Source organism: Anomaloglossus baeobatrachus, chromosome 5 (genome assembly GCF_048569485.1).
Source record: "Anomaloglossus baeobatrachus isolate aAnoBae1 chromosome 5, aAnoBae1.hap1, whole genome shotgun sequence".
Taxonomy (NCBI): Eukaryota; Metazoa; Chordata; class Amphibia; order Anura; family Aromobatidae; genus Anomaloglossus; species Anomaloglossus baeobatrachus.
Window position 1 is genome coordinate 395,511,165 of NC_134357.1, and position 71,930 is coordinate 395,583,094.

At 49.0% G+C, this 71,930-nt stretch overlaps 1 protein-coding gene across 1 annotated transcript; it reads left to right on the forward strand.

Annotated features, from left to right (window-relative positions):
* The first annotated feature begins 4,137 nt into the window (after positions 1–4,137).
* Positions 4,138–45,635, forward strand: CDC6 (cell division cycle 6). The gene is made up of 12 exons (XM_075347677.1): positions 4,138–4,221; positions 18,129–18,302; positions 18,685–18,954; positions 19,319–19,518; positions 19,696–19,868; positions 20,238–20,344; positions 20,445–20,584; positions 35,309–35,409; positions 35,537–35,601; positions 35,994–36,205; positions 36,313–36,453; positions 45,031–45,635. The coding sequence occupies exons 2-12, from the start codon at positions 18,131–18,133 to the stop codon at positions 45,115–45,117; spliced, it is 1,668 nt and encodes a 555-aa protein (XP_075203792.1). The 5' UTR covers positions 4,138–4,221; positions 18,129–18,130; the 3' UTR covers positions 45,118–45,635.
* Positions 45,636–71,930: the final 26,295 nt, after the last annotated feature.

Genomic DNA, 71,930 nt, shown 5'->3' on the forward strand with positions numbered 1-71,930 from the left:
TATTAAATTATTATTATTATTATTATTATTATTAATAACCAGCTCAACACTGGGCAATTTACCCTTGTTCCTGACTAGGCACTTTTTTTTTGGGGGGGGGGGGGTGTTTGTGCAAAAATGTCATTCGGATATTCAAGCAATTTTGTGTCTTTTGGGAGTTGTTTGTACATATGGGGCTTCAATTTTATGTCATGGTCAACATTTTATTTTGTTGGTATCTGGCAATAGCGATGCATTAATATAGGAAAGAAGTGTCTGTTTTTCATGTTATTTTAATTACCTAAAAGAATTGCTAGAACACATTTAAGAATGTTCCCCATTCTGTAACATACGTTTATATATTGTGCACTTTTTTCTTTTAATACAGGGGCAGGGCTAGTACAAGCAATTTGGATTGACAGTGTTATTTTTTTTTTTTTCATTTTATAATTTTGCATAAAATATATTGAGGTGATGGGTAGAGAACATTGAAATATTTTTTTATTTTCATCCTATTTCCCTGGTAACTGGGGTTGGTATATTCGCCCTAGTTACAAGGGAAATACGGGCTCCTACCTTGGTCTCTTGCTTCCTCCCTATACACCACATGTATATGAAAAAGGAAGGTCCGCATGTGCTATGCCATTACTTTATACGCAGCTCTTCTGTATCACTGTGAATACAGGGATTGAGAAGGACAGACAGTAAGAAACTGTTTCTGCCTTCCGTATGAGGACTCTAGTTATCCGACAGCTGGATAACCTACTCCTGCAGCGACAGTTGTGTGTAGCTTCTCCGAGACTACAAAGTGGCCAGTAACTTAGGCTACTTTCACACATCCGGTTTGAGCCGTGCGGCTCAATCCGGCTGTGAAACCTATGCAACGGATGCGGCGAAAACACCGCATCCTTTGCATAAGTTTTTACATGCGGCGGGTCCGTTTTTTTCCGGTTGCGGTACGCTACTGAGCATGCGCAGTGGAAGAAACCGCATGCGGCGGCCGGATGCGTTTTTTTCCGCATCGCGCCGCATCCGGCATCCATAGGCATGCATTGAAAAATGTGCCACAGCGACCGGATGCGGCGAGATGCGTTTTTTTTTTGCCGGAGCAGAAAACGTTGCAGGCAACGTTCCATCCGGCCGCGGCTAAATCTGCCGCATGCGGCAAAAACCGGACCGAACGCAAGCCCATGCGGCACAATACGGCACTAAGGTAAGTCTATGCAAAAAAACCCGCAACTGGTGGCAAAAAAAACGGTTGCGGTTTTTCTGCAGAGCGCCGTATTGTGCCACAGAGCAAAAACCGGATGTGTGAAAGTAGCCTCAGGCAGCGAGCGATACACTATATGATTAATAGTCCTGCTCTGGGAAGTGGAGTTTTAATCAGAGGTAATTTGCAAAGTTACTTGTTTTTACAATCAATTTGCAATTATAACCATTTAAGAACTTGAGAGAACTTATTTATCTTCCTGTAAACAGTTATGGTCTTCTCTATTTATGATGTCTGATAGTTTTACTGTGGTCAACATTTAGGCTAGGTTCACATGACTGGACATTCTCTATCCTAGGACACAGGTCCGATCGTGCCGATCAGAGGGGGAGGTTTGCTTCCGAAGATAAATAAATTAAAAAAAATATGTTTCCACCTTCTCCTTTCGGTCAGTTTATGAAAATCGGACTTCACTCAGAGCTGAGTGTGGTATGATTTTTACACGGACTCACAGACTTGAATGGTCAAGCGCCATCTGATTCTCGGAGGCAAATTGTGCTTGCTTGCGATATCTTTACCTGTATGACTCAGGCTGCTTTCACACATGCAGTTTTTGCTGAGCGACACAATCCGGCTCAAAAACCTATGCAACGGATGCGGCGAAAAAAACGGATCCATTGCATAAGTTTTTCCATTCGGCCCGTCCGTTTTTTGACTTGAAACTGAGCATTCGCAGTTCAAAAAAACGCATCCAATGTCCATAGGCTTGCATTGTAATTTGCGCCGCATCCGGCGTGATGCGTTTTTTTTTTCGCCGCAAAAAAAAAAAATGTACCAGGCAACGTGCCATCCGGCCGCCGCATGGGCTAAATATGCTGCATCCGGCAAAAAACGGACGCAACGCAAGTCCATGCGGCACAATACGGCGCTAATGCAAGTCTATGCGGGAAAAACGCAACCGGCGGCAAAAAAAAAAGGTTGCGTTTTTTCTGCAAAGCGCCGTATTGTGCCGCTCAGCAAAAATCGGATGTGTGAAAGCAGCCTCATTTTGAGGGAAAGATTGGACATATGCAACGACGTGCATTGATCCGCGTGCAAGACAATGTTTTGATGGATCGCAATGGACTGAAAATATGGTCGTCTCCACAAGTGCTAAAGGTACAGTCACACTAAGTGATGCTCCAGCGATCCCACCAGCGACTTCACAGCAGGGGCCAGGTTGTTGCTGGATGTCACACACAAACATCGCTAGCAACATCGCTGCTACGTCACAAAAGTCGTGCCTCAGCAGCGATGTTGCTTAGTGTGACGGTACCTTAAGGCCATGTGCACACAATGAGTGTTTGGTGAGTTTTTTACCTCAGTATGTGTGTGTAAAAAAAAAAACAAAACAGGAGTAGGTGATAAATGAAACAGTGGTGCCGTGTTTCTATTATACTTTTCCTGATTGTCCCACTCCTGGTTTTGGCTACAAATACTGAGGTAAAAACTCACCAAATACTCAGCGTGTGCACATGGGTTAACGGTCAGCAGTTTCCATGATTATACGCACATAAGTGACTAGTCTTGTGCCTGCAGGCCCTCCTCACAAGGAGTATTTGTACACAGGGGGGGGAGAAGTCAATCATGTTGCCAGGATGCATACATGCTTCATAACCATGAATAAATAATCAAATGCACTAGTGTGCAAGTAAAAATTCATTTAATGAACAAGCAATTATACAGTACAAGGTAAATATATAATAAATAGGTTTATACAGACACAAAGGGTGATAGAAACCCCGCATGTGAAAGCATGCAAATCAGAGCCAAAAAGGTCAATTATAGCTCACTGGAGTGGTCAGTGCTGACATGGAGTCGACAACATGGTGCAATCTAAGGAAAGTAACAGCTGGACAAAAGTCGTACCAGCTACACATAGCAGATAGTCAATCACAGCAAAAGACCAACAGCCAGTACCGAGCTTACCAAAGTAATGGGAGACAGAGCATGCAGGCACACACAGGGGAGTAGTCCCGACACGTGTTTCGTTGGTGACTGCTTCAGGGGACTGTCCAGCTGTTACTTTCCTTAGATTGCACCATGTTGTCGACTCCATGTCAGCACTGACCACTCCAGTGAGCTATAATTGACCTTTTTGGCTCTGATTTGCATGCTTTCACATGCGGGGTTTCTATCACCCTTTGTGTCTGTATAAACCTATTTATTATATATTTACCTTGTACTGTATAATTACTTGTTCATTAAATGAATTTTTACGTGCACACTAGTGCATTTGATTATTTATTCATGGTTATGAAGCATGTATGCATCCTGGCAACATGATTGACTTCTTCCCCCCCCCTGTGTACAAATTGTCTTCAGAAGTCTTTGCCCTCTATTGTTAAGATCCAGTTGCACTGTTCTATGGTTCTCACCTCCTCACAAGGAGCTGCACTGTGCCCCTTTCTGGCTGGTCCTATGCACTGGGAATGGGCTCACATGGGCACACTGTAGATAAGATGCCAGCTCTGGAGTATACTAATATATGCACAGTGCTGTAAGGATCATTCACCTCCGGTTATGCAGTTTTATAATTGCACACTTGCATAACTGACCACACGCTGCCATTTGTGCCTTACATACTGGGCAAACACTGACAGACATGGCGCCAGAAAGAATCACTGACGACGTTGCATGTCTTCATTAAAGAAAGGATCCACTCCTCATACTCCTCGGTGGGCTGTGTGGTGCACACACTCCGCACTCGTCACAATCCCCGGTGCCGCCATCTTCCTCACTTCCTTTGCTAGTGTTACACGTCGCCTGGAACTTCTCGCGCTTCCTGTAAAAAGTCTGGTCACGTGACCTGACGTCACCGGGGGGGGGCTTCTTGGCGCCTACCAATGGGAACGATTGGCGCGAGATTCCGAGCGCGCGCTGTGAGCTGGTTGTGGAGTTTGGCGCGCGGAGTTCAGTGTGCGGCAGCGCTGCGTGTGAGGACGGCGGGAGCTCAGGCGGTCAGCGCTGCTTGTGGTGTCACCCTCCTTACAGTAAGTACTTCAGCAGTTTTCTATGTCTGGCAATATATTATGTGGCTCTTTATTTCTCAGATGCGGAGCTCTAAAGAAACGTTTTGCAAATATGTCCACCAGCACATTGTGTGTCTGTGTCTATGTAACCGCGTCCTGTTTATTCACACCTCTAGATGTGTACTGTGCGTTATTAGTGCAATGTGTTCAGCTTTTATTGTAGTGTGTGTGTGTATATTATATTATGAGTGGTGAAGTGCAAGAGAGCTCCTGTGTGGGGATATGGCTGTAATCCTGTGTTTGTGTGTATGTATGTATGTATGTATGTATATATGTATATATGTATATATATATATATATATATATATATATATATATATATAAAATTTCTAGCAGTGTCCTTATGTAGGGTTGCTTTCTGCCCTTTCTCCCCCCCCCCCCCTCCTGATAGGGATCAGCTGATCCACTTACAATCCTCTATCAGCTGAACACTTGGGGGGAGGTTTCCATAGGTGTTTGTTCTTTTTTCCCTTTCTGACACAGTTTGGGTTTTTTTCTTGCAAATTGTCCTCAATAGCAAATCATCCCTAAATTGTGCACGGTTTAAGCAGACTGCTGTCATTTCTGAGAAGATTCAAGTCCACGAGAGTGCCAGTGGTCAGGATCATCTGCGTTTTGGATGCAGGATAAATAGTACAAGCACTGTGGATGGGATTTATAGAAATCCAATGCCCATTGCTTCTTTTAGACTCAGTTTGGCTTTCCTATCAACAGCATGTCAGTTCATTCTTGCATGGACGTGAAAGTTGTGAGCAGGAGAACACAGCGAAAATCCACTGCTCCCAGAATCCTGATTGTGGGCACGGACAGCTGCGTTCTCCCGTGGAGAACACTGGTGTCTCCGGAAGTGCAATGACCTTGCATCTAGAATGCAGCTCGTCCTGATCGTGGGCAGGTACCCTTGGTCCCAAACCGCCTGTGTGCCTTTTTGTACAGATCCCTACATCTGTTTCCTGTGGCCCTGTATAAAGATGAGGAAATTCAATCAGTGGAACCTCGGTTTACGAGAACAATCCGTTCTGAAAGTGTGCTTGTAAACCAAGTTACTCATCTAGCAAAGCAAGATTTCCCATAGGAAATCATTGCAATCCAGCCAATTTGTTCCACAACTTGTTCAATGTCCCATCCTGGTCCCCTATTATGCCATTCCACGCACAAACATACGCACACACACATATTATGCTCACCTTACCTTCCGTTCCATCGTCTGCCTCCTGGTTCTTGTAGTTCGCAGCTACAGGATGTATATCGGGTAACCATCGCAAAGATGGAGGAACTTCTGCTGCCAGCGTGCTGACGTCAAAGGCATGAGCTGCTTGCCTCTGATTGGTCAGCGCTCTGCCTTTTGAGTAGCGGCTAACAGCGGAAGTTCCTACCTCGTCGCAATGGTTACCTGATACACATCCGGTATTGGCGAACTACAAGAACCAGGAGGCTGACGATGGAACGGAAGGTAAGGTGAGCATAATATGTGGGCGTGCGTGTTTGTGCGGAGTGTAAGAGCGCGATGGAAGTATGGAACCGGAAGTGTGCGGTGAGTATTTGCTCGTATGGCAAAGCTTGCTCGTAAACTGAGTTACACATTTACAGCAAGCTTTGCTTGTATAGCGAAATACTCGTAAACCGGGTTACACGTTAACCGAGGTTCCACTATAATGACATATTTCGTGAAATTTCCAATTCATCCAGAATTTTCCACCATTCCCAAGTCTAGTTAAGGCTAAGTTCACATTTCCGCTAAAATCTATCAGTCACAATCCGCTGCTCTTGTAAACAGCGGAATCCGTTTAGCGGATTCCGCTGCTCCCATAGACTTGTATGAGCAGCGGATTGTGACTGATGATGCTGCGTTGCACCCTCCGCCCGACTGATCAGTCGTGGAACGACTGACCGCCGGGCGGGGGGAACGCAGCATGTAACGTTTTTTGAGCAGCGAGATCCGTCGGATTTCGCTGCGCATGCTCTCTGGCTCCCTGCACACGTCACCAGCTTTGGTTGGTTACCCGATATTTACCCTGGTTACGGTGCAAGGAGCCAGCGCTAAGCGGTGTAGGCCCGTAACCAAGGTAAATATCGGGTAACCAAGGTAAACATCGGGTGCTTTGCTGTTACCCGATATTTAGGCTGGTTACGTGTGCAGGGAGGCCGACACTTCCCCGCTCGGCCCCGCCCCCTCCCGCACTCCGCACATGTATGCACACACACACACACACACACACACACACACACACACACCTGTCCCCAGCCATGCAGACAAGCACTGCCACTGACACCCTCGTCTGGCCCCGCCCCCTGCTCGGCCCCGCCCCCTCCCGCACTCCGCACATGTATGCACACACACACACACACACACACACACACACACACACACACACCTGTCCCCAGCCATGCAGACAAGCACTGCCACTGACACCCTCGTCTGGCCCCGCCCCCTGCTCGGCTCCGCCCCCTCCCGCACTTTGCATGTGCACACACACACATACATACATACATACATGCACATACACACACTCACTCACTCACAGATACACTCACCTGTCCCCAGCCATGCAGACCGCAGCACTTCCACTGACATCCTCAGCGCCTGGCCCCGCCCCCCGCTCGGCTCTGCCCCCGAACTCCGCCCCCCGCACACAACGGAATCCGACAAAGAATTCTGTTCTTTGTCATCCGTTGTACAGCGTTGAACAGCGCATCAGTCACATGCGTCAAGCGACGCATGTGACTGATACAAATCAACGGAAATGTGAACTTAGCCTAAGTGTCTGATGTCCGCCATTTAACTGGATTGTTTTGATGACTGAGAAGGGGTTAAAAATAAGTTTAATTATAATTACTCTTTTTTTTTTTTAAATAAAAATTTTGGAAATGAAAAATAAATTTATACTCCTCATAGACCCTCACCTGGCATGACTGCAGCCTACCCATTCCTCAAGTCTTTGCTTTGTATACCGTATTTTTCAAACCATAAGATGCACCCTGGTTTTAGAGGAGGAAAATAAAATTTTAAGCAAAAAATGTGGTCATGGGGTGAGGATCTGCTGCTGACACTATTATGGGGGTAATGTTCCCAAACTCTCTACTAAGGTACCCCATCTTGGTAATGATCCTCCTTGCCTTGTGTATATATATATATGTCCCCCATCCTGCTATATACTGCCATCCTAGTATGTACCCCCGTCCTGCTATATACCCTCATCCTGATATATACTGCCATCTTGGTATATGCCCTCATCCTGCTATATACTGCCATCTTGGTATATGCCCTCATCCTGCTATATACTGCCATCTTGGTATATGGCCTCATCCTGCTATAAACCACCATCCTGGTATATACCCCATTATGCTGTATGGCCTGTATCCTATGGCACACAAAAAAAAAAAAGTTTATACTGACCTTTCCTCACTCCAGCAGCATCGCTTGTCTTCCGGTCTGTCAGCAGCAGCGCCGCTGACCTGTGTGGAGCCGGTCACTGTTGAATGCCGCATCGCAATCTCCTCCTGCCTGCCGCCCCGCTGATGTGTGTGGAGAGTGGTGCGCACAGCGATGATGTCATTGCTGTTTCCACCGCTAGTCTCCACACACAGCAGCGGCTGGCAGACAGGAGGACCTCACGATGCTGCATTCAACGGTGACGGGTGACTATACTTATTCACTGCCCCCCGCGCTGATGATGATGATGCGCGGGAGCAGTAAATACAGCCGCACATGATTACTCCAGGCTGCAGTCGCCAGGGATGATCACGCGGGCCGGCTGGTTATTATGCGCACTTCTCCCGCCCATCATCCCGCCTACCTGTCAGCGCTGAGAGATGATGGGCGGAGGATGGGCATGCATATGAAATGAGCGGGCCCACGTGGTCACGGGAGGCGCTGCTACAGCCTGCGCATGCTGCCGATGACCCGCTCCACCGCAACACCCTCATTCCCCGCAGCCATGCCCTACATTCAGACTATAAGAGGCACCTCCCACTTTCCCCCAACATTTGAGGGGGAAAAAGTGCGTCTTATAGTCCGAAAAATTATTTCTTAACCCCTTCCCTCTTCTTATTTATGGAGACCCCTCAAATTATAAGTGGGGTTGTTTTTTTTGTTTTTTTTGTTTTTTTTAGGGCTCTTATGACAAAGCAATCCTTTCTGAATCAAATTTTTCAGCTGATTGAGATGTATCAATCTTGAAATGAGTTTTTAAAAATTAGCTTCTCTTTCCCCTTGTACCTTCCCTTCTATATTAATCTACCAAAAATAAATGTCTGCCTATTCACATGGAATGTGGAAATTATTACATTTTTTTTTTACCTCACAACAGAGGTTTTTAGTCTGATGTATCACATAGGCACCATATGTCGATATGAAGGGGTTGATGTATCAGGTCATGGAATCGTGACAACTGACAAAGGTCCATGTATAATAATTTGCCACATGTGATACCTGTGGAGAGGACTTTTCAGGTGGGTTAAGGCTCATTTAGATGAGCTGACAATCCTGATCCATTGTTCGTCAAAATGCCTGTTTTTGCATGAATATGCCGACAAGCACTCACAGAACAGGCACCACACTCATTCTTCAGGTGATTATATCATTCATGCCAGCAATAAAATCATCCTTATTTGCAGCATTTCATCCTCTAAAGAAGACGCGTGCTGCCGATAATTGGTATTATGTCTGCACAGAACAATCATTTCACGATTGTTTGTAGTCGACTTTAGAAAACCACTTCAGTTGACAAATGTCATCTGCGGCAATCATTGTCTCCAATACAAAATCAGGGCAACTATAAAAATATATTGTAAACTAGAAGGTGGCCCGATTCTACGCATCGGGTATTCTAGAATTTACGTATTGTGTAGTTAATGTATGATTTTTGTTATATATATATATATATATATATATATATATATATATATATATATATATATATATATATATATATATATATATATATATATATATATATAGATGTTGTTGTGTGTAGTTACCAAGTGTTTGTGTAGGGGCTGTACATGTTCTGGGTGTTGTCTGGGTGTAGCGGGGGGTGAGAGCGGTGTTGTTTGTGTGTTGCGTTGTGTGTCGTTATTTGTGGAGCGCTGTGTGTCTGTATCGTTGTGTATGTGTGTTGCGCGGTTTGTGTGGGTGTGTGTGTGTGTTTTGGGGGGAGGTATGTTTTGTGCAATGTGTGTGTTGTGCGGTATGTGCGTATATTTGTGTGTGCCGCGGTGTTTGTGTGTTGGGTGTTGTGTGTCTGCTGCGTTGAGTCTGAGTGTGAGTCTGAGTGTGAGTCTGAGTGTGAGTCTGAGTGTGAGTCTGAGTGTGAGTCTGAGTGTGAGTCTGAGTGTGAGTCTGAGTGTGAGTCTGAGTGTGAGTCTGAGTGTGAGTCTGAGTGTGAGTCTGAGTGTGAGTCTGAGTGTGAGTCTGAGTGTGAGTCTGAGTGTGAGTCTGAGTGTGAGTCTGAGTGTGAGTCTGAGTGTGAGTCTGAGTGTGAGTCTGAGTGTGAGTCTGAGTGTGAGTCTGAGTGTGAGTCTGAGTGTGAGTCTGAGTGTGAGTCTGAGTGTGAGTCTGAGTGTGAGTCTGAGTGTGAGTCTGAGTGTGAGTCTGAGTGTGAGTCTGAGTGTGAGTCTGAGTGTGAGTCTGAGTGTGAGTCTGAGTGTGAGTCTGAGTGTGAGTCTGAGTGTGAGTCTGAGTGTGAGTCTGAGTGTGAGTCTGAGTGTGAGTCTGAGTGTGAGTCTGAGTGTGAGTCTGAGTGTGAGTCTGAGTGTGAGTCTGAGTGTGAGTCTGAGTGTGAGTCTGAGTGTGAGTCTGAGTGTGAGTCTGAGTGTGAGTCTGAGTGTGAGTCTGAGTGTGAGTCTGAGTGTGAGTCTGAGTGTGAGTCTGAGTGTGAGTCTGAGTGTGAGTCTGAGTGTGAGTCTGAGTGTGAGTCTGAGTGTGAGTCTGAGTGTGAGTCTGAGTGTGAGTCTGAGTGTGAGTCTGAGTGTGAGTCTGAGTGTGAGTCTGAGTGTGAGTCTGAGTGTGAGTCTGAGTGTGAGTCTGAGTGTGAGTCTGAGTGTGAGTCTGAGTGTGAGTCTGAGTGTGAGTCTGAGTGTGAGTCTGAGTGTGAGTCTGAGTGTGAGTCTGAGTGTGAGTCTGAGTGTGAGTCTGAGTGTGAGTCTGAGTGTGAGTCTGAGTGTGAGTCTGAGTGTGAGTCTGAGTGTGAGTCTGAGTGTGAGTCTGAGTGTGAGTCTGAGTGTGAGTCTGAGTGTGAGTCTGAGTGTGAGTCTGAGTGTGAGTCTGAGTGTGAGTCTGAGTGTGAGTCTGAGTGTGAGTCTGAGTGTGAGTCTGAGTGTGAGTCTGAGTGTGAGTCTGAGTGTGAGTCTGAGTGTGAGTCTGAGTGTGAGTCTGAGTGTGAGTCTGAGTGTGAGTCTGAGTGTGAGTCTGAGTGTGAGTCTGAGTGTGAGTCTGAGTGTGAGTCTGAGTGTGAGTCTGAGTGTGAGTCTGAGTGTGAGTCTGAGTGTGAGTCTGAGTGTGAGTCTGAGTGTGAGTCTGAGTGTGAGTCTGAGTGTGGAGTCTGAGTGTGGAGTCTGAGTGTGGAGTCTGAGTGTGGAGTCTGAGTGTGGAGTCTGAGTGTGGAGTCTGAGTGTGGAGTCTGAGTGTGGAGTCTGAGTGTGGAGTCTGAGTGTGGAGTCTGAGTGTGGAGTCTGAGTGTGGAGTCTGAGTGTGGAGTCTGAGTGTGGAGTCTGAGTGTGGAGTCTGAGTGTGGAGTCTGAGTGTGGAGTCTGAGTGTGGAGTCTGAGTGTGGAGTCTGAGTGTGGAGTCTGAGTGTGGAGTCTGAGTGTGGAGTCTGAGTGTGGAGTCTGAGTGTGGAGTCTGAGTGTGGAGTCTGAGTGTGGAGTCTGAGTGTGGAGTCTGAGTGTGGAGTCTGAGTGTGGAGTCTGAGTGTGGAGTCTGAGTGTGGAGTCTGAGTGTGGAGTCTGAGTGTGGAGTCTGAGTGTGGAGTCTGAGTGTGGAGTCTGAGTGTGGAGTCTGAGTGTGGAGTCTGAGTGTGGAGTCTGAGTGTGGAGTCTGAGTGTGGAGTCTGAGTGTGGAGTCTGAGTGTGGAGTCTGAGTGTGGAGTCTGAGTGTGGAGTCTGAGTGTGGAGTCTGAGTGTGGAGTCTGAGTGTGGAGTCTGAGTGTGGAGTCTGAGTGTGGAGTCTGAGTGTGGAGTCTGAGTGTGGAGTCTGAGTCTGAGTCTGAGTCTGAGTGTGAGTCTGAGTGTGAGTCGCGGCCAATCCGTGCGGGGAAGGAGCCGAGGCAAGGCGAGCTGCCAATCCGTGCGGGGGGCGGGGCCATGGCGAGCCCAGCGGCCAATCAGCTTTGTGTCACCATAAGGACACTTAGTGTCACCGTAAGGACACAATTTTGGAGCATGACAGACAGACAGACAGAATAAGGCAATTATATATATAGATATGTAATAGATTTAAAATGACCACTGGAAAACGTTAGACGAGCGTGCAGACGAATGATTGCATGCATTCGAATGAATGCATCGGTCATTATTGGATTATTTTTATTTTTTTAGCTGATGATGCATCCATTGGTTATCAACCATGAAAAAGTGCCACATTCCCCACTGGGTTATGTAAGATTTCAAATGTTCTGCCCATTATGGTCAAAATAATCGATTTCTCTCAACTTTATTGTAATGTGTATGGGCTGCCCATAAGGCCCCCCATACATATCTCTCTCCTTTTGCGGCCGAGCGCTCCTGAGTTCTGTATGACAGCCACTACCAGGCTCCACTGGTGGAGACCTATCTACAGGGGGGGAAAGGGTTGGCCACTGAAATTCAGCTGGTGGGATTCTTCTCTCCATTCTAAGTCAGAGCAGCGTTAGGCCTGTTTCACACCACAGATGTTTTTCCAGCACCCATGACAGCACCACGAGAGAGGGGATCCGCCCTTCAAGGACAGGAAACCTCCAGGATTAAAAAGGGGCGGCACCTCTCCCCACATCAGTTGGTTTCCTGTCCTTGAACAGGGAGCCTCCAGGAAGATTCAGGATGGTCCTGGTGGGCCGAAGATAAGGATTCCAGCCCTGGCCGGCGGGCTCTGGCAGGGCACGGGTCCTGCTGCGACCGGCCGAGGTGCTGTGGAGACGCCGCAGCAGACCCACGGGGGTCCGACCTGCGAGCAGAACACCCTCCTCCAGTGCCGCCGTGGCAGGCCCGGGGGGCTGATGTCGGGCGGCGAGGCACGGAAGTGGTGTGGAGCCTACGGGGACCAGGTAAGGGCCGGTCGGCCGCAGTGCTGTGGCTCCGCAGCAGACCAACGGGGGTCCTGTCTGAGCGCGGGTAGCCCCCCCCCTCCCCTCGTAAAGTCGGCCTGGGAACGGGCGGCAAGGAGCAGGTAAGCTGCATTTACTTGCTGCAGCGTCCTCGCGGCCGCAGACTGTGAACAGCATTCCAGCCCTGGCCAGTCGATACTGGCAGCTGCACGAGTCCTGCCTCGGCTGGTTGAGCTGCTGAGGGAATAGCCACAGCAGACCCATGGGGGCCGTGCATGTGAGCGTCGCTATCCTCCTGCTTCAGGACTCCCCACGGGAGGAGGATTGGTGGTGGTCCTGCCGGGTGTGGCGACCACCGTCTTACCCGGTCAGTCCGTGGGGCATGAGGTAACGGGTACGATCCAGCGTGGCTGTCCGGATCCGTATTTTCGCGGCGGTGGCATGTAGTGTGGCGCCATCTTGTGAATGGACGGCCTCCACACAGGTGATCATCTGCACAGGCGCAAGAAGGATGACGCGCTTCTGACATTTCCCGGAAGTGCCGGGACTGTGGGTGCCCGGAGAGTGTTTACACCACAGCAACCATGGGGCAGATCGGTATGCTCCTGCTTAGCCCTCCAGCAGAATAGATGAGGAGCAGCAGCAGCCTCCGCTGTTACCACCACAGCCATAGGCTGTCACTCAGAAGAGGCAGCAGGAAAGCAGGCCTCAGCGCAGACGGGGGAGCAGTGTTCTGACTCTGGTGAGATACGCTTGGGAAGGAGGGACTCCCGGTCCAGCCAGCAGAGTCTGCAATCCAATAATTCTGGAAAGCCTTCAGAGGGACTTGTCTAATGACATCACTCCTCCTTCCAGCCCTGTTCCACCTCTGTTTTTTGGCATATGAGTATTAAGTGCTCTTCGTGCAAGTTCCCTTTGTACAGAGGTCCTTTTATCTGGTTCCTTCGGGTTCAGGACAGACCCAGACATGCACCTATAAAAACTAGAGACAGGGAATGCGCTCTCTGTAAACGGGAGCTGTCTAGTACCTGGTATAAAGAGCTTGGCCAGAGCTGTGTTCAACAGACTCAGATTAGGCCCGAAGTTTACCTCAGTCCATGATTAGGGCTGTGGTCTGGGATTCACTAGGATCCCTATCTACTTGAGTCATAGCCTTATGAAATGCAGACCTGGTTCCGGGGACTCAAACGGTTCCCAGGGGGAAGGACGAATCTTCAGAATCCGTTCCCTTCTAGGTCATCAATGCTTACGATCGAAAATTCGGGGCAGCCAGTAAAAACAGTCAGGTCCACTATGGACGCTCATGCTGAAAAAGCCCCCCCCCCCCCAAAAAAAAAAAAAAGTCAAGACACCTTCAGCTAGGGTTCTATGATCGGCCATTGCAGCTACCTGCACATCAAGATGGCGGTATAGTCTGACCCACTTAGGGTTCAGCTTAAAGAAGAAGAGATTATTGTATCTTCATCTCCTTTTCTTACGTGGGGTAGCTGCGTTCCTTACTGACACATCTGCAGTCTCACCCAGGCTGTCGGCTAAATCCGCAGCCTTATCTGGCGCAGCCGGAAGGGTCCTCTGGCTGAAGTGATGGCAGGGGGATATCCAGACAAGATCAAGACTTTGCAGTGGCTACTGTGGCTGCGTTGCTACTGCTGGTATTAATAACAGGTGCCTGGGCGGAGCAACAATGAAATGGTGTGTTCACCCCTGTGACTTTTCCTATCCAATGACCAGGGGAATTTCTGTTCGGCCCAGTCCTGGATGATCTTTTAGGAGCAGCAGGCGACAGAAGGGTTCTGTACACGTCAAGTCCAGCCTTCAGTAGACCTTTGGGAAAGAGTTTTTGGCTGAAACACCTGAAGATCAGACTTGTTGGTCGGACTGAAGGAAATCAAGGGAAGCGCCGCTTTATGTTTAAGAGGCCCTTAAGGATACGCAGAGGGTCCCCCCAGTGACTCTTCCCCCTGGGTCCGGGGAGGAAACTTTCTCATTTTTTTCTTCTGTCCTGAGTGAGGATATCCTCAAACCAATGGACCCGAACCCTTTTTGTACTCTAGCCTCAGATTCCGTTCCAAAGGTTTGCACAATAATAAACTTGAAAACTCTCAATACTTAGAGAGCTTCAAATAGGAGTCAGTAATATCCTCAGGGAAACATTGAATTCCTGGTGTCACATGGCTGTGGTAGATCTGAAGAATGTAGTTCTCATGTCCTGATATGCGTCAGGGTTCAGAAATTCCACAGGGTAGCCCTGTATATGGAGGGGAAGTTTTGACATTTCCAGTATCCAGCTCTTGCGTTGGTCTGGGGATGGTCTTTACAAGACTATCTGAAGGGACAACCCTTCTAAGGAGAGGAAAGGGTTCTAAGATCCCGTATCTAGATGGTTATCGGCAGCTCTGCCCGACATGGTACCGAACTTAGGCAGGAGGGTGTTTAGATTCAACAGCTCAAGACTGCCAACTTCTAGAGTCTGAACTAGAGAATCTCCAGGTGCAAGTGGCACAGGCAACAAAAGTCCCGAGAACTCCTCAGAGACTCAATGTCCCTTTTTAGGCTCCTTTTACATTCAGCATCTGGGTGGTGCTTTTGGTCCAGGTACAAGCCGGAGTCCTTCAGGTGAACGTTCTGAAGTATCAGGTGATTCTCGGAGGTCGTCCGGACAAGTGTGTTACACTCCGGCCCAACACAGTGGATCCCTGTATGGTTGGCTGCATCCAGAGGACTTTGAAGGACATGCCTTAAATAACCCAAGTATCGAAGGTGCTTGCCGCCAAAGCATGGTTGAAGTACTCATTTTCAAGGTCATTTTGTCCAGGGAGTGTGGTCTGGAAGAGATACCGATGTTTTCCCAAACACCAGGGAATTCCTTGCAGTAGAAACAGCAGTGGATCAGTTCCTGCATTCCCTTAGGGCCCCTTTACACACTGGGACTTTCCGCGATCCCACCAGCGATCCCAACCTGGCCGGGATCGCTGCAACGTCTCTGGTGAGTCGCGGGTGAGATGTCCAACAGGCAGCCCTGGCCTACGACACAACAGCGCTCCGGACCTGCAGAACGGCCTAGTTAGTCATTGGGGACATTGTAAGGCAGCTTTTGAAAGGGCAGTCGCTGACACAGTCACTGTAAAGTCCCCTTTCCACACTGAAAACTTCTAGCGATCATACTGCACAGCGGGAAACAAAGGACCAATGACTGGTCCTGAATGATTGTAGCGATCAGCAACTTCACGGCACGGGCCCGGTCGCTGATGTGTTCGCAGACTGCGATGTCGCGGGGGAGGTCGCTGTTGCGTCGCCGATTTTGCAAACCCGGTGACGTTGCGGCGATATCGTTTGCGATGTGGCAGTGTGTACAGCCACCTTAACTGGTCATTATACGTAATCCTCTAACATTCAAGCGATAATGGCATATCTCTATCATGGGGTTCTCTGTCCTGATCACTGATGGCAATAGTAAGCAGAGCATTGTTTATAATCCGAAGAGAACTGTACGGCAGTGGACGCCCTGCTGATCACATGGAACTTCCACCTTGGCTTATGCTTTTCCTCCCATAGTCCTCATTCCAGCAGTTCTGATGTTAATACGGGAGGAGAGGGCAGAAGCGATCCTGGGCGGCATATCACAGCGTGGCTTCACATGGTCACTTCTGAGTATCGGAGAGTTTGCTCCTGGCCTGATCACTACTCTTATGCAATGCAAGAAACCAAACCTTAAGGCTAAACTCTACTGCAGTACTGAGATAACCTTCTTGTCATCCGTAGGGGCACATCTAGATGACCCAGCACCAATTGCGTTGGTATTGGAGTTCCTCCAGAAGAGGTCTAAACTGAGTCTTATCGATTAACCCGCTAACTGTTCGCGTGTGGGCCCTAGCTGCCCTGCATAATTATGACCTAGCGGGAGTTCACTGGATTCCCGTTTCACTCCTGTAATAGTCCTGATTGTGGTCTGTCCTTTCCATCATGGGATCTTATTCTCATCCTCAGCTTCACCAAGCCATATATGACCCCTTAGAGTACATATATCTTAAGGATCTATCTCGGAAGTTGACAGCAGCACGTAGGGTTAGTGACATCCAAGCCCTGTCTTAGTTCCTTCCTTACTCAGGTTCTTGAGAATAGAGTGGTCCTGGGACCACCTAAACCAGCTTCCTTCCCGATGGTAGTCTCCAGCTTCATAGGTCTCCAGAGATTATTCTTCCGAGCGGTTTGGTAATCTGAAAGTTCAGGGGAGGAAGGGTGGCATTACCTCAATGTTAGACGTGGCCTTCTAGCATATCTTTCAGTCACCAGTACATGGAGAAGGGACTAGTCCCTGTTGTTCTGTTGGGGTAATGGGAAGGGGCTCTAAGCCTCCAGATCTACCTTGGCTGGGTGGATCATAGAAGCCAATTCTGTCGCCTACGCCAGTGTTAGGGAGCTGTCTGAAAGCTCACTTCCCAATAGCAATGGCATCTTCCTCGGCGGAAAGATCAGTAGTTCACATCGTGCAGTTCTGTGGTGACCACGTGGTCTTCACTTTCCACTTCTATAAGCACTATAGATGGATTTATAATTTACTGGCCTCACCTTTGGGAGAAGGGTTCTGCACGCTTTGGTCCCTCCCTAGGTTTCCTGTCTATGTAATTCTCTCGTGGTGCTGTCATGGGTGCTGGAAAAATACGTAATTACTTACCGGTAATGTGTTTTTTCTGAACCCATGACAGCACCCTTACATTCCCTCCCTGCGCGTGGATGTGTTAATAGTTCTGGGGTTTTTCACTTCTCTCCGCATGGCTGTATGTTGGTGGTAGTTTTGTGTTTTAACAATGTTCCTTTTCCGGAGGTCCTTTCATGCTCGGTAACCAACTGATGTGGGGAGAGGTGCCGCCCCTTTTTAATCCTGGAGGTTTCCTGTCCTTGAAGGGCGGATCCCCTCTCTCGTGGTGCTGTCATGGGTTCAGAAAAAACACATTACCGGTAAGTAATTACGTATTTTTCACTGACGTGTAAAAAAAAAAAAACGCATATGTCCCTCCGTGATTCATGTATCAAAATAAAATTTAAAAATTGCTTTAATTAGACATGAGCAAATTTTGGCTATTGTACATACTTGAGATAACTAATGTACAATTCAGTGCTTTGCTTGTACACATTCTGACTTTATTTTTTATCATTCAATTTCTAAGGCACTGATTTATTTTGTCGTGTCAAATGGAAACTTGGTCTGTTTAGGAGGAAAATGACAATAATCCCAGTTGTGGTGCAGAAAGAGTTAAGCCTTGCCGCCTGTTTTTCAGCTCCATAGTGATTAAACTTGTTAACCTGAGCGCTGCCCTCGCTGTCTCATTCATTAAGCTATAACTGTTCCCTGTTGATGACTTAATCGGGATCTTCCCAGAAGCTTGTTAATGGGAAGACTTGGCTCATTACGGAAGCGCGGCCTCGAGATTGTACTGTTAAATACAGAGCATCATTGCGGCTGAGGAGTGTTCGCTGGCAATGTGCTATGCCGCCTCTCATTGAGGCACGTTTTCTAATGTCTCCTGCTAGTTACTTTTCAGTCAAATCTCTAATAATTTGATTGTAAAAATATAGATATATATTGTTTTATATATTTTTAGATGTATACTTTTTGTCTTTCTTTAGAAATGCCGAGCACACGTTCCAAGTCTCAAAGCTCCATTCAGTTCCCTAAAACAAAGACTGCCAAGTCTCAAGCCAAAGCAGGACTGCATGCTCGTGCCAAGTCAGAAATTATAGCTACTGTGCCACTGCCACCTGTGTCCAAGGAGTTGCCACTCAGCCCACGGAAAAGGCTTGGTAAGAACCTTTCATTTTGCTAGTGGCATAGATACATGGTCCCTAGCCAGGGGCTTCCAGCTGTTGTAAAGCTACAGCTCCTAACATGTGGGAGTTCTAGGTTTGTATGACTTGGTGTAAATTATTTTTTTACAACCATCAGTCCTCGGCCTTGACGTTACTCAACCGTTCCTGTTTTCAGGACTTCCCTAGTCATGAACGGGTCTGAGAAACTGTGGCTGTTTCTGATGCCTTCATAATAATTCTTTGCAATACTAAGTAAATCCTGAACACCTGATCTGCTGGGGAGGCATGAGGACAGTTTACCCAAACATTTATGAATTATTGCTTTCCAGACCAGCATCTTATACTTTTTTTTTTTTTTTTTTTTTTAATATTTTAGGTGATGATAATATGTGTAACATCCCTCAATCTCTTCGATGCTCTCCACCCAAACAAAGCTGCCGTGAGAATGGGCCTCTCAGTCCGGCCAAAGGGAGGAGACTTATTTTTGATGAGAACCAGTCTGTTGCAACTCCTTTGTCACCCACCAAGAAGCGGGAAGACCTTGTTTTATCTCCTCAAAAAAGGGGGCAAGAAACCCCGTCCAACTCATCACAACGGGGGCCACATGAGAGGAGGAGTGTGGGCATTCGTCTGTTCAAACAAGAAGGTGAGAACCATTTAATCCTAATATACAATTGTAACTTCAGTCGGCAGATGTATATAATGTATTCAGTTCCATTGCAGTTTGCTTTTATATTCTTATAAAGCCAAATTTTTTAGGTTTGTGCTTTTACATGGACTGCGGGGCAATTTTCATTATTCTCAGGTCATGCAAAAGTACATTGCCTTCTGCCTCCTCTTGTAATAATTAGTAGGGTTTACACTTACCTTTTTGCTTTATACCTATTCAGTCAGTACATTCGGAATGATTTGTGCATGCACTATAGAGACAACCATAGGATCAAAGATTTCATTACTGGAAACTTCATTGAGGTACTAATGTTCTTGTATTCTGTTTTCCGTTTTTACAGCATCATGCTATCAGCAGGTCAAGTGTGCCCTTAACACGGCAGTGCCCGATCGTCTGCTGGCACGTGAGAAGGAGACATCGACCATACTGTCCTTCCTGAAGTCCCATATATCTTCAGGAAAGCCTGGAAGCCTCTACATCTCCGGTGCTCCAGGAACTGGCAAAACTGCCTGCCTAAACAAACTGCTGCAGGAAAACAAGGTGCAGACAAAGTAGTTTTGTCATTCAGTATAGAAACGTGTGTTCTATTGAATATTCAAAGATGCGGCTAAAACCGTATAAGAAAGAAAAAGTGGGAATGAGTGGGTTAGTAAATTGTGCCCAGGTATGTGTACACTTGCACTGTATCTTACTGATTCTTTGTAATTTGTATTTCAGGAGATTCTGAAAAATTGCAAGACTGTTTATATCAACTGCATGTCCCTACGCAGCTCCCAGGCTATCTTCCCTACAATAGCAGAAGAGATCTGTGGAAATAAAAAGCCTACTCTTCCAGGAAAAGATATAGTCAGGCAACTAGAAAAGCTGGTTACATCCAAAGCACCTATGATGTACGTGTTGTTCTACTGGCCACCTACCTGTTAATTCCATCTTCTCTTTGCTGCATGTTCTTGATTTATTTCGTCATTCGCAAGTGCTGCTGATTTTAATTTAGAGGGGTTCTCTAGTATGAAGAAATCCTGGCTGCTTTCTTCCAGAAATAGCACAGTATCAACAGGTTGTGTGTGTTGTTGCTATGAGTCACTAGAGGTGAGCTGTAATTCCAGACGCAACCTGATGCAGTGCTGTTTTTGGATGAAAGTGGCCATGATTTTCTAACTCTGGACAACCCCTTGTTTAGGCAAGAGGCTAGTTTTGATTGTAGCTAGTATTTTATGTGCACATGAATGGTTTCTGATTGCTTTTTCCTGTATTTTCAGCCTTCTGGTACTGGATGAGATGGATCAGCTGGACAGCAGGGGACATGATGTACTATACACAGTGTTTGAGTGGCCCCAGCTGACCGACTCTAGGGTGATTCTTATAGGTAAGAGCTGTAATGTTTGAACATTATGCTGTATGCTCCTTGCTTACTTGCAGTCACCCCCTCCCTTTAGTCTGAATTACAATTTCTATTACTTTTCCAGGAATTGCAAATGCCTTGGACTTGACTGACCGCATTCTGCCTAGACTTCAGGCACGGCCACAGTGCAAGCCACAATTACTGAATTTTTCTCCCTATACTAAAGATCAAATAGCCACAATCCTACAGGATAGACTTACACAGGTAAGAAAATGTGAAGTGAAATGTGTTGTGTTGCAGTTTTATTAAGTTTTTGGCACAAAACCTGCAGCTAAGCCATATTCCTTCAATAGTACTCTTCGCCCTCAATATTGACATACAACTTTAATATGACCCTTAGAACTATGCCCGACAGTCTGCTGCCTTTGTGACACAATTGTGTATGTAATGGGGTAATCTTTATAGCTAACCCGCTCCTATGGTTACTGGAAATTTGACCTCTGTCTTGTAATGTAGTACTCCTACACACTTTTATATGAGATTAGATTTTTGCTTAAAGTGGTTGTCTAGTCTAAATCCAATGATGGATTGTAGACTTGAGTCCTCGTACACACTGCACTATGAGAATTCTCCAAAGTATGGCGGTCACGTTGCTGCAAGTATGGAATATGCCTAGTAGCAGTCTTGTCTCTTTCTGGCTGAGTATTCATATGATATACGCAATCAAGTGATCACTGTACCTGGCGCTCACCCTGGAGAAGCCTCACCGCATACAGTGAGCACAATATGAGGGTTTAGAAGTCTGCAGTCACTATGTGTCTGCAGACTTGTCATTTTAGACCCGACAATCCCTTTAACCCCTTCAAGACCTTGGACGGATCTATCCGTCAAGGATAGTGTCCTGTTAAGCCCCGCCCCCTGCTGCGGGCAGGCGGCTGCGCTCGGCACACATCAGCTGTTTTCAACAGCTGAGATGTGTGCCTGCATGTTGCGAGTGGAAGCGATTCCACTCGCAACATTTAACCCCTTAAATCTCGCTGCCAAAGTCTGGCAGCGAGATCTATATGCGCGCGGCCATGTTTTTTATTTGCCGCCGCCCCCACCGGAAGTCACGTGAGCGATCAAGTGACGTTCGGTGGTTGCCATCGTAGCACAAGGTCATGTGATGACACCTGCAACTACGAAGTTTCACTTTCGTTTTTCCTCGGCACGTAGTAGAGGGAAAACGAAAGTGACTGAATCTGCTGTTTACAGCTGTATTGCTGTGATCAGCAGATAGATAATAGCGATCGGATTGCTGATCGCTATAGCCCCCTAGGGGAACTAGTAAAATAAAAAAAAGTTTTAAAAGAAAACCTAAAAGTTCAAAATCACCCCCCTTTCACCTCATTGAAAATTAAAGGGTTAAAAAAATAAATAAATATACACATTTGGTATCGCCGTGTTCAGAAATGCCCGATCTATCAAAATATAAAATCAATTAATTTGATTGGTAAATGGCGGCGTGGCAAAAAAATTCCAAACGCCAAAATTGTTTTTCTTCGGCGCTCCATTGGGAGACCCAGACGATTGGGTGTATAGCTACTGCCTCCGGAGGCCACACAAAGCATTACACTAAAAAGTGTAAGGCCCCTCCCCTTCTGGCTATACACCCCCAGTGGGATCACTGGCTCACCAGTTTTCTGCTTTGTGCGAAGGAGGTCAGACATCCACGCATAGCTCCACTGTTTAGTCAGCAGTAGCTGCTGACTATATCGGATGGAAGAAAAGAGGGCCCATATAGGGCCCCCAGCATGCTCCCTTCTCACCCCACTTGTGGTTTGTAAGGTTGAGGTACCTATTGCTGGTACGGCGGCTGGAGCCCACATGCTGTTTTCCTTCCACATCCCCCTGAGGGGCTCTGAGGAAGTGGGATCTTACCGGCCCCAAAGCCCTGAGGCCGGGCTCCATCCACAGACCCATTGAACCTGCTGGATACGGAGCTGGGTACCGTTCAGGGACATGGCCCTGCACCATTCAGGTACTCTGTGTCCCCGCACACACAGGCACAGCACACTCCAGACTTGCTGGGTGTGCTAGTGCGCCGGGGACAGTAAAGGGTTACAGTCACTACAGCCTAGCTGAGTGACTTTATGTATGGGGAACTACCGCGCCGGACGCTCCGGGAGCGGCGGCGCGGCTGGGACTTGTAGTGCGCCGGGGACTTAGCGCCGACCGCGCTTTTACGGCGGCGGCGCTTATAAATCCAGTCCCCGGCTTTTGCGGCCTAGCTCCGCTTCGTTCCCGCCCCCACCCTGTCAATCAGGGTAGGGGAGAGACGCTGTACAATCAGCAGCGCCGAGGGCTGGAGCCTTATTTACATGCTCCAGCCCTCTCACTGGACACTGTGGGACGCCGGTTTCCCGCTCTGACTTGGGGGCACGCCCACGGCCCGCCCCTACTCACACGAGCGGGAGAAGGACGCCGGCAGCCATTCCTGCAGTCCGAGCTGAGAGATCGGACTCTGGGCGACCAGGCACAGGACTAGGGCGACCACACACCCGCTTATAGGCGGGCGGTAAGCGGCACCTGAAGTGCTGACCCCACTAAATACCGCAGTTGTCCATTTGTATTTTTATGCTTACACTGCATAGGTCGCTATTTTTGGCTATATGCCCTCTTAGATGGCGACACATCAGCAGCAGGAAAGCAGGGGTGCTAAGGCACAGGCTTTCTAGGCTGCTTGTATTGCATGTACTGAAGTGTTCATGTGTATTTATGCTTGTATGCTATACACTGCACTGTACGGTCGCTAGTCTGGGCTATTTTCGCCTAGAATGACTAGACTACAGCAGCAGAAAAGCAGGGGTGCTGAGGCACAGGTTTTTTCTATGCTGCTTGTATTGCAGGGGTTGCAGTGTTCATTTGTACTTATGCTTGTATGCTATACATTGCACTGTATGGTCGATATTCTGGGCTATATTTCCCTAGATGGCTAGTCTACAGCAGCAGAAAAGCAGGGGTGCCAAGGCACAGGCTTTCTATGCTGCTTGTATTGCATGTGCTGCAGTGTTCATTGTACTTTATGCTTGTATGCTATACATTGCATTGTACGGTCGCCATTCTTGGCTATGTCCTAGATGGCTAGTCGGCAGCAGCATATAAGCAACTCAGGCTTTCGATGCTGTTTTTACTGCATGTGATACTGTTCCACGGCACTGAACCCCATTGTGTGCAATGCTCCCCTGGAGCACTTGGTCAGCCGGGGTCTCTACTAGACGTGGCCAAAGGAACCACCTGTCAACCCTGTCCAAGGACAGGGATGGAGTTGCAATGGGATAGAGACTTGCAGTCCGGACAGGCCATGGGCAATCTGGATCATTGCTCCCTGGCCACCCTCATTGGGAATAAAATCGGTGCTCCGGGGGGGGTCCCAGGAGGCTCTCTGTATGATGAGGCAGACGTAGCTGATCAGGACTTTGATCCTGACAACGCTCTCAATCCGGATACACCGGATGGTGACGCCATAAGGAATGATCCTATAGCGTCCATCAATGGAATGTTGGATCTTTCTCCCTCAGCTCCCCCAGCGGAGGAGTCAGCTTCACAGCAGGAGAAGTCCCATTTCAGTAGCTCAAACGTAGATTGAGTATTTTTCTGGCCACGCTGACTTCAGAGAAGCAGTCCAGGAACACCACGCTTACCAGATAAGCGTTTTCTCCAAACGTATTAAGGATACACGTTATCCTTTTCCCCCTGACGTGGTCAAGCGTGGGACCCAGGGTCCAAAGGTGGATTCTCCAATCTCCAGGCTTGCGGCTAGAGCTATAGTTGCAGTGGAGATGGGACTTCACTTAAAGATGCCAGACAGATGGACTCTGGTTGAAATCTGTCTATGAGGCTATCGGCGTGTCGGTTGCTCCGGCATTTACAGCCGTATGGGCACCCTAAGCTTTTCAGCTGTTCTTGCACAGCTGGTCTTGAGCATATGTACATTTGTGCCGCAGGGGCGTCCGTAACCTCGCAATGTCTGCATTGCGACTTACCCTATTAATGCTGTCCTGGAAGGACAGTCGAGGTTTCGGTCCTTCCCAAGCTCGGGCAGGTCCCAATTGTCCTCGTCCAAAAGAGCTGAAAAGCCTCAGAGGGGCTCAGTTTCCGGGGGCTCAATCACGCCCAAGGAAGGCAGCCGGAGGAGCCGCTACCAAGGCGGTCTCCTCATGACTCTCAGCTCTCTCATCTCTCCGCATCCGCGGTTGATGGCAGACTCGCTCGCCTTTGCGACATTTAGCTGCCACAGGTCACAGACCGGTGGGTGAGGGACATTGTGCCCACGTGCACAGGACAGGGTTCTGTTCTCGTCCTCCGACTCGATTCTTCAGAACGTCCCCACCTCCCCACCGAGCCGATGCTCTTCTGCAGGCAGAAGGAGTGGTAATCCCTGTTCCTCTTCAGGAACAAGACACGGTTTTCCTCCAATCTGGTTGTGGTGCCAAAAAAGGATGGCTCTTTCCGTTCCGTTCTGGACCTAAAACTGCTCAACAAGCACGTGGAGGCCAGGCGGTTTCGGATGAAACCCTCCGCTCCGTCATTGCCTCAATGTCTCAAGGATATTTCCTAGCATCAATAGACATCAAAGATGCTTATCTCCACGTGCCGATTGCTACAGAGCACCAATGTTTTCTACGTTTCGTGATGGGAGACGACCATCTTCAGTTCGTAGCTCTGCCATTCGGTCTGGCGACAGCCCCACGGGTGTTCACCAAGGTCATGGCGGCAGTGGTAGCAGTCTTGCACTCACAGGGACACTCTGTGATCCCTTACTTGGACGATCTACTTGTCAAGGCACCCTCTCAAGAGGCATGCCAACTCAGCCTGAATGTTGCGCTGGAGACTCTCCAGACGTTCGGGTGGATCATCGACTTCTCAAAGTCAAACCTGTCACCGACCCAATCACTAACGTATCTTGGCATGGTGTTTCATACCCTCTCGGCGCTAGTGAAGCTTCCGCTGGACAAGCAGCGGTCACTACAGACTGGGGTGCAGACTCTCCGTCAAGGTCAGTCGCACTCCTTAAGACGCCTCATGCACTTCCTCGGGAAGTTGGTGGCGGCAATGGAGGCGGTTCCGTTTGCGCAGTTTCATCTGCGTCCTCTTATTGGGACATTCTCCGCCAATGGGACGGGAAGTCAACATCCCTGAACAGGAAAGTATCCTTTTCACAGAAGGACTCTCTGCAATGGTGGCTTCTTCCCACCTCATTATCACAGGGAAGATCCTTCCTACCACCGTCTTGGGCGGTAGTTACGACAGACGCGAGTCTGTCAGGGTGGGGAGCAGTTTTTCTCCACCACAGGGCTCAGGGTACGTGGACTCAGCAGGAGTCCACCCTTCAGATCCATGTTCTGGAAATCAGAGCAGTGTATCTTGCCCTACTAGCCTTCCAGCAGTGGCTGGAAGGAAAGCAGATCCGAATTCAGTCGGACAACTCCACAGCGGTGGCATACATCAATCACCAAGGAGGGACACGCAGTCGGCAAGCCTTCCAGGAAGTCCGGCGGATTCTGATGTGGGTGGAAGCCACGGCCTCCACCGTATCCGCAGTTCACATCCCCGGCGTAGAAAACTGGGAAGCAGACTTCCTCAGCCGCCAGGGCATGGACGCAGGGGAATGGTCCCTTCACCCGGACGTGTTTCAGGAAATCTGTAGCCGCTGGGGAAGGCCGGACGTCGACCTAATGGCATCCAGGCACAACAACAAGGTCCCAACCTTCATAGCACGGTCTCGCGATCACAGAGCTCTGGCGGCAGACGCCTTAGTGCAAGATTGGTCGCAGTTCCGGCTCCCTTATGTGTTTCCACCTCTGGCACTCTTGCCCAGAGTGCTACGCAAGATCAGATCCGACTGCAGCCGCGTCATACTCGTCGCCCCAGACTGGCCAAGGAGGGCGTGGTATCCGGATCTGTGGCATCTCACGGTCGGCCAACCGTCGGCACTACCAGACCGACCAGACTTACTGTCCCAAGGGCCGTTTTTCCATCGGAATTCTGCGGCCTTGAACCTGACTGTGTGGCCATTGAGTCCTGGATCCTAGGGTCTTCAGGATTATCCCAAGGGGTCGTTGCCACCATGAGACAGGCTAGGAAGCCCACGTCCGCTAAGATCTACCACAGAACGTGGAGCATATTCTTATCCTGGTGCTCTGCTCAGGGAGTGTCTCCCTGGCCTTTTGCATTGCCTACCTTTCTTTCTTTCCTGCAATCTGGGTTAGAAAAAGGTTTGTCGCTCGGCTCCCTTAAAGGGCAAGTCTCGGCGCTATCCGTCTTTTTTCAAAAGCGTCTAGCACGACTTCCTAAGGTGCGCACGTTCCGGCAGGGGGTTTGTCATATTGTACCCCCGTACAAGCGGCCGTTAGATCCATGGGATCTGAACAGGGTACTAGTTGCCCTCCAGAAGCCGCCCTTCGAGCCTCTGAGGGAGGTTTCACTTTCTAGACTATCACAGAAAGTGGCTTTTCTGGTAGCGATCACATCTCTTCGGAGAGTGTCTGAGCTAGCAGCGCTGTCATCCAAGGCTCCTTTCCTGGTCTTCCACCAGGACAAGGTAGTGCTGCGCCCCATTCAGGAGTTTCTCCCGAAGGTGGTATCCTCTTTTCATCTTAATCAGGATATCTCTTTGCCTTCTTTTTGTCCTCATGCAGTTCATCGGTATGAGAAGAATTTACATTTGTTAGATCTGGTGAGAGCACTCAGAATCTACATTTCCCGCACGGCGCCCCTGCGCCGCTCCGATGCACTCTTTGTCCTTGTCGCTGGTAAGCGCAAAGGGTTGCAGGCTTCCAAAGCCACCCTGGCTCGATGGATCAAAGAACCAATTCTTGAAGCCTACCGTTCTGCTGGGCTTCCGGTTCCATCAGGGCTGAAGGCCCATTCTACCAGAGCCGTGGGTGCGTCCTGGGCATTGCGACACCAGGCTACGGCTCAACAGGTGTGCCAGGCAGCTACCTGGTCGAGTCTGCACACTTTCACCAAACATTATCAGGTGCATACCTATGCTTCGGCGGACGCCAGCCTAGGTAGAAGAGTCTTGCAGGCGGCAGTTGCCTCCCCGTAGGGGAGGGCTGTCTTCGCAGCTCTAACATAAGGTATTTCTTTACCCACCCAGGGACAGCTTTTGGACGTCCCAATCGTCTGGGTCTCCCAATGGAGCGCCGAAGAAGGGAATTTTGTTACTTACCGTAAATTCCTTTTCTTCTAGCTCCTATTGGGAGACCCAGCACCCGCCCTGTTGTCCTTCGGGATTTTTGGGTTTTTTCGGGTACACATGTTGTTCATGTTGAACGGTTTTTCAGTTCTCCGATGTTACTCGGAGTGAATTTGTTTAACCAAGTTATTGGCTTTCCTCCTTCTTGCTTTTGCACTAAAACTGGTGAGCCAGTGATCCCACTGGGGGTGTATAGCCAGAAGGGGAGGGGCCTTACACTTTTTAGTGTAATGCTTTGTGTGGCCTCCGGAGGCAGTAGCTATACACCCAATCGTCTGGGTCTCCCAATAGGAGCTAGAAGAAAAGGAATTTACGGTAAGTAACAAAATTCCCTTCTTTGGTCGCCGCATGTTTTACGCAAAATGCAATAACAGGCGATCAAAACGTAGCATCTGCGCAAAAATGGTACCATTAAAAATGTTAGCGCGAGACGCAAAAAATAAGCAGTCACTGAGCCATAGATCCCGAAAAATGAGAACGCTACATGTTTCGGAAAATGGCGCAAAACGTGCGCCACTTTTATTGGACAAACTTGTGAATTTGTTTTAACCCCTTAGATACAAGTAAACTTATACATGTTTGGTGTTTACAAACTTGCACCGACCTGAGGCATCACATAGATACATCAGTTTTACCATATAGTGAACATGGTGAATAAAACATCCCAAAAACTATTGTACGATCACATTTTTTTTTGCAGTTTTTCCACACTTGGAATTTTTTTGCTGTTTTCCAGTACAATATATGGTAAAACCTATGGTTTCATTTAAAAGTACAACTCGTCCCGCAAAAAACAAGCCCTCATATGGCAAAATTGACGGAATAATAAAAAAGTTACAGCTCTCGGAAGAAAAGGAGCAAAAAACAAAAACTCAAACGGAAAGTGCCCGGGGGCTGAAGGGGTTAAAGGGACTGTCAGTACAGAATGACTGTTCAAACCAAGTACAGGTGCTCTGTTCAACATATCCAGGCTAATCATTTAATTACACCTTTCCACCTGCTGGTTTTTCCATTCTCTGGCTCTGTAAAACTGAAGATGGAGGAAAACAAAACAATCAGGCGTAAGGTTTATTTATATTATTGGCCTGCCATGATGTACCAAACACCTGTATTTGGTTTGAGCAGTCATTCTGTGCTGACAGGGTCCCTTTAAGATTGATATGCTTTACCACGATCACATCAGTATCTAGTTTTGGCACTTGATGCGGCTTCTGCAAAAAGCCACAGTAGAAATGGGTGCAAAATGGTAGTTGACTTGCTAGTAAGCAATTACTAGATCTCTCTTCTACAAGGTAGCACAAGGGTGTATGGTCTACAAAGGCCTCCTTCACACATCCGTTTCTTCGATACATGTGATATCCATTTTCACACATACCGGAGACACGGACACACTTAGACACATTAAAATCAATGGGCTTGGTTACACATTTGTTTTCTTTGTCGCTCTATTGGGAGACCCAGACAATTGGGTGTATAGGCTATGCCTCCGGAGGCCGCACAAAGTATTACACTGAAAGTGTTAAGCCCCTCCCCTTCTGCCTATACACCCCACGGGCTCCTCAGTTTTTTGCTTTGTGCGAAGGAGGTCAGACACGCACGCACAGCTCCACAGATTGGTCAGCAGCAGCTGCTGACTATATCGGATGGAAGAAAAGTGGGCCCATATAGGGCCCCCAGCATGCTCCCTTCTCACCCCACTCTTGTCGGCGGTGTAGTTAAGGTTGAGGTATCCATTGCGGGTACGGAGGCTGGAGCCCACATGCTGCTTTCCTTCCCCATCCCCCCTCAGGGCTCTGGTGAAGTGGGATCCTATCGGTCTCCAGGCACTGAGACTGTGCTTCATCCACAACTCCTGGGAGACTGCTGGATAGGAGCCGGGTATCGTTCAGGGACATGGCCCTGCTACTTGGAGGTACTCTGTGTCCCCGTGGGGACCGAGCACAGCAACACTCCAGCATTGCTGGGTGTGCTAGTGCACCGGGGACCGCGGCGCTGACCGGGTTAATGTGCCATTACACACTCAGCATCGCTGAGTGTGTTTATGTAGGGAGACTATCGCGCTGACCGCCGCCGCCATGTTTAACACTGAGGCGCGGCTGGGACTTGTAGTGCGCCGGGGACTTCCACGCGGCCGCGTTTATTACTCGAGTCTCCGGCTTTTTGCGGCCTAGTCTTTCTTCCTCCCGCCCACAGCCCTGACAGGCAGGGGAAGGGCGGGAAGCTGCACAGGACGAGCAGCACTGAGGGCTGGAGCATGCTTTGCATACTCCACTCCCCTCACTGTGCACAGTGCAGGCACCAGTTCCCGCACTTTCTGGGTCACGCCCACGGCTCCCTCCTCTCCTCAGGACGCATTCCTGTCAGCTCCTCGGACGCTGCAGAGGGGGACAAATTCTGACAGACCCAGGCAGGGACTCTGGTGGCCTCACAACCGCTTTAAGCGGGGGGCATGCAGCATCTGTGGTGCTAGCCACATTTCTGCAGGAGTGTAATTTTAAATTATATGTTTATAAGATATACTTTACACTTTATGGTGCACAGTTGATTCTGGATGTATATATTGTGTTGCTCAGGGAAGACAACAGCATGGCGCCCATAAAAGGCAGGAGTGCCAAACACAGGCTTACTGTGCTGCCTGCGCCGCATGTACGACCCCGCTACCGGCAGGATCCACTGATCAATCCAGACCGGTATCTCAGCACAGGGGCACTGTTGAATCATTGCTCCCTGGCCCCCCTCAGTTGGACCAGCAAGGTCCCCCCGGGGTGTCTCATAGATCCCAGAGTGAGGTCTCTGATACAGACCCCAGCCCCTGATCGACTAAGCGAGCTCGCTGGGAAATCCCCTCGACATCTTCATATTGGTCAGGGTCTCAGCGGGGGAACCTCTGGTTGATGAAGCGGAGACAGTTGATCAGGATTCTGATCCTGAGGCCGCTCTCAATCTTGATACGCCTGACGGGGACGCCATAGTGAACGATCTTATTGCGTCCATCAATCAAAGTTGGATATTTCTCCCTCAGCTCCTCCAGTGGAGGAGTCAGCTTCTCAGCAGGAGAAATTCCGTTTCAGGTTTCCCAAGCGTACACTGAGCATGTTTCTGGACCACTCTGATTTCAGAGAGGCAGTCCAGAATCACCGTGCCTGTCCTGATAAGCGTTTTTTTCAAAGTGCCTTAAGGATACACGTTATCCTGTTCCCCTGACGTGGTCAAAGGTTGGACTCAGTGTCCCAAGGTGGATCCTAGCCTGGCGGCTAGATCCATACTTGCAGTGGAAGATGGGGCTTCACTCAAAGATGCCACTCACAGGCAGATGGAGCTCTGGTTGAAATCCAGCTATGAAGCTATCGGCGCTTCTTTTGCCCCAGCATTTGCAGCCGTATGGGTGCTACAAGCTATCAGCAGGTCAAGCGCAAATTGACGCAGCCACACAGACGTCGGCATTTGCGTCTTACGCTATTAATGCTGTCCTGGTCTCTGCGAGCCGTACGGCGGTTGCATCCGCCAATTCGGTGGTACTCCACAGGGCCTTGTGGCTACGGAAATGGAAGGCAGATTCTGCTTCCAAAAAAGCGCTTAACCAGTTTGCCAATTCTGGCGACCGATTGTTTGGCGAACGTTTGGATGAAATCGTCAAACAATCCAAGGGAAAGGATACATCCTTACCCCAGCCCAAACCGAACATACCCCAACAGAGGAAGGGACAGTCGAGGTTTCGGTCCTTTCGGGGCGCGGGCAGGTCCCAATTCTCCTCGTCCAAAAGGCCTCAGAAAGATCAAGGGCACTCCGATTGATGGCGATCTAAGTCACGTCCTGAAAGACCACCGGAGGTGCCGCTACCAAAGCGGCTTCTTCATGGCTTTCGGTCTCCTCAATCCGCATCCTCGGTCGGTGGCAGGCTCTCCCGCTTTTGCGACACCTGGCTGCCAAGGGTAAAAGACCGTTGGGCGAGAGACATTCTGTCTCACGGTTACAAGTTAGAGTTCGCCTCTCGTCCCCCGACTCGATTCTTCAGGTCATCCCCGCCTCCCGAGCGAGCCAAGGCTCTTCTGCAGGCGCTGGGCACTCTGAGGGCAGAAGGAGTGGTGGTCCCTGTTCCTCTTCAGCAACAGGGTCAAGGTTTTTTCCCCAACCTGTTTGTGGTTACAAAGAAGGACGGGTCTTTCCGCCCGGTCCTGGACCCGTAACTGCTCAACAAACACGTAAAGACCAGGTGGTTCCGGATGGAATCCCTCCGCTCCGTCATCGCCTCAATGTCCCCAGGAAATTTCCTTGCATCGATCGATATCGAAGATGCTTATCTCCACGTACCGGTTGCTCCAGAGCACCAACGCTTCTTGCGCTTCACCATAGGAGACGAACACCTGCAGTTCATGGCACTGCAGTTCGGCCTGGCTACAGCCCCACGGGTTTTCACCAAGGTTAGGGCTCCCGTAGTAGCGGTCCTCTACTCTCAGGGTCACTCGGTGATCCCTTACTTGGACGATCTGCTGATCAAGGCACCCTCTCAAGAGGCATGCCAACACAGCCCCGACGCTTCTCTGGAGGCTCTCCAGAGTTTCGGGTGGATCATCAATTTTCCAAAGTCAAATCTGCACCAGCCCAATCGCTGACATATCTTGGCATGGAGTTTCATACCCTATCAGCGATAGTGAAGCTTCCGCTGATCAAGCAGCGTTCACTACAGAAAGGGGTGCAATCTCTCCTTCAAGGTCAGGCACACACCTTGAGGGGCCTCATGCACTTCCTAGGGAAGATGGTGGCAGCAATGGAGGCAGTCCCTTTCGCGCAGTTTCACCTGCGTCCTCTTCATTGGGACATCCTAACCAAAGCTTCCCTTCGGGGGTGGCTTTCTTCCCACTTCTTTATCGCATGGGAAATCCTTCCTACCCCCATCCTGGGAGGTGGTCACGACGGACGCGAGTCTGTCAGGGTGGGGAGCAGTCTTTCTCCGCCACAGGGCTCAGGGTACGTGGACTCAGCAAAAGTCCTCGCTTCAGATCAATGTTCTGGAGATCAGGGCAGTGTATCTTGCCCTAAAAGTGTTCCAGCAGCGGCTGGAAGGCAAGCAGATCCGAATTCAGTCGCACAACTCCACAGTGGTGGCTTACATCAACCACCAAGGCGGAACACGCAGTCGGCAAGCCTTCCAGGAAGTCCGGCGGATTTTGATGTGGGTGGAAGCCACGGCCTCCACCATCTCCGCAGTTCACATCCCGGGCGTCGAAAACTGGGAAGCAGACTTTCTCAGTCGCCAGGGCATGGACGCAGGGGAATGGTCCCTTCACCCGGACGTGTTTCAGGAGATCTGTTGCCACTGGGGGAGGCCGGAAGTCGACCTAATGGCGTCCCGGCACAACAACAAGGTCACGGCATTCATGGCACGATCTCACGATCACAGAGCTCTGGCGGCAGACGCCTTAGTTCGGGATTGGTCGCAGTTTCAACTCCCTTATGTGTTTCCTCCGCTGGCACTGTTGCCCAGAGTGTTACGCACGATCAGGGCCGACTGCCGCCGCGTCATCCTCGTCACTCCAGACTGGCCGAGGAGGTCGTGGTACTCGGATCTGTGGCATCTCACGGTCGGCCAAACGTGGGCACTACCAGACCGACCAGACTTGCTGTCTCAAGGGCCGTTTTTCCATTTGAATTCTGCGGCCCTCAACCTGACTGTGTGGCCATTGAGTCCTGGATCCTAGCGTCTTCAGGGTTATCTCAAGAGGTCATTGCCACTATGGGACAGGTTAGGAAACCAACGTCCGCCAAGATCTAACACAGGACGTGGAAAATTTTCCTGTCATGATGCTCTGCTGGGGGGTTTTGTCCCTGGCCTTTGGCCTTGCCCACTTTTCTGTACTGGAAAAGGGTTTGTCGCTCGGCTCCCTTAAGGGACAAGTCTCAGCGCTCTGTGTTTTTCCAGAAGCGCCTAGCCAGACTTCCACAGGTACGCACGTTCCTGCAGGGGGTTTGTCACATCGTCCCTCCTTACAAGCGGCCGTTAGAACCCTGGGATCTGAACAGGGTGCTGATGGTTCTTCAGAAACCACCATTCGAGCCAATGAGGGATATTTCTCTCTCACGCCTTTCGCAGAAAGTGGTTTTTTCTAGTAGCAATCACTTCACTTCGGAGAGTGTCTGAGCTAGCAGCGCTGTCATGAAAAACCCCTTTCCTGGTGTTTCACCAGGACAAGGTGGTTCTGCGTCCGGTTCTGGAATTTCTCCCTAAGGTGATATCCCCCTTTCATCTCAATCAGGATATCTCCTTACCTTCTTTTTGTCCTCATCCAGTTCACCAATGTGAAAAGGATTTGCACTTGTTAGATCTGGTGAGAGCACTCGGACCCTACATTTCTCGTACGGCGCCCCTGCGCCGCTCGGATGCACTCTTTGTCCTTGTCGCTGGCCAGCGTAAAGGGTCACAGGCTTCCAAATCAACCCTGGCTCGGTGGATCAAGGAGCCAATTATCGAAGCTTACCGTTCGGCTGGGCTTCCGGTTCCCTCAGGGCTGAAGGCCCATTCTACCAGGGCCGTGGGCGCGTCCTGGGCTTTGAGGCACCAGGCTACGGCTCAGCAGGTGTGTCAGGCGGCTACCTGGTCGAGCCTGCACACTTTCACGAAGCACTATCAGGTGCACACCTATGCTTCGGCGGATGCCAGCCTAGGTAGACGAGTCCTTCAGGCGGCGGTTGCCCACCTGTAGGAAGAGGCCGTTTTACGGCTCTCTTACGAGGTATTATTTTACCCACCCAGGGACTGCTTTTGGACGTCCCAATTGTCTGGGTCTCCCAATAGAGCGACAAAGAAGAAGGGAATTTTGTTTACTTACCGTAAATTCCTTTTCTTCTAGCTCTAATTGGGAGACCCAGCACCCGCCCCTGTTTTTTTGTGTACACATGTTGTTCATGTTGAATGGTTTCAGTTCTCCGATATTCCTTCGGATTGAAGTTACTTTAAACCAGTTTATAATTCTTTTTCCTCCTTCTTGCTTTTGCACCAAAACTGAGGAGCCCGTGGGAGCACGGGGGGTGTATAGGCAGAAGGGGAGGGGCTTAACACTTTTAAGTGAAATACTTTGTGCGGCCTCCGGAGGCATAGCCTATACACCCAATTGTCTGGGTCTCCCAATTAGAGCTAGAAGAAAAGGAATTTACGGTAAGTAAACAAAATTCCCTTCTTTTCACTTGTACCGTGTGTCCGTGTACTCCATACGGCAACATGTCTATTTTCTGCTGGCAGCACAAGTGTAACATGGACCACACATTGATGTGATGAAAACAGATCACATAAAAATAAAGAATCTTTATACTTGCCTGTCTCCAGCAATGCTGTCTCTTCCTCTGCCTTCTGCTTTCGGGCCCGTTCATTATTCTCATTGCATACTAACTGCACTGACCGCGGACCCTGAAGTATCAGCACCTCCAGAGACAGGCAAGTATACAAGCTCGTGCTATTTGGATGTCACACGGACAGCGCACGTAGAACATGGACGCGCGCACACATACGCACCTTCACCACGGACTGTGAAAAACGTGAAAGTGGCCTAAGGCAGCACATTAATTTCATAGCAGGAATCTGGGCACACCCTGAACTATGGTAAAGTATGGCTTATCTGGCAGTCAAGCCTTTTCTCAGCTGGTTACAAACCTGATTATAAAATTGGTCATTTGTTTCTAGTGTATTATCACACTCACAAATTCTTATTCTAAAAGTGACTTAGTTAATTAATACTTTTCCTTTTACACAGGTCTTGGGGGACCCAGTTCTGGATAATGCAGCCATTCAGTTTTGTGCCAGAAAAGTATCTGCCGTGTCTGGGGATGCTCGGAAAGCTTTGGACATATGCAGGTAATTGACACTCTCGTTCATCTTTTGATTCGTTTTTGCTATGAACAAATCCTAGAAGTCAAGTGTTTTCTTTTTCTTCATCTCCCTCTAATGCGTGTGTTTACATCTATGTACTTCTCATTTGTAGGCGAGCGGTAGAAATAGTGGAGTCGGATGTGAGGAGCCAGACTGTCCTGAAGCCTCAATCTGCATGTAAGTAGATGGTTATCTCCCTTCAATTTCCTGGCGGTGTGTGCAGTATGGGTAACAGGATTTCACAGCTGCGTGCATCCTGCCCTATTCCTCTTCTTGTTCTTTTTGTGACATAGTTGTCAAGTGTTTGGCTACAGCTGTATAACTGCTGTGTGTGTGTGTGTGTGTGTGTGTGTGTGTGTGTGTGTGTGTGTGTGTTTTAATGTTGCTGCAGAGATCAGTGTTGCTTTCTCATCTGTTTACAAGAGAAAAAATTTGGGTACTGTGTTGCTTTCTCCTCTGTAACAGAACTTGCTGTAAATGTTAACTTTTTTTCCGATATTTATTTTTTACTAGATTTGATTGTTCCTTCTACTTTAGTAACAAGGACCTCCTATTTTATTGCCTGATAGGTGCTTCTCCAGTTAAAGAAACAACATCTACACCTGTTCCAAAGAAAGTCAGTCTGCCACACATTTCTCGGGTCATATCTGATGTGTATGGTGACAAAATGTCGTCAGGCAGCACAGGAGATGAGACCTTTCCTCTGCAGCAGAAACTTGTAGTGTGTTCTCTTTTGCTGCTCTCACAACAGAGCAAAATCAAGGAGGTGACCATGGGAAAGGTCAGTCTACAGCACCTTGCATTATTCAAAGCAGTTATACCAATTTCTGTGTAGCACTTCTGCAATTCTACCTCTGTAGTTATCTAGACTACTTTTTTGCCTTGCAGCTTTATGAGACCTATAGCAAGGTGTGCCGAAAACAGCAGATGGCGATGGTTGGCCAGTCAGAATGCCTTTCCCTGTGTCAGCTTCTGGAAGCTAGAGGGATTTTGGGTCTCAAGAGAGCTAAGGAAGCCCGACTCACAAAAGTAAGTTTTTCAAATTTGCATTAAAGGGTTTACAAAAAAAACATGGCTTCTTAATTGTAAAAACAGTGCAATACCTGCCCAGATGTTCTGGTACTGCTCTTTTTCTATTGTGTGAAATGCAAATATTGCTATTGCCGTTCCTTTCACTTTGTAGGGAACCTGTCTGCTTTAGTGATAATGTGCTGGTGAATAGCTTTTTATCCATGTTTTTCTATGACTTCAAGCACAGCAGGGAGAAAATGAAATTTTATTCTTCCTGCAGCTGCTCTTTTCCAGTTGTGGTGGTGCAGGGGAGGCTGTTAGTTACCACTCACTACTGAGTGCTGTCATTCTCGACAATCTTCCCCCTGCACCTTAACTGGCTCCACGCTCACTGAAAAGTAGGATGTCGTTCAGTGGGTCAGGGAGCGATTACAGTGTGCTCACCATATAGTACGTGGGGATTGTAATGGATTCATGCACCATCCTGATGGCTGGAAATGAGCTGCTGCAGGGACAAGAACATGTAATTTTCTCACTAGGGCAGCTGCTACATTAAGCCAACCTAACATGAATAAAACATTATGCAACTAGTTTACCACTATATCTGCAGGTAAGTAGCTTTTCTTTGTCGCTCCATTGGGAGACCCAGACAATTGGGTGTATAGCTATGCCTCCGGAGGCCACACAAAGCACCACACTAAAAGTGTAAAGCCCCTCCCCTTCTGCCTATACACCCCCCGTGCCTCACGGGCTCCTCAGTTTTTATGCTTTGTGCGAAGGAGGCAGACATCCACGCATAGCTCCACAGCTTAGTCAGCAGCAGCTGCTGACTAGGTCGGATGGAAGAAAAGAGGGCCCATAACAGGGCCCCCAGCATGCTCCCTTCTCACCCCACTGTGTCGGCGGTGCTGTTAAGGTTGAGGTACCCATTGCGGGTACACAGGCAGGAGCCACATGCTGTTTTCCTTCCCCATCCCTTAATGGGCTCTGGGTGAAGTGGGATCCTAATCGGTCTCCAGGCACAGGGACCGTGCTCCCTCCGCAGCCCCTGGGAATCTGCTGGATAGGAGCCGGGTATCGTCAGGGACAAGGCCCTGCTACTGTGAGGGGGGACTACCGCGCATGGAGCGCTTGTGCCATACACATTGCAGCACTGCTGGGTGTGTTAGTGCGCCGGGGACTACCGCGCGGCCGCGCTTATAACTTTAGTCCCCGGCTTCTGCGGCCTAGTGTCGTATATTCCCGCCCACAGGCCTGCCAGTCAGGGGAAGGGCGGGACGCTGCACAGATCGTCAGCGCTGAGGGCTGGCTGAAGCATACATTAGTATCCTCCTCCCTCTTCACTCAGTACACTAGGGCACTAGATTCCCGCACTTTTCTTGGGCACGCCCACGGTCCCCTCCTCCCCACAGAACGCCGGCAGCCATTCCTGTCAGCGATTCAGACGCTGGAGAGGAGAGACAACACAGGGAGACCCAGGCAGGGAATCTGGTGATCACACAACCGCTCCAAGCGGTCGGTAAGCAGCACCTGTGGTGCTGGCCCCACTGAGTACCGAAGTGTGTATGTATGTATGTATATATATATATATATATATATATATATATATATATAGATATAGATATAGATATATAGATATATAGATATATAGATATATAGATATAGATATATAGATATATAGATATATAGATATATAGATATATAGATATATAGATATATAGATATATAGATATATAGATATATAGATATAGATATATATACATATAGATATAGATAGATAGAGAGATAGATATAGAGATAGATATAGAGATAGATATAGAGATAGATATAGAGATAGATATAGAGATAGATATAGAGATAGATATAGAGATAGATATAGAGATAGATATAGATATATATATAGGCTATACATTTGCACTGTACGGTCGCTCTGTTGATTTTTGGCTATATACCCTCCTGGTTGTTTTCAGAGGAGACAACATGTCATCCGCAAAAAGCAAGGGTGCCAAAGCACAGGCGTACTTTGCAACCTGTACCTCATGTACAGCTAGCAGGTGACAGGGACGGAGTTTGCAGCCTTTGCTGACAAACTGTCTGAGAGTATGGATAAATGGTCTGCTAAAATACTGGAAGCATTGCAGTCCAGACCGGTGATTCAGGCCCCGGGCACTGTCCAATCCTTGACCCCTGGTCCCCCTCAGTTGGAACAGCAAAGTGCCCCTGGGGTGACCCATAGGTCCCAGGGTGAGGTCTCTGACACGGACCGCAGTCCCAGGCCGCCCAAGCGGGGTCGCTGGGAAATTCCCTCCACTTCATCACACTGTTCAGGGTCCCAGCAGGAGGACTCTCTGGAGGATGAAGCGGAGGTAACAGATCAGGATTCTGATCCTGAAGCCGCTCTCAACCTAGATACACCTGAGGGTGACGCCGTAGTGAATGACCTTATAGCGACCATCAATCAGGTGTTGGATATTTCTCCCCCTGCTCCTACAATTGAGGAGTCCGCTTCTCAGGAGAAATTCCGTTTCAGGTTTCCCAAGCGTACGTTAAATACGTTTCTGGATCACTCTGACTTCAGAGAGGCAATCCAGAAAAACCGAGACTGTCCAGACAAGCGTTTTTCCAAGCGCCTTAAGGACACACGTTATCCCTTCCCCCCGAGGTTGTCAAGGGCTGGACTCAGTGTCCTAAGGTGGATCCTCCAATCTCCAGACTGGCGGCTAGATCCATAGTTGCAGTGGAAGATGGGGCTTCACTCAAAGATGCCACTGACAGACAGATGGAACTATGGTTGAAATCCATCTATGAAGCTATCGGCGCGTCTTTTGCTCCAGCATTCGCAGCCGTATGGGCACTCCAAGCTATCTCAGCTTGTCAGGCGCAGATTAATACAGTAACACGTACGTCTGCCCCGCAAGTGGTGTCCTTAACCTCCCAGGCGTCGGCATTTGCGTCCTACGCCATTAATGCTATCCTGGACTCGGCGAGCCGTACGGCGGTGGCATCCGCCAATTCGGTGGTACTCCGCAGGGCCATGTGGCTACGTGAATGGAAGGCAGACTCTGCTTCCAAAAAGTTCTTAACCGGTTTGCCATTGTCTGGCGACCGCTTGTTTGGTGAGCGATTGGATGAAATCATTAAACAATCCAAGGGAAAGGATTCATCCTTACCCCAGTCCAAACCAAACAGACCTCAACCACGGAAGGTACAATCGAGGTTTCGGTCCTTTCGGACCGCGGGCAGGTCTCAATTCTCCTCGTCCAAAAGGCCTCAGAAAGATCAGAGGAACTCCGATTCCTGGCGGTCTAAGTCACGTCCTAAAAAGACCGCCGGAGGAACCGCGCCCAAAGCGGCCTCCTCATGACTTTCGGCCTCCTCAAACCGCATCCTCGGTCGGTGGCAGGCTCTCCCGCTTTTGCGACGCCTGGCTGCCACAAATAAAAGACCGATGGGTGAGAGACATTCTATCTCGAGGTTACAGGATAGAGTTCAGCTCTCGTCCTCCGACTCGTTTCTTCAGAACATCTCCGCCCCCCGACAGAGCCGAGGCTCTTCTGCAGGCGGTGTGCACTCTGAAGGCGGAAGGAGTGGTGATCCCTGTTCCTCTTCAGCAACGGGGTCACGGTTTTTACTCCAACTTGTTCGTGGTGCCAAAAAAGGACGGATCCTTCCGTCCCGTTCTGGACCTAAAACTGCTCAACAAGCATGTGAAAACCAGGCGGTTCCGGATGGAATCGCTCCGCTCCGTCATCACCTCAATGTCCCAAGGAGATTTCCTGGCATCAATCGACATCAAAGATGCTTATCTCCACGTACCGATTGCACCAGAGCATCAGCGCTTCCTGCGTTTCGCCATAGGGGACGAACACCTTCAGTTCGTGGCACTGCCTTTTGGCCTGGCGACAGCCCCACGGGTCTTCACCAAGGTCATGGCAACAGTGGTGGCAATCCTACACTCTCAGGGACACTCGGTGATCCCTTACTTAGACGATCTACTTGTCAAGGCACCCTCTCAAGGGGCATGCCAACACAGCCTGAACATTGCTCTGGAAACTCTCCAGAGTTTCGGGTGGATCATCAATTTTCCAAAGTCAAATCTGACACCGGCCCAATCACTGACATATCTTGGCATGGAGTTTCATACTCTCTCAGCGATAGTGAAGCTTCCGCTGAACAAACAGCGTTCACTACAGACAGGGGTGCAATCTCTCCTTCAAGGTCAGTCACACCCCCTGAGGCGCCTCATGCACTTCCTAGGGAAGATGGTGGCAGCAATGGAGGCAGTTCCTTTTGCGCAGTTTCATCTGCGCCCACTTCAATGGGACATTCTCCGCAAATGGGACAGGAAGTCGACGTCCCTCGACAGGAACGTCTCCCTTTCTCGGGCAGCCAAGGCTTCCCTTCAGTGGTGGCTTCTCCCCACTTCTCTGTCGAAGGGGAAATTCTTCCTGCCCCCATCCTGGGCGGTGGTCACGACGGACGCGAGCCTGTCAGGGTGGGGAGCGGTCTTTCTCCACCACAGGGCTCAGGGTACTTGGACTCAGACAGAGTCCTCCCTTCAGATCAATGTTCTGGAGATAAGGGCAGTGTATCTTGCCCTAAAGGCGTTCCAGCCGTGGCTGGAAGGCAAACAGATACGAGTTCAGTCGGACAACTCCACAGCGGTGGCATACATCAACCACCAAGGCGGGACACGCAGTCGGCAAGCCTTCCAGGAAGTCCGGCGGATTCTGCTGTGGGTGGAAGCCACAGCCTCCACCATATCCGCAGTTCACATCCCGGGCGTAGAAAACTGGGAAGCGGACTTTCTCAGTCACCAGGGCATGGACGCAGGGGAATGGTCCCTTCACCCGGACGTTTTTCAGGAGATCTGTTGCCGCTGGGGCATGCCGGACGTCGACCTAATGGCGTCCCGGCACAACAACAAGGTCCCGACATTCATGGCACGGTCTCAAGATCACAGAGCTCTGGCGGCAGACGCCTTAGTTCAGGATTGGTCGCAGTTTCAACTCCCTTATGTGTTTCCTCCTCTGGCACTGTTGCCCAGAGTGTTACGCAAGATCAGGGCCGACTGCCGCCGCGCCATCCTCGTCGCTCCAGACTGGCCGAGGAGGTCGTGGTACCCGGATCTGTGGCATCTCACGGTCGGCCAACCGTGGGCACTACCAGACCGACCAGACTTGCTGTCTCAAGGGCCGTTTTTCCATCTGAATTCTGCGGCCCTCAACCTGACTGTGTGGCCATTGAGTCCTGGATCCTAGCGTCTTCAGGATTATCTCAAGAGGTCATTGCCACTATGAGACAGGCTAGGAAACCAACGTCCGCCAAGATTTACCACAGGACGTGGAAAATATTCCTGTCGTGGTGCTCTGCTCAGGGTTTTTCTCCCTGGCCATTTACCTTGCCCACTTTTCTGTCCTTCCTCCAATCCGGATTGGAAAAGGGTTTGTCGCTCGGCTCCCTTAAGGGACAAGTCTCTGCGCTCTCTGTGTTTTTTCAGAAGCGCCTAGCCAGACTTCCACAGGTACGCACGTTCCTGCAGGGGGTTTGTCACATCGTCCCTCCTTACAAGCGTCCGTTAGAACCCTGGGATCTGAACAGGGTGCTGATGGTTCTTCAGAAACCACCGTTCGAGCCAATGAGGGATATTTCTCTCTCACGCCTTTCGCAGAAAGTGGTTTTCCTAGTAGCAGTCACTTCACTTCGGAGAGTGTCTGAGCTAGCAGCGTTGTCGTGCAAAGCCCCTTTCCTGGTGTTTCACCAGGACAAGGTGGTTCTGCGTCCGGTTCCGGAATTTCTCCCTAAGGTGGTATCCCCTTTTCATCTCAATCAGGATATCTCCTTACCCTCTTTTTGTCCTCATCCAGTTCACCAATGTGAAAAGGATTTGCACTTGTTAGATCTGGTGAGAGCACTCAGACTCTACATTTCTCGTACGGCGCCCCTGCGCCGCTCGGATGCACTCTTTGTCCTTGTCGCTGGCCAGCGTAAAGGGACACAAGCTTCCAAATCAACCCTGGCTCGGTGGATCAAGGAACCAATTCTCGAAGCTTATCGTTCCTCGGGGCTTACGGTTCCCTCAGGGCTGAAGGCCCATTCTACCAGGGCCGTGGGAGCGTCCTGGGCCTTGCGGCACCAGGCTACGGCTCAGCAGGTGTGTCAGGCAGCTACCTGGTCGAGCCTGCACACTTTCACGAAACACTATCAGGTGCATACCTATGCTTCGGCAGATGCCAGCCTAGGTAGGCGAGTCCTTCAGGCGGCGGTTGCCCACCTGTAGGACGGAGCCGTTTACGGCTCTATTATGAGGTATTATTTACCCACCCAGGGACTGCTTTTGGACGTCCCAATTGTCTGGGTCTCCCAATGGAGCGACAAAGAAGAAGGGAATTTTGTTTACTTACCGTAAATTCCTTTTCTTCTAGCTCCAATTGGGAGACCCAGCACCCGCCCCTGTTTTTTTGTGTACACATGTTGTTCATGTTGAATGGTTTCAGTTCTCCGATGTTCCTTCGGATTGAATTTACTTTAAACCAATTTATACTTTTTTCCTCCTTCTTGCTTTTGCACCAAAACTGAGGAGCCCGTGAGGCACGGGGGGTGTATAGGCAGAAGGGGAGGGGCTTTACACTTTTAGTGTAATACTTTGTGTGGCCTCCGGAGGCATAGCTATACACCCAATTGTCTGGGTCTCCCAATTAAAGCTAGAAGAAAAGGAATTTACGGTAAGTAAACAAAATTCCCTTCTTTTGTTTGTACCAAACAGGTTCCCTTTTAATTGAGCTAAACTGAAATACTACGACAACCCATGGACTGTACTAACATTGAGAGTTTATCAGCATAAGTTTACACCCCAAACTATTTATATAAGCATATAGCCTTTTCTAAGACAGTAGTAATACCTTTACATAGCCAGTCCATTGCTCTGATACTTAAAAAAAAAAATAAAAAATTAGTGTTTGTATTGATATCCAAATGAGGTTGAAGAGTTACCGTAGATCTGAAGCCTCTGTCACTAGCTCTCACCCAGTGTCATCTCCTACTTAACTGCTTTGCTTTAAGTCACATAGCATAGAGGTTTAAGACAAAACAATCACTGATCTCGGGGAGACCAGCCATAGAAAACACTGCCGGCAGCCAACGAGGGTGCTCAATACAGTGAAATTCTAGGTGCATTGCCCCCTGGGAAATATGCAAATCAAAAAAGTCCGTGGAGCCTCTGTTAGGAGTCTCAACACAGAAACTAGCCAGATATCCCTCCGGGAAGGACCCAGCCAAGGAGTGGCTCTTTTTAGGAGACCACCATATTAAGTGGCCCTCTTAGTCAATATCCAACTCTTTGACAAGTTTAAAGATATGACAAGGGAAATGCCAAGGCCAGGTATCCATCCACAGACAGCTGTTTCGGGGGTATTGCCCCTCATCAGTGTGGAGTAGGATTCTGGCTGGGTGGGAGCAATATCAAAAATACCAACAAAAAGTAGAGATGAAAAACTCCCCCAAAAATGTAATATACTCACAGCAGAAAAGAGGGCAACCAGTCCAGTTAGCCCAGGCCAACACATCTATGCACAAACAGGATGCAGACAAACCTCTCAACATGATGGACACTTCACAGGTGCAAGGTAAATTGCACACTAGTGGCGCGCATAGGGCGCTGTTCACACTTGTATGTGCATGGTGTCCAGCCAGCAACCTATTACCACGCCCTTACTATTAGATTAGGCGGGGTACTCGGACACTACTCACTGCAGCACACAAGGGACAGAGACTCCACTATGCACGGCCTGTATTAAGAGGCCCGGCTGCACCCTGTATAAAAATAGTGAAAAAAATATATTAAATATATATGAGGTATTAGTTAGTAAATTGGCCAATGTACATAAGCCTGCAATCCTCATCACGGATCCTCACGCTTGCAGGTCCCTACACTGATAAATATCAAAAATAGCAACAAAAAGGGAGATAAAAACCAGAATCCTACTCCACACTGATGAGGGGCAATACCCCGAAACAGCTGTCTGTGGATGGATACCTGACCTTGGTATTTCCCTTGTCATGTCTTTAAACTTGTCAAAGAGTTGGATATTGACTAAAAGGGCCACTTAATATGGTGGGTATGGTGGTCTCCTAAAAAGAACCACTCCTTGGCTAGGCCCTTCCCGGAGGGATATCTGGCTAGTTTCTGTGTTGAGACTCCTAACAGAGATGGCATAGAGGTGGTCAGACAAGCTACTGGGCTGGGAATAGAGCTGGAGTGGCAGACTTCAGATCTTCAGCCTCAATTGCATATTAGTTCAAACACTGATTTCTCAGTAATAGAGGAACAGACTGGTCATGTAAAGGTATTTCTAGACCTGTCTTTGAAAGAGCCACATTTGCATATAAATAGTTTGGGGTGTGAAATCCTCCTGACAGATTCTTTTTAAAAATAGACTATTGGTTTTTCTAATCTTGTTCAAACCATTCTGCAAGAAAAGATTGTTGTATAATCCAGCCACTGATTTTGCATGACTTGATTTCTTCTGATTGTACAGCTTTAATTTTGTTTTATTCTTAAATAGCTAAACATTTTTATTTATTTTTTTTCTTCAGGTGTCTTTAAAAATTGAGGAGCGAGACATAGAGCACGCATTCAAGGACAAGGTTTTAATTGGAAATATCCTACATGCTGGGATCTAAACTATTTGTATTTTGTTTAATGTACTTTGTGTAAATTTTGATTTTAAATTTCATATTTATTTAAAAAAAGAAAACTGTACAAAAGAGCATTTAATGCCTTAGCTGCTCATACAGTACTGACATATTGATCTTATGATTGTGTTCCTGTTCAAAGTGTCATTGAATTTGCCTTTATTAAAACTTTCTCACAGACTCCTAAATGTTTCGTATGAGATAAAAGGACCTTCACAGCAGCAGCTCCTTTCTTTATAGGCAGTTTCAGATACAAGAAATTAAATGTAATTGACCTGTACTACCAGATGCAGCCAGTGCAGAAGAAAGGCACTTTTTTTTACTTTTTAATTTTTATTAAACTGTAGCATAAATTGTATCTAAACTTGTACATATTATTTTTAATTAGAACACAAATGCTAGTTTTTATTGTTCTGCTGCATCGTGTGACAAATGGTAATGGATGTTTAGGATCTATGGTGTACGTTCTGGTTTTACAGATGCATATGATCAGAGATTACATGTTGTGGTGGTTTTTTTTTAATAAACTTAAAAATGAAACATGTTTTTTGTCTTGTTTTCTTTAAAAAATGCTGCTGCTTTATTCATCCAAACATATTGTGATTTGGTAATGCAATTGTGAAAGTGGCCAAATTCTTACCATTATCATGTAAGGCTTCATCCAAAAACCAAATGTGCTGCACTATAATTGTGCATTTCTATATTCCTTGGAAGCCATGCCTTTAGGGAAAAAATAGCAATGTAATGGGTTTTTTTATTTAAAAGAATAAAAGATTTTAATGGAGCTCAACAATAGATCATGCAACGCTATCCTTTTATAGGATCAGTTAACAAAAAATAACTTGCAGCGGTGTTTCATGTATAATAAGCTTGTATGTATATAGTGTCAACATGTTCTGCAGCCCTTTAAAATTGAGGTGACGTGAAAAATAAATCAGACATTTACACAGCAATAAATAGTAATCATGCAAGCAAGGAGTTAGAATCCTGCTTATGATTAGTAGTGAGCGAGTGTAATCGTTACTATTTGCTACTCTGGCACCTGATTTGCCGCAACTAAACATGCTGGGCTTCTTAACCAATCACAGTAAAGCCGCAGCCATCTTGTTTGTTTCACTACTGTGATTGGCTGGCCGTGCTTCATACTTACCGATCGAGGAGGGGGGGGGGGAGACTTATATGGGAGTCAGAAATGCATGGAAGCATATTCTCCAGGCTCTCCCCATTCAGTTTCATCACTTTCCCATCCCTCAGACGCATTTCCCATTGACTTGCATTGTACTCGCAATTCGGAATGAATATGCGAGAATTACAAAGTACTCGTTATAAGTATTTCGGTACCTGCTCATCTCTACTTATGATATGCACCATTATTGCAAAGATATTTAAGTGTGGTAAGGGTATGTGCGCACATTAAGTATTTGCAGCAGACATTTCTGCACAAACAAATGCACATCTTGGCCAGACCAATGCTGTATAAAATACATGCCTTTTTTTTCCCGTTGCTACAACAGCGCCACTAGAGAGATGGCTCCGCCCCTCATTTGGACAGGAAACCCACTAAAATTAAAGGACTGCACTTCTCCACCGCATCAGCTTTGTTTCTTGTCCCTGGATGGGAGACCCAGAAGTGCTGTGGCTGAGCGAAGAACAGCTTATGGTTAGTGTCCTTGGTTTTAAAATCAGGGACCTCCGCTTTTTTTTATTTTTGAGTCTAAGCGGCTCCTCCGGAAGGAATTGTTCACCTGTTTTGGGTCTGTGTTCTGCAGAGGTGAGAACTCCTGCGGTGGTATACGCCGGTCTCAGGCCAGGTCTGTGTCCTTCTGGGGTGAAAACTCTGGCAGTTGTATACGCCGGTACAAAATGCCGGGTCTGTGTCCTGCGGGGGTGAGAACCCTTGTGGTAGTATACAACGGTCTCATACCAGGTCTATGTCCTGCTACAGCGGATGTCTCTGCAGTTGTATATGCTGGCGTCTGGGTTGGGGTCTTGTCAGAGCCATAAGGGTCCCGGCAGTTTTACACGTTGGTTTACACTTTTCTGTCCGGGTCTGTGTCCCGCAGGCTAGCACGGCTGGGGTTGTTCACGCCAATCATTTTACCAGGTCAGAGGTTCCGGGATCGGACACATGGAGGAGGAGGAGGAGGACACTGAGTGTCTCCGGCGGCGCTGCTGAGTTCCAGGTCCTGACAGAATGTAATGTCAGGCCAGAAACTGTCTATGCGTAGGCTCTGGCAAGATGGCGCTGGCCACCGCTACTTCAACATAAAGGACTCAGGGTGGCAGCGTTCTTTGCTTCTGACCAAACTCTGTGTCTATCATGGAGGATAATCAGGAGCTTCCTCAGCAGCAGCTAGCACCATCCAAACTGAGAGGGAGAGGGAACGGAGGGAGCCACTCTTAGCAGTTCCCGGCGATCAAAAGATTCCCGCAGGAGTCCTCCGCCGGCCTCTCGCAAGAACCCGGTACAGTCTGTCTCAGGTGGTTAGTGACTCCTTACTTGCTGGGTTTCTTCTCTCTGTCTTCCGTCCCTTAGGATAGACCTAAGAAGCGAACAGGAACGCTTCAGAATATAGAATGTCCCTTATGTAGGACCCCTTTGCCTTCAGGATCCGACAAGAAGTTGTCAGGCCTGTATACAGAGAATGATGGCTGAGGAGGCCCCGAACTTTAGCAGCAATCTACGGGATATCATAAGGGCAGAGATTAAGGATGCTTTAAGTGGGTTGCCTCAGCCCAGTACCAGAAGATCCCCCAGCAAAGTGAAGGTTCAGACAAGAGAATGCAGTGATTCGTCATCTTCTAATTCCCAGTCTTCTGCCTCATCTTCGGATGACGAGCTGGAGGGCAGGCCATGTTTTCCCACTACAGATATTAACCGGCTAGTTAAAGCAGTCCGTACCACGATGGAGTTGGTGGTTGATAAAGGCCCGGAATCCCTGGAAGATCTAATGTTCAGTGGGTTGTTGAACAAGCAGAAATGCTCCTCCCCTGTTCATTGTAAAGTGAAATAGTTGGTGTTAGAATAGTGGGAGAAACCGGATAAGAAACCCTTTCTTTCATCTTCCTTTCGGACCAGTTATCCCTTTCAGGAGCAGGACTCTTCACTTTGGGACCATTGCCCCAAAATTGACGTTGCGGTCTCTAAGACAGCCAGGAGATCAGCCTTGCCCTTTGAAGATGTAGGAACTTTAAAGGATCCCCTTGATAGGAAAGCTAATACCTATCTCAAATCCTCATGGAAGACTTCAGCAGGAGCACTTGGACCCTCGATAGCAGGAACATGTATGGCCCGGTCATTAATGGTCTGGATGCAACAACTTGAGGACCAATTGAGGGCAGACGTCCCTTGTGATCAATTGTTGGATACTTTATCCCAGGTTAAGGGCGCTGACGCCTTTCTGGCTGATGCTTCATCAGATACCTTATGCCTTTCAGCAAAGTCAGCCGCGTCATCAAACTCGGCTAGGAGAGCACTGTAGTTAAAGTGCTGGCTCAGGGACTCGCAGTCCAAGTTATGTGCTGTGCCGTGTGGAGGGGATTTCCTTTTCGGCAAGCCTCTGGATGATATCCTTGAAAAGGCAGGGAATAAGAAGAAATACTTTCCCACTTTCCCTTCTGCTTCCTTTTAGGACCGGTTCCTTCCGAAAGAAGAGATACCTGAAGAGGAGAAATGTGATACCACAGGAGAACTGGACGGAGAGTAAAAGGCGACGGTCGGTCGGGGTTCATGTTTGGCCCTCCCCAGGGAGGTAAGAAGTCTGCCCAGTGAGCCCCTTCTTCATGTGGGAGGTAGACTCTCCTCCTTTTTTCCAGCCCGGCATGCCATTTCTTCCAGCTCCTGGATCCTTGAGATTGTTGGATGTGGTCTCAAGCTACAATTTACCTCGACCCCTAGGGGGGGTCACTAATTGTTACATTGGCAGGTCACAAGAAAAACAACTAGCCCTGAAGCAAGAAGATCCTGTACTCAAGTCAGTTCTGGTCGAAGTTCCCTTAGGAGAAGAAGGCCGAGGATTTTATTCCCCACTGTTTTTGATACGCAAAGCACACGGGTCATTCAGGACAATAATAAATTTAAGAAAATTAAACGAGTATCCCTACTATTCGCAACTGCAATAGAGCCATTGGCGTTTATGATACGGATGTCAAGGGAGGTTGAGGGATTTCGATGCGGGGCTGTGGAACAGGTGTTTTTAATATGCCGACGATTTGCTTTTATACTTGGATAGAGTGCGCTCCTCAATTATACCAGCGATAGAGATCACCGGGAATTTGAACGGAGAGCCGGTTTAAAGATTAATTGGTCGAAGTCAGCCTTAATGCCGGTAGATCCTCTCTCGACAGGTTTTTCTGATCTCCAGATACTAGTCTCTGTAGTTCGACAATTTAAGTATTTGGGCGTACTAGTTAGCCCGAATCCAAATGAATACCACTATGGCGGAATCCGGATCTGCAAGAAGTACAGAAGGTGGGCTTTAAGGGATGGGAAGATAGAGGGATCTGTGCCGGGCCGGACTAGTCCGGGGGGTAGTCAGTGGTGGCGGGGCCCGACTCAGTGACCCTGGCGGGGTCAACTAATATGGCAGTGGTGTTGGGGGTGATTATTAAAGTTTGTATTCGTGACGCCACCTGTGGTTTGCGGCTATTAAGCCGCCGCTGCTGTATGGGGCCTCCGGGGCTGGTGGAATGGCAGCTTGGATGGTCCTGCTCCCCACAGGTGGAGCGGTGCCCTGGCGCAACCGTTGGTGCTTATTACAGTCTATGAGGGTGTTGTAGATGGTGCAGTGCAGGTGAAATAATGGAGGCAACACCAGGGGGTGCAAAATATATATTATTATCAGCTCACCAAGCCTGCTGCAGACCTATAGCCGTCCTGTGGGAGATGATCAGCGCACGGATGGTCAGAAGTCACCAGGTAGAAATAGAATGTAAATCCAGCGCAATCACAAGAATTTTTAAAAAAAATTTTTTTCTTCTTTATTACTGATTTTCCATAAAATCCAGGGGGTGCAGTTTCAAAGTTTTACTCACTGGTTCATGAGGTAGCGACCTGGTCACCCACTGGTGTGCTGGAATCCTCTGTCAGGGACCTCCGCCGATCCCGGGTAGATCTGGGGTAAATGCCGGTGCACCCTTCTATTGCGTCTCTTCCCTCGGCTGTCTTCAAAGCCTTGACTTTTCTGGATGAACCTGTCTAGGCCTCCACTTTAGTTTCTGGACAAGAGGGCTTGTCTGGATGGAACTCTGCCCTCTTCCCAGGGGTTCTACAGTGGGACATGCCCCTGGGCGCTTGCAACCACCCTGGGCCTCGGTGTTCACCTTTGGAAATGACTTCTCTTCCTCCAGTTTAAAGGGACCGTTCCCTGTATGCAGCCTGATCCCTCCACCCGGTGTACTTAGTGGAACAGGCCACATTCTTGAAAGCCTTTCAGTGGCCCTGGAATCCTCTCTGTAGTTCACTGCTGTGGTGTCACCTGGGCCTAGCTGGGCCCCAGAGTCTCCACCAGGAAGCGTCACTTTCTCTTGTTCTGAGGTTTCCACCTCTCTCTCTCTCTCTCTCTCTGACTATCTGCCTTCAACTCCAAACGCAATCTGACTAAACTTGACCTTCCTGTCTCTACTCTACTCTCTGCTGGCTCCTCCCACCCTCCCAGTTGCTGGCCCCCAACCTATGGGAGAAGGGATGGGTCTTACAGCCCCCCCCCCCCAGCATGCAGCATTGGGGGTAGCTGCCACTATCCCCGGTCCCTGTGTGTGCCTAACAATGGGTGTAGTGCGAATTTGCCTATGGACCGGCGTTTACTCCTTTCCTTACCCAGGATGGGACATCACACCTCTGGCTGAGGTGCAATGTCTCTGTGGCGACGGAAGCCTCAGGGGCGCCACATGGCTCTATGGGGAGAGGGGCCACAATAAGATGGGAGCTATATGTGGCTATATCGGGAGAGGCCAAATAAGATGGGAGCTATATGTGGCTATATGGGGAGAGGGGCCACAATAAGATGGGAGCTATATGTGGCTATATGGGGAGAGGGGCCACAATAAGATGGGAGCTATATGGGGAGAGGGGCCACAGATGGGAGCTATATGTGGCTATATGGGGAGAGGAGCCACATTAAGATGGGAGCTATATGTGGCTATATGGGGAGAGGCCACATAAGATGGGAGCTATATGGGGAGAGGCCACATAAGATGGGAGCTATATGGGGAGAGGGGCCACATAAGATGGGAGCTATAAGGGAAAATGAGCCATATGGGACAGGATCTGCAGGGGAAAAGGAGCACATGGGATGAGATCTGCCGGGGAAAGGCCTTAATGGGATGGGATCTGTATGGGGAAAAGCAGCCACATGGGATGAGATCTGTATGGGGAAGGTCGTCCGTTCCAATTTTAGCAGGGCTCCTTTAGTAATAATTTTTAAAAACTAGAAAAATCATTTAATACAATATGACTGACAGTGACTGGAACATCTGGTGCTGGACAGGAGAGTGATGGTATAGGAGGGGAAGGAGATTTTACTTTAAATTACTTGTATTGTTTGGTTGAGGAAAGTGCGTGAAAATGGGTGTGGTTACAGAATGGGTGTGGTTTTCAAATGGGCAGGGTTTACAGAGAACCTGTTGTTAAAAATTTGAATCCCACCCCTGCCGCAGCCGCCCCTAAAAATGGTGCATTGTTTCTTAGCGCCATTTCCAGGTGTTTTACCCGGCTCGTTCAGTTGCCCTGGTGGCAGTGGCATGCTGGGTAATAAAAGGTATTAATACCAGCTTTGTATTCTCAGCTGATACTAAGCCCGAAATTCATGGTGTCACGCCAAATTAGACATGGCCACCATGAATTCCTAGTAAACAGTAAAAAAAAAAAAAACATAACACATAGAAAAAAATGCTTATTAGAAAAAAAAAACAAACAAAAAACAACATTTAGAGACTCCATCTTTATTATAAAAAAAAAATTCTTAGTCTGACAATTCACAGGGACAGCAATGTCAGCTTCCTCACTCTGTACAGACACAGTCTATACAATGTGAGAAGCAGAGAGAGCCATGTCAGCTCTGCTACATCGCTCCGTACAGAGCAAGAAGCAGGCTGACAGTGAGTGTATGATTGCAATGGCGTCTCGCATTGCATCACCCCGCAAAGCCTGAATCAGGACAGGAACGGTCAGCTGCATGGAAATACATGCAGCTGACTGCTCCTGTCAGTAGGTTGTGCAACGCGATACGACACTCGCACAGTGACAATCAAACTTCAGTTAACAGAACACATGGCCATGGTCACATGGCCATGACGTCACGGAAGGTCCTTTAGTCAGTGCTTGTTACAGGGAGGGCACAACAATGATCGGACTCTGAAGAAGAAGCGGCCGGGAGACAGTCTGCAGTATGCGTCGCAGGACCTGTAAGTAGAATGACAATGTTTATTATTAACTATATTCTTTATTTTACAGCCCCCCCACCCATCCCATAACTGTAAAGCCCGAGATCGGTGATCGGACGCAAGATTGTGTTATCTCGATCCCGATTTTTACAAAACAATCGGGCGAGGCTCCCGATCCCGACCATTAGGTGGATCGCCCATCACTAGCCATGGGACTCCATCCAGTAGAGTCATCAAGAAGCATAAGTGACTTCTGCATGATTTATGGCTCACGTTGCTTGGCTTATTTTGAATGGGTTGAAGTGAAAGGAAGATGACAATGGAACTTAGGAGACGACTCAACATGTTCTGGCCTCACCATTCATGCAGCGGTACTCAGGGTTAAAAAATGACGAAGCCCGGTCTGTGTGCATGAGAGGAAGGTTCTTCAGGGGAGCGTCCACTTCATCTCAACCGGTCACTGTCATAGATGTGGCAGGGCAACACATCACAGAGAGTCTCTTTACAAAACAACATGGAACGGTTGATTTGTTCTTCAACCTTTTCAACAGATATGGGCATTTCTATCTAGTTCTGCTGCAGCTGTTCCCTGGGGTACTTCTGCTTAGCCTGCGCCCTGGATATTAGCCTTCCAACTGCCGAGTCTAAGCCTCCATGTGACTCCCGCTCTTGTCTCCACAGCTACCCGTGTCCAATCTCTGTCTCAAACAGTTACACTAAGCCTATCCCAAGGTGAGCCGTAGGCTCCAGTCAAATAGAAGATACCTCTGACTTCCTCGCCAGCCCAAGCTACCAAACACCGTCCGCACACCAGGAACCCCACTGCAGAACTAGCTTTTCACAGGCCTGTCTCACCAGCCAATTCTCTGGCTCTCTGTCACTCCTCCCATCCTTGCTCTCAGTAACCTCAGCAACAGGGAAGCACCTACTACACCAGACCTGGGCAAGGGGCGGCCCGCGGGCCACATCCGGCCCGCCTACTCTTTGTGATCGGCCCGCCTGGCTCAGGGCGTCCTTGCTGGCAGGTCAGTGATGAGGGCAATCTGACCTGTTGTCCGGAGCTCCTGGCTCCAGGAGGCCTGTGGTCAGATTGCCCTCATCACACGGTGCATGTCGGGCAGGTAGCGATCCTGCAGCGCCGCACAGTGTAGGCAGCGGAACGCAAGAATCTGTCCTCTGTTCCCTGCCCGCCACCTTTCTCTGTGACACACACGCGCTCCCTAATGTCGTCAGTACGGCGCGCGTGTGTGTCATTTGAAAAGTTCCCGCCCGGCAGGAGAAGAAGCTGCAGCAGCCAGGGGTGGTACAGAGAGAAGCAGCAGCGGGGGCCCGTACAAGAACAGCAGTGGTGCAGCCAGAGCCTGTATAAGAGAAAAAGCAGCTGAGCGGGGAGCCCGTACGGAGGTGCCTGAGGAGGGAGAGTGAGTGGTGACGAGTAACCAGATGGGACCATGGGGGGGGAGGGGGCTAACTGGTGACTAATATTTGGGTGTAGTGATGTGTATATATGGGAATATAGTTTTACAGGTGTAGTATATAGGGGTCTAGTGATGTATATGGGGATGTTAAGTTAGGTTCCTGGATTACAGAGATATACCTTGCCGTTGGTCTCCGGGCTTACATGCATTGGCCAATACATAAACTAAATATCTCTCTTTTGCAGTAATGCAGTGCCATATTTTCCCTGGTAAATTTTTGGCTTTTTTCAGTGTGCAACTGTTTGCATTTATAGTTACTATGTTTTTTCAGTTAGCACCTGTTCACATTTGTTGGATGTGCGGGTCAGTTTTTTGATATTTCTAGTGAGTCTTTTTCTGACTGAGCACTCCGCCCTAAGACCTGGCTGTGTTCATAACCATTGTAGCAGGAGCCTAGCAGCCCATACATGGAGGTTTGTAGTCCAAATAGTGGCATTTTGCCCAGATAAGGATGTTTTTAACCTAGATAGTGGCATTTAAGTTAGGTTCCCGGATTACAGAGATATACCTTGCCGTTGGTCTCCGGGCTTACATGCAGACTAAATATCTCTCTTTTGCAGTAATGCAGTGCCATATTTTCCCTGGTAAATTTTTGGCTTTTTTCAGTGTGCATCTGTTTGCATTTATAGTTACTATGTTTTTTCAGTTAGCACCTGTTCACATTTGTTGGATGTGCGGGGCAGTTTTTTGATATTTCTAGTGAGTCTTTTTCTGACTGAGCACTCCGCCCTAAGACCTGGCTGTGTTCATAACCATTGTAGCAGGAGCCTAGCAGCCCATACATGGAGGTTTGTAGTCCAAATAGTGGCATTTTGCCCAGATAAGGATGTTTTTAACCTAGATAGTGGCATTTAAGTTAGGTTCCCGGATTACAGAGATATGCCTTGCCGTTGGTCTCCGGGCTTACAAGCATTGGCCAATACATAAACTAAAAATCTCTCTTTTGCAGTAATGCAGTGCCATATTTTCCCTGGTAATTTTTTGGCTTTTTTCAGTGTGCAACTGTTTGCATTTATAGTTGCTACATAAAGCTGACAGGAGCGGCCGTAGAACACCGCTGCTCCTGTGAGCTCCACGCAGCAACTGAAGTGAATCGCGCTGTCAGCAGGGACGTCACTGAGGTAATGCCGGTGTGTGTGTGCGGTGATGATGGGTGCGGTAGTGCCGGTGTGTGTGCGGTGATGATGATGGCTGTAGTGTCGGGATGTGTGCGGGGATGTCGTGATGTGTGTGATGATGTCGGGGTGTGTGCGGTGAAAGTGTGGGCGGTAATGTCGGGATGTGTGCAGTGAAGGTGTGGGCGGTAATGTCAGGATGTGTGCGGTGAAGATGTGTGCGGTAATGTCGGGATGTGTGCGGTGAAGATGTGGGCGGTAATGTCGGGATGTGTGCGGTGAAGGTGTGGGCGGTAATGTCGGGGTGTGTGCGGTGAAGATGAGGCCTGTAATGTTGGGATGTGTGCGGTGAAGATGAGGGCGGTAATGTCGGGATGTCTGCGGTGATGTCGGGATGTGTGCGGTGAAGATGTGTGCGGTAATGTCGGGATGTGTGCGGTGATGTCGGGATGTGTGCGGTGATGTCGGGATGTGTGCGGTAATGTCGGGGTGTGTGCGGTGATGACGGGATGTGTGCGGTAATGTCGGGATGTGTACGGTAATGTCGGGATGTGTGCGGAGATGTCGTGATGTGTGCGATGATGTCGGGGTGTGTGCGGTGAAAGTGTGGGCGGTAATGTCGGGATGTGTGCAGTGAAGGTGTGGGCGGTAATGTCAGGATGTGTGCGGTGAAGATGTGGGCGGTAATGTCGGGATGTGTGCGGTGAAGATGTGGGCGGTAATGTCGGGATGTGTGCGGTGAAGGTGTGGGCGGTAATGTCGGGGTGTGTGCGGTGAAGATGAGGGCGGTAATGTCGGGATGTATGCGGTGAAGATGAGGGCGGTAATGTCGGGATGTGTGCGGTGATGTCAGGATGTGTGCGGTGAAGATGTGTGCGGTGATGTCAGGATGTGTGCGGTAATGTCGGGATGTGTGCGGTGATGTCGGGATGTGTGCGGTAATGTCGGGATGTGTGCGGTAATGTCGGGATGTGTGCGGTAATGTCGGGATGTGTGCGGTAATGTCGGGATGTGTGCGGTAATGTCGGGATGTGTGCGGTAATGTCGGGATGTGTGCGGTGATGTCGGGGTGTGTGCGGTGATGTCGGGATGTGTGCGGTGATGACGGGATGTGTTCGGTAATCTCGGGATGTGTGCGGTGATGTCGGGATGTGTGCGGTGATGTCGGGATGTGTGCGGTAATGTCGGGATGTGTGCGGTAATGTCGGGATGTGTGCGGTAATGTCGGGATGTGTGCGGTGATGTCGGGGTGTGTGCGGTGATGTCGGGGTGTGTGCGGTAATGTCGGGATGTGTGCGGTGATGTCGGGATGTGTGCGGTGATGTCGGGATGTGTGCGGTGATGTCGGGATGTGTGCGGTGATGTCGGGATGTGTGCGGTGATGTCGGGATGTGTGCGGTGATGTCGGGATGTGTGCGGTGATGTCGGGGTGTGTGCGGTGATGTCGGGATGTGTGCGGTGATGTCGGGATGTGTGCGGTGATGTCGGGATGTGTGCGGTGATGTCGGGATGTGTGCGGTAATGTCGGGATGTGTGCGGTGATGTCGGGATGTGTGCGGTGATGTCGGGATGTGTGCGGTGATGTCGGGATGTGTGCGGTGATGTCGGGATGTGTGCGGTGATGTCGGGATGTGTGCGGTAATGTCGGGATGTGTGCGGTAATGTCGGGATGTGTGCGGTAATGTCGGGATGTGTGCGGTAATGTCGGGGTGTGTGCGGTGATGTCGGGGTGTGTGCGGTGATGTCGGGATGTGTGCGGTGATGACGGGATGTGTTCGGTAATGTCGGGATGTGTGCGGTGATGTCGGGATGTGTGCGGTGATGTCGGGATGTGTGCGGTGATGACGGGATGTGTGCGGTGATGACGGGATGTGTTCGGTAATGTCGGGATGTGTGCGGTGATGTCGGGATGTGTGCGGTGATGTCGGGATGTGTGCGGTAATGTCGGGATGTGTGCGGTAATGTCGGGATGTGTGCGGTAATGTCGGGATGTGTGCGGTAATGTCGGGATGTGTGCGGTAATGTCGGGATGTGTGCGGTGATGTCGGGGTGTGTGCGGTGATGTCGGAGTGTGTGCGGTGATGTCGGGGTGTGTGCGATGATGTCGGGGTGTGTGCGGTGATGACGGGATGTGTGCGGTAATGTCGGGATGTGTGCGGTGATGTCGGGATGTGTGCGGTGATGTCGGGATGTGTGCGGTGATGTCGGGATGTGTGCGGTGATGTCGGGATGTGTGCGGTGATGTCGGGATGTGTGCGGTGATGTCGGGATGTGTGCGGTGATATCGGGATGTGTGCGGTGATGTCGGGATGTGTGCGGTGATGTCGGGATGTGTGCGGTGATGTCGGGATGTGTGCGGTGATGTCGGGATGTGTGCGGTGATGTCGGGATGTGTGCGGTGATGTCGGGATGTGTGCGGTGATGTCGGGATGTGTGCGGTGATGTCGGGATGTGTGCGGTGATGTCGGGATGTGTGCGGTGATGTCGGGATGTGTGCGGTGATGTCGGGATGTGTGCGGTAATGTCGGGATGTGTGCGGTGATGTCGGGATGTGTACGGTGATGTCGGGATGTGTGCGGTAATGTCGGGATGTGTGCGGTGATGTCGGGATGTGTGCGGTGATGTCGGGATGTGTGCGGTGATGTCGGGATGTGTGCGATGATGTCGGGATGTGTGCGGTGATGATGAGGGCTCTCTCTCTCGGCTAAAGAAAACTTAATGCAACGAGTTATTTCAGCCGGCCCGGGGGCAGCAGAACTGAAGGAGAGTGGGCAGGGCCCGGGGGCAGCTGAAGTGACCAGGCCGAGTGGGCCCCCCCAGCTCTCCAGGGCCCCGGCATTTGCCCGGTTATGCCGGGTGCTGACGCCGGCTCTGACTGTAATTACCGGCGATAAGGAGCAGGAGGCAGCAGAGACAGCAGCGCTGGAGAGAGGTAAATATAGAAAAACTTTTTATTAAAAAGACCCGTGTTTTCTCTGGTACTTGTCACACTGATGTCGCACAGATCACATTAGTGTGCGATCCGTGTGACACCCATGCTGCCGGAGAAAAAACGGACATGTCTGCGTGTGTGCGTGCAGTGCCACGAGGGGTCACACAGTCTGTAACTAATGCGGGCGTCACACAGTACGATCTATCGTGCTATCTAACGAGTGATCGTACCCGCCACCGTCGTTTGTGCGTCACGGGCATTTAGTTGCCCGTGGCGCACAAAGTCGTTAAACCGCCGTCACACGCACTTACCTGCTGAGCGACCTCGCTGTGAGAGGCGAACATACACTTCCTGAAGGGGGAGGGACGTTCGGCGTCACAGCGACGTCACACAGCAGCCGTCCAATAGAAGCGGAGGGGCGGAGATGAGCGGGACGTAAACATCCACCTCCCGTCCACCTCCTTCCTGCAGCATTGCCGGCGGGAGCCGCGGGATGCAGGTAAGCTGTGTTCATCATTCCCGGGGTGTCACACGGAGGGATGTGTGCTGCCCCGGGTACGATGAACAACCAGCACAAAGAAAAATAAACGATTTTTTAAAAATGAGCGACGTGTCAAAGATAAACGATTTGCACACGATTTGCAAACGTTTTGCGTCGCTCGTAGGTGTCGCACGGGACGACGTCGCAAACAATGCCGGATGTGCGTCACAAAAAACGTGACCCCGACGATGCATCGCACGATAGATCGTCTCGTGTGACGCCCGCATTACTGTTTGTTTATGAAGGGATAGTATATATACTATATACAATATTGGGTAAAACGGAGTTAATTATATTAGTCCTGCCCTGTAAAACCATCCAAATTTCTCATGCGGCCCCATGGGAAAATTAATTGCCCACCCCTGTACTACACTGTGCATACTAAAACTTTCCCTTGCTTTAGAGTAAAACATAGTATTAATAGAAAACACTTTAAACTTTACGCCTCTTGATGGCGCCGACCGCTGCACTGCCCCATCTCAGCTACACAGCCAGCTTGTATCCTCCAGCAGCAACACAGACAGACATTTTATAAAACACTACTATTAAGATGAAAATAATATGAAACACTGTATGTATAAACACCGTAGGAGTGGGGTAATTTGCCACCTCCAATATTCACACAGCAAAGCACACTGTACACACTCTGGCTTTGGTTAGATTGATCTAATAGATTACACTGTCTGTACGCTGCTGTTTTGGATCGCTACGCAAACCTGCGTGATGCAACACAATATGAGGTTTCAGAAATAATCACACAGCAAAGCACGCTGTACACACTCTGGTTCTTGATAGATTACATCGCCGCTATACTGCTGTTTTTGCCTTATGCAAAGCTGCGTAATGCAGCGCTGTATTTTATTTTTAATTACATGTACCTCTCACTGTCCCTCACTCCTATAGCGTCCTGTCCCTACTATATATTTGTTTTTTCAGAAACTGAACCTATCACTGTCCCTCACTCCAATAGTGTACTCTCCATATTCAAGTCAATGCAAAATTATGGCGTGGCCCATGATCCGACCTTTATACAGGCCGAATCATAGGGTGAGTGGCTAATCACAAACATGCCAATACTTGGCATGGCTGTGATAGCACCGGAAGTGCCCACAACCTAAAAGCTTGCTAATTGGCTGATCTGCAACATGTCAACAAGCTTTATTTGGGTTACAAACAGGGACCGGACGTACAGTAAAAAAAGCTGTGTTCAGGGTTCAGCACCAGACACAAGGTGTCCGGTATGGACCCCAAAGTTTGGTGCTCGGTGAGTCCCTTCCTTCTAGTGCTATGTGTGTTGGATCCCATGGCTTAAAACTACTTGGGGAAGGCAGATTCTGGAAAACCAACTTGTAGTGTGATCCTCCCTATGGTCCTGCACCCTGCGTGGCGCAGGTTCTGAGGGAGCTCACACCTCAGCAACCGCAAGAACATCTCCTCTGTCCCACCGGAGCACCGGTAAGACACATCTGGTGAGAAGCGGGAACTGGCACTGGACATTCCTCTGGTTGGGATTCCGGCTCTGCAGTTGCCTCTTTCCGTGGGCTCAGTTTCACGTCCAGGTCATACCAGCCTCGCTCTCCCTTGTGCCGAGTATAGGTCACCTGATCACCGGGATATAGATCGCATCCAGGGTGATCCTTGCAGAGGCGGTAGGCCACATCTTGGCGGGAGACGAAGACTTCTTTACCAAGCCCCCGCTCCAAAATGAAGCCCCACCCCCTTCTTTAGTTCAAACCGGGTAACGACTCCAACCCACCATGGGGCCCGGGCCGATGAATTGGCCTTCCGGAGCTGCTGTTTCGCTGCCAAATTGCGAACCTCTGTCTCCACCAGCCATTCCTGATGCCGCTGCTCCTTTTCGGCCAGCTGGGAGATTGTAGCCTGGCAGATGGCCCAGTCCCGATCCACCTCGCTGATGGACGCTGGGGACAGAGCCTATGGCTCAGCGCACAGTTCCTCCCAAGCCATACCTGGGGAAGCATCATCCCGAGTTTCTGCTTCTGGCTCTGGGTCAAAGTTGATCAGGTCGCCTTCTGCCCATGCTGCTGCGGCTGGGTCATGAGCTGCCGGGGATCCAGCAACTGGGTCTTCTTCTGCCTGGGAACTGGCAGCCGAGTCTTCAGTAGCCAGGTGTTCAGCTACCCAGGGGTCGGTGGTCCGTTCAGGTGCCTCTGCAGCTGGGGGTTCTGAGCAGCTCAGTGGGGCCTGAAGGATGTCGCTTATGGCATTGGCAACAAGGGTCTCTGCAGCCTCCACCACAGATTCCTCTTCCTTCAAAATTAGCGGCTCCTGCTCTTCATGGGCCCGAATGGCTCCCACCACTCCCATCATGGACGCCTCCCAATCACGGATGGCGTCCAACTGCACCCGCCATAGCATTTGGCTCACTAGAGCCACCTCCTCCTCCATCTGTTGAGCGCTCCAGAACAGGGGTCGTACCGGTGTCTCCCCATGATGGCCAGGGTTTGCCTTGGCTGACAACCTGCACCTCAGGTGGTCCCAGTACGTCCTTCTCCTTTGCGCTCCAAGATCTGTCTCACTTCACATTTGTTTTCATTTTCAAGGGGGTGGGTCTCGACTTTCGCGCCACTCTCCTCATGTCAGTTTCGTTTCTTGCTTTTCCCTGCCTGGGAGGGGGTGGGCCTTGGTTTTTGCGCCACTTTCCCTGCCAGCCCAAGAAGGGTGGGCGTTCTTTAACCCCTTCTTGTTCAATAATGGCTACTGGTTGTAATTAAACAGTCTCTCAAGCATCCAGTCCATAAGGCATACAGTACCCAGGTTTTTGGCCTAGGCACAGTATTCTGTTGTTAGACACGGGGGTTCTCGTACCTGCGTTACTCATCACCGGGCTGGTGTGATGATGTGGGATGTCGCGGTGGCCTGCCCGGCTTCATGCCCCGAGGAACCTTGAAACCTCCCTGTCCCGTCAGATTCTGGAAAACCAACTTGGAGTGTGATCTTCCCTAGGGTCCTGCACCCTGCGTGGCACCGGTTCCGAGGGAGCATTTAAAAATCACACCTCGGCAACCGCAAGAACAACTTCTCTGTCCCACTGGAGCACCGGTAAGACACGTCTGCTCCTTTCCTCTCCTGCCGGAGAACTCCCAACTGTTGTGTTGACTCCTGACTCCCCCTGGTGGCTGCTCCTCCCTCCACCCAAGTCCTAAGCTAGTGGATTGGAGCCACTGTTGTGATGGCATCCTATAAATGCCACACTGTCAGCAACCCCTTTGGTACCTGACCCTAGCCCAGTCCCCAGTGGGGAAGGGGCAACCTGGTGTGTATTTGAGTGTGTAAGTGGTAAAACCAGTACCGACCTCCTCCGGAACCAGGTTGAGCAATACTCTGGCGACTGAAGCCTCAGGGACGCCACACTTACACTGGGGTTTAACTATAAGTCTCTGGAATATTGATTCAGACAAAGCCCCCAACTGAAACATTCACTTTAATGAGAGAGAAAGAATAATTTTGAAGAAGAAAGAATAACTGTGTCTGCTTATGATCCGGTGATAACTGTCTTTTTAGGTGTTCATAAAGACGCAGTTAACCAGTTTTGTGCACTTCTTAACAGTACACTGCTGAACAGAGGCCAGACAGAGTCCAGAGTAACTCTGCTGCCTTATTACAGTGAATGGATCCCTCAGGGATGTAATGTGAATCACATTAGAAGTAAACTGTGATGTTAGGCTATGTCCGCACTTTGCGTCGTCGTGGTTGCAGTTCTAAACGCATCCTCTAGCAGAAATTGCTTTTGCCAAAGTTGCTTTTGACCACAGAAACGCGATAAATACGCATGCCTTTTTACCGCGTTTTAGCCGCGTTTTTAGCGCTTTTTACATGCTTTTCCATTGCGTAAAGACAAATGTGTTATGAACATAAAGACACTGCTATATAAAGTTTAAACAGTCAAACACTATAAAAAAAGGAAATAAAAAAGAAAAGAAATATAATTATTTAAATCATAACGAAAATAGTTATATTTAATATAATTATAGCGGTTTTATACTACTTATGGCTAAAATAACAATAAAATTAATATTTTTCATTAATTTAATTGTTGGACTGTGTGTGTGTGTAAAGGGACATATCATTCCATTATTTTGATGTCAGAAATGCATGCTTTCTGCAGCTAAAAAGCAGGTAAGGGGCGTGGCCTGGCCATGGAGGGATAGAGACGTGCTCTGGATCAGCTCCTCTGCCGGCGCGGGGACACATTAAATCAGAGACCCGATACAGGATTCCCAAAGAGCCGAATGGGCAACCGGAGGAAGAGAGAAGACTCCCAGCCTACCTCACACCGGTCAAATACCTCAGAGCAGAGTATCCGGAGATACATGGTGAGGACAGCGCCAGAGGGACCCGCTCTTAATATGGCCGACATCGCTATAACCACCAGAAGCAGCCGAGCGTCCTGCAGGGAGATGGCGGCGGCTGCAGAGATGGAAGAAGCAGAGCGAGCGGCACGGGCAGCGGAGGCAGCAGAGAATGTGGAGGTAACTCGGGGAGCAGCGAGCGCAGACAGACCCAGGGACAGGGAGGCACGAGCAGAGCCTGCACTGGAAGCTCAAAATGGCGCTGAGACGCCAGAGGACAGTGACCGGAAAGGCAGCAAGGGAAGGAGCCAAGCAATGCCTGAAGGGAGGCGGCTGGAGAGCGCAGAAGAAAACGGGGTTAATGAGGAGAGCAGAGCAGAGAATGGGGAAGATATTCGAGCCCAGACAAATGCATTATGGCAGCCCAGCATACCAACAGCTACCACCTCAGCCCTTAGTATGCCCCCAAACACTGACATGCTACAAATCAACAGTCAAGAAGGGGCGCATGTGGGCCAGGATACCAGCAAGCTATGGCAGATCATTGGGGAACTGAGTTCACATATCAAAAACATCCCCACAAAAAAGAACATGGAGCAGTATGTATCCAGACTGGAGAACTCATATAAGGCTGAGCTTTCTGGACTTAAAGATGATGTACAACAGTTAGGAGAGAGAGTCACAACAGTGGAATCCACGGTACAGGCACTGTCAGCAAAGGCAACAGAGCAGGAGGCTGGATATGCATCCCATACTATACAAGTTCAGTATTTGGCAGAAATGCTAGACGATGCTGAAAATAGAAACCGGCGTAATATTAGAGTACGCGGCATCCCTGAGTCGGTCGAACATACAGCCCTGAATGAGACTCTTTGCCACATTTTTAATGACATATTACAGGTACCGATTGACTCTCCTCTGGAACTAGACAGGGCTCATAGAGCGCTGGGTCCTAAAGCAATAGACCCAGAATTCCCCAGAGACGTGATATGTAAAGTGCACAAGTATAAAATGAAAGATAATATGATGTCTAAAGCACGGAAACTTGAAGTTATCTCCTATAAAGGGCAAAAGATACAAATTCTTCCAGACCTGTCCAGATGGACTCTTCAGAAGAGAAAGGCCCTGAGACCCCTATTGGATCTACTGCGCCAGCGGAACATACAGTACACCTGGGGTTTCCCATTCCGCCTAAGAGTCCAAAGGGCGGGAAGGATGCACGTCCTTAGCCACCCAGGAGGCATCCCTGCGTTTGCTGCAGCCCTCCAAATCCCATCAGTGATTATACGGGACTGGCCATTCCTGCCTCCGGGGGCTCCCGGGGGGGAACCACCTGCGGCAGTCCCTCAGAGGAGGCGAAGAGAGGCACCTATGGGCCTCGGATGAATGCAGAGTCCTACCTTCAGAAGAAAAAAGGGGGACATTTAGTCTTCATGGGATGGGGAGGGACACCGTATATGGCAAACAAACCGGTTTCCATAGAGGATGTTGGGGGAAGGGTTCATTGTCCTTTTTAAAGTTAAATTGAAAAAAAAAAAAAAAAGGGTTATGTTGGGAAAAGGGAACAATAGCAGGACATGGTAAATAATTCATTGTTGGATATACAGAGCGATATTTAGAGGTATGGTAATACTTGTTGGAGTGGGTCTCGATTCATTTAAGTCCTTGAGTTAATACAGTTGGGAACAGTTATGTACTAGATAGATGATGCAGAACTGCGCCGGCAGGGAGCGACTCTCCCTGGAAAGAACACCGCACTCTAGGGGGCACTATACCGTGCTGGACAAGGTATAGTTAGATATAGCCTCCCCCAATAAAGTAGGCGGTTTGAGACACCAGGACCCTGTTGCTGGTGTTATACTCTTTATCACTTTTCTATACTTGTGTTTTCTCTCTTTTCTTTTTCTTTTCTTTCCCCTTTCCTTCTCTACTTATAGACTCCCCTTTTCTCATTTCCCTTCTGTATATCTCTTAAGCCAGCTTTACACCTTACAATTAGGTATGCGATCTCGTATGCGATGTGACACGCCCAGGTCGCATATGCGATTGAATGAGATTGCACGTAGGTCGTTCATTTGCTGTCACACGAGCGTTAGTAGTCTATGTTAAATTGATCAATTTTGTGTGCGATCCTTTAGATCATGTGTTCTGTGACGTATGCATTAGGCACCCTTTTTTTTTTTTTTTATTTATTGACTTGACAAGCGTGTGTAATGTGTAGAGATGCGTTTTTACTATGTCATCTGCCATTCAGCTCTGCTACATGGCCGCTGACAGCAGACACAGACAGCCATGTAGCAGAGCTGAATGGCAGATGACAGCAGACACAGACAGAGCCGCACTGTCAGAATGAACTCGGGTGAACTTCACCCGACTTCATTGTCATGCTGCGGCTCTGTCTGTGTCGCGTCCTGATTAGCGGTCACCTGTGAAGGGCTCACCGGTGACCGCTAATCTCCTGAGTAACTGAATTGAGCAGCTCTCTCTCATATACTCACCGATCCCCGATCACCGGCGCTGCACGGAATTCACACTGCTCCGGCGGCTTTTACTGTTTTGAAAAAGCCGGCCGCCCATTAAACAATCTCGTATTCCCTGCTTACCGCGCCCACCGGCGCCTATGATTGGTTACAGTGAGACACGCCCCCCACGCTGAGTGACAGGTGTCACACTGCACCCAATCACAGCAGCCGGTGGGCGTGTCTATACTGTGTAGTGAAATAAATAATTAAATAATTAAAAAAAAACGGCGTGCGGCCCCCCCCTAATTTTAAAACCAGCCAGATAAAGCCATACGGCTGAAGGCTGTTATTCTCAGGATGGGGAGCTCCACGTTATGGGGAGCCCCCCAGCCTAACAATATCAGCCAACAGCCGCCCAGAATTGCCGCATGCATTAGATGCGACAGTTCTGGGACTGTACCCGGCTCTTCCCGATTTGCCCTGGTGCGTTGGCAAATCGGGGTAATAAGGAGTTATTGGCAGCCCATAGCTGCCACTAAATCCTAGATTAATCATGTCAGGCGTCTATGAGACACCTTCCATGATTAATCTGTAAATTACAGTAAATAAACACACACACACCCGAAAAAAATCATTTATTAGGAATAAAAAACACAAACATATACCCTGGTTAACCACTTTAATCAGCCCCAAAAAGCCCTCCATGTCCGGCGTAATCCAGGATGCTCCAGCATCGCTTCCAGCGCTGCTGCATGGAGGTGACCGGAGCTGCAGAATACACAGCCGCTCCTGTCATCTCCACACAGCAACTGAAGACAGCTGCGCGATCAGCTGAGCTGTCACTGAGGTTACCCGCTGTCACTGGATCCAGCAGTGGATGCAGCGGTGGCCGCGGGTAACCTCAGTGACAGCTCAGCTGATCGCGCTACTCACCGCCGCTCCGGTCAGCTCCAGTCAGCAACTGAGGTGAGTAGCGCGATCAGCTGAGCTGCCACTGAGGTTACCCGCGGCCACCGCTGCATCCACCGCTGGATCCAGTGACAGCGGGTAACCTCAGTGACAGCTCAGCTGATCGCGCAGCTGTCTTCAGTTGCTGTGTGGAGATGACAGGAGCGGCTGTGTATTCTGCAGCTCCGGTCACCTCCATGCAGCAGCGCTGGAAGCGACGCTGGAGCATCCTGGATTACGCCGGACATGGAGGGCTTTTTGGGGCTGATTAAAGTGGTTAACCAGGGTATATGTTTGTGTTTTTTATTCCTAATAAATTATTTTTTTCGGGTGTGTGTGTTTATTTACTGTAATTTACAGATTAATCATGGAGGGTGTCTCATAGACGCTTAACATGATTAATCTAGGACTTATTGGCAGCTATGGTCTGCCAATAACTCCTTATTACCCCGATTTGCCAACGCACCAGGGCAAATCGGGAAGAGCCGGGTACAGTCCCAGAACTGTCGCATCTAATGTATGCGGCAATTCTGGGTGGCTGTTGGCTGATATTGTTAGGCTGGGGGGCTCCCCATAACGTGGAGCTCCCCATCCTGAGAATACCAGCCTTCAGCCGTATGGCTTTATCTGGCTGGTTTTAAAATTGGGGGGGACCGCACGCCGTTTTTTTTAATTATTTAATTATTTATTTCACTACACAGTATAGACACGCCCACCGGCTGCTGTGATTGGGTGCAGTGTGACACCTGTCACTCAGCGTGGGGGGCGTGTCTCACTGTAACCAATCATAGGCGCCGGTGGGCGGGGTAAGCAGGGAATACGAGATTGTTTAATGGGCGGCCGGCTTTTTCAAAACAGTAAAAGCCGCCGGAGCAGTGTGAACGCCGTGCAGAGCCGCGCCGGTGATCGGGGATCGGTGAGTATATGAGAGAGGGGGTAAGAGGGATAGACTGACATGGACAGAGAGAGAGGGACAGAGATAGTGACAGACTGACAGAGATTAGTGCATGACAGACATTGTGAGGCGCTTCAGAACGCAGCTTTTCAGCTGCGCTCTGAAGCAGACCTTTTTTAAGCTGCGGTGCAGAGCGCACACCTGCGCACATAGCCTCAGACATCAAAATCGTATGATGGATGTCACACGTTACAATTGACTAGTTTCGTACTACCAAACGTCCAATGTATGAGGAATAAACGACATGTATGCGATCACCGTATTTGCGTTCAATATCGATCGCACGTAGGTTTCACACGCAAATACGTCACGAACGATGCCGGATGTGCGTCACTTACAACTTGACCCCGACGACGGATTGAAAGATCTATTGAAGTGTGTAAAGCAGGCTTTACACATCCCCTTGACATACTCCATCATCAACGGTTCTTTCTACCCTATTGTGTCCCTCCTGTGTTTGTCTAATAGTCGGAAGCTAAAAACATGACAGAACTGAAATTTGGATCCTTAAACACAAGAGGTTTCAATACGCCACAAAAACGGGCTCAAATACTAGCCGAAATGCACAAACAGAAAGTCCATATATTACTCCTTCAAGAAACACATTTTAAAGTGGGACATATACCAAACTTGAGAGACCGAAACTATGTAACATGGTTCCACAGCGCCAATGCTGAATCTCGGTCGAAGGGAGTGTCACTAGCGATACACAAAAATCTGCCACATTCTGTTATTGATATGAAACAGGATGCTGAAGGCAGGTACATTATAGTTAAAATGCGGATATCTGATACAGTGTACACAGTGGCAGGATGGTATGCCCCGAATACAGGGCAGACACGTGCATGCAGGGCCTTTTTACAGGTCCTATCGGTGTTTGCAGAGGGAATAATGATCTTGGGGGGTGATTTTAATATGTCTTTGAATCCCTTGATAGATACCTCGGCTGGAAGGAGCAGCATTCCTACGAGGCAACTGACATCCCTAAAGCGAGACATACATCAGATGCATCTCAATGACGTGTGGCGCAGCATGCACCCTACGGGTAGGGACTACACCTATTATTCCGCCCCTCATGACTCGTATAGCCGCATAGATTTATTTTTAGTGAGCCAGTGTGTCTTGGCCTGGAGGCCAGACCCCTCGATTGGAAGCATCGTTTGGTCTGATCACGCCCCCATCTTTTGGCTTTTTCTCCCCCAGATGGTCGGAGACGTGAGTGGACATGGAGACTCAATGATAACCTGCTTAAAGACACAATCTGCATGAATGATATCAGGGAATCAGCTGGGGTCTTCATGTCCTCTCACGAAACAGACCCCACTTCGATGCCCCTGCAATGGGAGGCATTCAAGTGCGTGATAAGAGGGGTGCTGATAAAGCATGGGGCACGCATCAAAAAAATAAGGAATAGTCGAATAAAAGAATTATTAGACAGGATCCATGGGTTGGAAACTGCACACAAGGAAAGACGGTTGAAGGAAACATTGGTTGAACTCACAAAATGCAGGGAGGAACTTAGATCTATACTGAATGAAAGATTTCTCCGATACCGTAACCATTATAGGCGCTTCCTTTACCAGCATTCGAATAAATGTGGTAGATCCTTGTCTAATCTTCTACATCCCCGTAGTCTTACAACATTTATACCCAGTCTGCAGAGGCGGGGGGGGGGGTAACGAGCAACCCGACAGAGATTTTGGAAGACCTGAGGGGCTTTTACTCGGAACTGTATAACATCCGGGGGAGGTTCTCTGACATGTCGCCACAGAGGTTGACTGAGCGCATCGAGAGCTATATGGCGGACACTGCCTTGCCAACTTTGAAAAATGAGGAAGTACGACAACTGGACAACCAGTTCTCGGAGGAGGAAGTGGGGGAGGCAATTAAGAATACCCCAAATGGAAAGAGTCCGGGCCCAGACGGATTTTCCCCCACCTTTTATAAAACATTTCGAGAATTGCTTACCCCATTTCTAACTAAAGTCTTCAATGCAATTTCAGAGGAGACTCCCTTTGCGGCTCAGTCACTGGAGGCCCATGTCACGGTCCTTCCGAAACCCGGCAAGGACCCCACTATAGTATCTAACTACAGACCAATATCGCTACTCAATATAGATATAAAGCTATTCTCCAAGATCCTGGCGAACAGGCTGGCTCCCCTTCTCCCCTCCATCATTGACACAGACCAAGTAGGATTTATACAGGGGAGGGAAGCGCGGGATAATGTAAACAAGACTTTGCTGCTTATAGCCCATGCCAAAAAGACGAATCAGCCCCTGGGTATATTATCAGTAGACGCAGAAAAAGCGTTTGACCGGGTACATTGGGACTTCCTGAGGGCGGCATTAAAACAAATAAGAAAATGGGGGGGAAGCCAGCACTGCTTGTGAGTGGGATGCAATTATGATGAGATAAAAAGTGTAACATTCACAAATTCATTCCTACTGTATCAATTCAATGAGATTTTTAGCAAATAATTGATCAATGATTTGCACGCCCAGTGTGGTTTGCAAATTCCTTCTGTCGCCATCAAAATGCATGTTGGTGCCTGTTCACACACAGCCACCGCCTCCTGTCTGCAGGTCTGACACTGCGGGGGCTAGTTCAGACATTGTGCTAGTGGCAGGCACCTGGACTGCCTCTCTACTCGCAGTTGTCAGCCCTTGCAGCATGGGAGCGGTTCTGACATTTCTCAGGTAGGTGGTGTTCCTATATGGTCCTGCACATCACACGAGACCACATGGTACACATGTATATTATATACTGTAGTGTAGGGACCCCCATTATAGAGATTTGCCGTGACGGGCAGGGGGGCTCAAATCATTGATCAATTATTTGCTAAAAATCTCATTGAATTGATACAGTAGGAATGAATTTGTGAATGTTACACTTTTTATCTCGTCATAATTGCATCCCACTCATAAGCAGTGCTGGCTTCCCCCCCATTTTCTCGTATACTGGTCAAGTGGTTGACCACCACTATGCCGTGCATGCCCAGTGTGGTTTGCAAATTCCTTCTGTCGCCATCAAAATGCATGTTGGTGCCTGTTCACACACAGCCACCGCCTCCTGTTCCATAGGCATTAGTACTTAAAGGAGTTATCCGACATACACTCCAAAAAAAATTGTAAGCTAATCTGTGCTGTATTGTCATATAAATCACCCCTACATTGTTATTTTCTGTTTTCTAACTTTTGTTTCTCTTGAATTCACACTTTATTCCCTGCAGCTCTTGTTTACATTTAGCTCCAACAAACATGACAATTTCCTGTATTCTTGGTTGCCAAACCTCAGTCAGAGCTGTCACCGCCCGGCCTCAGTGTACAGGAACGCCCCCTGCCCGGCCTCAGTGTACAGGAACGCCCCCTGCCCTCCCTCTGCACATTCAATGGCTGTCAGAGTGTCAGTATTCTGCCCAGCACCTGACCTCTCAGCATGTGACAGAGCAGAGATCCAGCTTCTCTCATCTGTGACACAGCAATCACATCCCATCAACAATGGTAACAGAAAGAGTTGTTACATGTTCTTCACCCCTTATAGATAAATGAATACTGTGTAAGGCAGACTATATATAGCACCCAATGTGAGTCTATAGTAGATATATACGCCATGTATGTATGGTACATGTGTGTGTGTGCGTGGTTTGTGTCATATAGTTATGTGTATACATATACATATATATACACACACATAGATTCTCCAGGCTTATCCCTCTATGTGTCACTATATGAATTGACACATTGGGCTCCGAATGTGGAGTGTGCAGATTGCATACGAGTGGTCACATGACCATTCATTCTGACTGTCGACAACTGTGTCTGCTGCATGTGATGTGAGGATTCACATATCTACACTGTGTAGCAGCAAGCAAGAAATAGTGCGATAATAATAATAATCATCATCATCTACAATAAAATATAGTTACTGCAGATTTTTGTGAAAAATCTCGACCACTATTTTTTCCTTGGGCTACATGGTATTTTGGTCATGCTGTCATACATCACAGCATGGCTATGTCACTACTAGCATGATGCAGGTCTGTGAGGTGGCTTTCATTTCCGCACTGGTAATAGCCACCCGTCCCTCACAGCATCACTCTTTCAATGGCATCAACATTGTGGATGCACATACAGTTGAAAACAAGAAGGAATCATAAGCTCCCTGCTCCCTGTAAATGAGAGCGGATTCCTTTAGCGGACATACACACACACACGGTGGATACACACGGTGGATGCAGCGGTGGCCGCGGGTAACCTCAGTGACAGCTCAGCTGATCGCGATACTCACCTCATTTGCTGTGTGGAGCTGACAGGAGCGGCGGCTGAGTAGCGCGATCAGCTGGACTGTCACTGAGGTTACCCGCGGCCACCGCTGCATCCAGGTAACCTCAGTGACAGCTCAGCCGATCGCGCGGCTGTCTTCATTAGCTGCGTGGAGGTGACCGTAGCGGCGGTGTATTATGCAGCTCCTGTCACCTGCATGCAGCAGAGCTGGATGCGACGCTGGAGGAACGTGGATTACGCCGGACAAGGAGGGCTTTGTTGTGGGTAATAAATTGGTAATGAGGGAATTTGTTAGTGTTTTTTATTTCTAATAAAGGATTTTTCGGGTGTGTGTGTTTTTTAACTGTAATTTACAGATTAATCATGGAAGGTATCTCGGGGAGACACCT

What these genes read in the sequence shown, in the direction of transcription:
- CDC6 (XM_075347677.1), top strand. Translation starts at nt 18,131, where the DNA reads ATGCCGAGCACACGTTCCAAGTCTCAAAGCTCCATTCAGTTCCCTAAA. An exon ending in TCGTCTGTTCAAACAAGAAG is followed by an intron (nt 18,955 to 19,318) that starts GTGAGAACCATT and finishes CCGTTTTTACAG; the next exon opens with CATCATGCTATCAGCAGGTC. An exon ending in AGGAAGCCCGACTCACAAAA is followed by an intron (nt 36,454 to 45,030) that starts GTAAGTTTTTCA and finishes TTTTTTCTTCAG; the next exon opens with GTGTCTTTAAAAATTGAGGA.